Genomic DNA, 72089 nt, shown 5'->3' on the forward strand with positions numbered 1-72089 from the left:
GAAGGTTCCATATATTCCCCCAATTCAGGTTGTCAACAAAGTTAGACCAGTAAGGAACAACATTAGGTATGCTGGTGACATCTTTCTGGAATAAAAGAGTGAATATTATGATTATTATTCCTCATTGTGGTTTTGAAACATAATTTACCAACTGAGGTCAACTTAGGGTCCAGATCTGTAAGGCAATCTGGTTTTCCAGCCCCTTTTAAGATAATTAAAATACCAGATGGGTAAGCATCGATAACAATTGCAAACTCTCTTGGAGTGACTGGAATGCCAAAAGTGTGAAGGAATTCAGAATAATTCCTCAATGATCCACTATCATTTATTTGTTGGCACACTAGAATTATGTTGTTATTATTGAACCAAGTTTTAAAAAATAAGAAGAGTTTGACGATTCGCGCACCAGGGAGACACAGGAGAGAGTAAGAGATCCAATTGCTGGTATTTATTATCAATTCAGGGTAATCCAATTCATGGTCAAACAAGCAGAGGTCAAAGCCAAACAGACAGTCCAAAAATAAATAAACAAGTAGGGAACAGGAAGGGAACTCGGAAGACGAGAGGTTAGGGTCAATCTCGGGAAACGAGAATAAGGGGAATCTCGGAAGATGAGAAGCTGGCTACACGAAGGGTAAGGACTCCTTCCAAACAACAGGAAAAGACAGGAATAGATAGGGAGGCTAATGACAATAGATTGCCTGCACCTGGTTCAATTAACTGCAATTACTGTGAAGACAGGACCAGACTAGAGGAATTCTAGTGCCTACGGTGAAGTGTCTAAGGGGAAGTGAGCCCACTAGTGGAAACCCAGGGAAACAGAGACTAGACAGAGTGACAAAAAGTCCCTGAAAAATTTCATTTTAGAGTCGCAACACCAGCAGAGTGTTCAGACCCATGAGCCGGCCACAGATCATTCCCCCATTGGGATCTCCAAAATCTACCATGGTCTGAAACGGAGTGTGACTCTTGAATGAAACAGAAATCAGATTTTTGCCGAGGTTGTTCCCCACGTGCGTCTAAAGAGGTGAGAAATCTGTACGATACAAGCTTAACAATACAATGACATGGTGCACTGAACTCTGCATTAAGGCTTCTCTAAAATATCCTTTACGTAACTATGAATCACTAATATGCAAGTCTGAAGGTGAACAGCTCCGAAATGTACGTGCGCTTACATCGCCATCTTGGGGCTGGGTCAAGCATACTGTGCAGACTCAAACTGAGCTTGATGACATAGATGTCACATGAGCAACCTGTCTGACAATTGTAAATCTTCTAATTGCTGTGCCAAGAGAAATCTGAATCACATTTACATTTTATCATTTAGCAGAAACTTTTATCCAAAGCGACCTGAGAACAATAGAAGCAGTCAGGTCAACAAGAGAACAACAACAGTATACAAGTGCAATGACAAGTCTCAGTTAGCCTAGTACAGAACGCATAGCCAGGTTTTTTTTTTTTTTATGAAATATGAAAGACAAGAAAAGAAAAGAAAAAGTGCTAGTATTACTTGGTTAAGTGCTGTCGAAAAAGATTAGTCTTTAGATTTTTCTTGAAAATGAGTAAAGACTTGATTGTGATTGAGATTGGGAGGTCATTCCACCAGCTGGGTAGGGTCCAGGAAAAGGTCAGTGAGAGTGATTTAGAACTTTTTTGAGATGGCACCACAAGGCGTCGGTTCACTTGCAGAGAGCAAACTTCTGGAGGGCACATAAAATTTAACCATTGATTTTAGGTATATTGGTGCCGTGCCAGTGGTCGTCTTGTAGGCAAGCATTAGTACCTTGAATTTGATGCGAGCGGCTACTGGTAGCCAGTGTAACCTAATTCTGGAGAGGAGTAACGTGAGCTTTTTTTGGCTCATTGAAGACAACCCTCGCTGCTGCATTCTGGATCAGTTGCAGAGGCTTGATAGTGCAAGCAGTAATGCCCGCCAGGAGAGCATTACAATAGTCCAATCTGGAGAGAACAAGAGCTTAGACAAGAAGTTGGGTGGCCTGCTCTGACAGGAAGGGTCTAATCTTCCTAATGTTGTATAGGGCAAATCTGCAGGACCGGGTCGTTGTACCAATGTGGTGGGTGAAGCTTAACTGATGATCCATCACAACTCCTAGGCTTGTTAGTCCTGGAAGGAGTTATGGTTGATGAACCCAGCTGTATAGAGAAGTTGTGATGAAACAATGGGTTAGCTGGAATCACCAAGAGTTCTGTCTTTATAAGTTTGAGCTGAATGTGATGGTCATTCATCCAGCTAAAAATGTCACTCAGACAGGCTAAAATTTGAGCAGCCACCGTCGGGTCATCTGGTTGGAATGAGAAGTAGAGTTGGGTGTCATCAGCATAGCAGTAATAAGAAAAGCTATGCTTCTGAATGACATATCCTAATGACGTCATGTAGACGGAGAAGAGAAGTGGTCCAAGTACTGTGCCTTGAGGAACCCCAGTAACAAGTTGCTGGGACTTAGAAACATCACCCCTCCAAGACACGCTAAAGGATCTATCGGAGAGGTAGGACATCAACCACAGGAGTGCGGTTCCAGACATGCCCATCTTTCTGAGGGTGGACAGGAGAATTTGGTGTTTAACAGTGTCAAAAGCAGCGGACAGGTCCAGAAGATGAGTATTGAGGATTTTGAAGCTGCTCTTGCCAGTCACAGGGCTTCAGTAACCGAGAGAAGGGCAGTTGAGAAGCCACTTTTGAAGCCAGATTGGCTGCTGTCCAGGAGGGAATCCTGCAGAAGTTGTTGAACCAATTTGTTGAAGACCGAATCTTGCGGATGTTGAACAAATTTGTCCCGTTGCTTTTATGGACTCTCTATGGGCTTCTCCCTTGACTTCATGCCTCCACTTCTCCCCTATAGCCCCATAGACAGTAAAAGATTGCTTCCTGTCAATACTGTAATTTCGCTACTGTGCGACAGAGTCGCAGGTTATGACGCAATCGTTAGCCTATTTTTCCAAAAACTGCTTCTACGGGGCCTCAACGTAAGTTACAAGGTAATGGGGCCTTTTATACATTTTCGTGTTTCTTTAGAAATAATGAATGGATAAATGGAGTATTTAAATGCCTCAGATGTAAAGTTATTCGCTGTCAAAGTGAGGCCAAAATGAATGGGAGTCAATGGAATGCTAACAGCAGGTGGGGGTCCGCTAGCCAATGGTGGCACCCAGGGATGCTTCAATAAAATATGAAACCCTGCCACCCGTCTCAGACTTGCACTCTCCGACCATTTCCGAACACCTGCACTTCTGCAAGTGAAGTCACTTGCAGTCGACACCTGCAGTCTTCAGTACCTGGGCCATTTGCAATCGGCGTATAGTGGAACCTGTTAGATTAAAACTTCCGAATTCATTCAAGAATCATTGATTTAAGTGCATATATGTACCTCTGTGTGTTTATTATACGTTTTATTAAAGGTTTAATATCTGATATACAAAATTGTTTGTCAACGTTTTCGCTGCTCATTTGTTTAAAAAGTTGCATTTACTGTATAGCCTAACTAGTCAGCCATAGAACCGTCATGGTCTTAAATACAACTAAACTACTGAACAGAATGATATATGCTGTCGTAAGCTATTTATATGGCAAAATAAAAAATGCGTTATAAAAAAAAATTCTGACAGCGCACTTGCGTACCGACATGGTTGACAGCTGTTAATACACAATTACCATTTTAGATCACAAACTGTACTATATAAGTTTTATTTTCTACCTGAAGGCATAAATCTAGGCTATGCCATGCCATTTTCAAAGCACAATGCAAAATTGTGACATTCATCCACTTCTTTAATCAGCAGCGGTGCACAATCCGGAAGCGCATATACTTACTTGCCAGCAACCTGCCAAAATAAAAGCCTGCTGATTTTAATTGTGAATATGAAGAAAACGCTTTTATTCTCCTTTTTTTCCCCAAAACGACTTAAAATTGGGGAATACATAAAGTGATTCCTCTTTAAAAGAGGCAAACAAAAGAAAGTAGAAGTAAATATTAGCATATATTTTTTTAAGTTTACTATAAAATAAATATATTTGTATTTAATACTAGGACTGCCTTTTATTTTTAATAATATACTCACACACACTATTATTTAGTTAATTTACTTTTATAAAAAAAAAAAAAAACTAAATAAATAAAGTGCAATAATATTATAACAATTATTAATTCATTTTTTAGTTATATTTAATGGGTCAAGCTACTGTACATGTAGTGTGAGGACCAAACCAAATCATACTTTGTCAGAATAGCATTCCGGACGTTGAGTTTAATAAAAATACAGTTTATACAGGGGTATGCTTTTTTGATAGGCCCTGGTTTAATAAAAATACAGTTTATAAAGGGGTATGTTGTTTACCGCTTGTAATCGTAGGTATGCTGAAATTATTTTTAAATTTAACGCATTTTCCACCAATTTCACTGCTGTGCATATACATTAAAAGGTATCCCATTCTGATGGGTAAGGTGTTCCTTCAGAACACCGGCCTTACAACTACGATCTTCGAGACATTTAGCCTATGATTATTTCACATAGAAGTAGTACACACGTATTGGATCGCATCTGCACCAATTGGTTTGTCATCATTGATACTTTTAAACAATCCCAATGCGCAAATCCACTTCATTTTCAGCGTTTTTTGGTGCATCTTCTCTATTAACAACGGCTCTGTGTAGTAACAGCTGCTCTATGTGAAACCAGGCACCTGATGCAATTAACTGCTGATTAGAGAACCGGCTTTACTGACGAGATGCGCATTAACGATCGGCCGATCGTGATCGGAGCACCCCTAACAGTTATGCCTATGATATCGGACTATGTGACGAGTGGGGCGGGGCTGGTGGCGTGATTGGAAATCAGCAACACCTGCTCCACTCACCAGTCTCGAGTCCCACGGAGGAGATCGCGGGATTACGTTTTGCTCCATCAGAGGAAATAGAACAAGCAGAACCATGTTTTGTTCCTCAGCATTACATGGGCCAGAAATATTTCATATTTTTTAAAAGTAGCTTAATTGTTTCAATCATTTAATATTTCTACATGTTATATTTAAACTTAACATTTAACAACTTAACATTTATGCACAATCCATCTATGGGATTTTTTTATAGTGATTTCATTTGATTGTTAATAGCCATCAATTTTCTGATTTTATAACAACCTGACATAAGAGGACACATGACAATTTACTTATAAGAACTTATAATACTGATAAGCTAACATCTCCCGTTTTGTTTTTGTTTTTTTGTTGCACAGTTATTTCTACGGTGGCCGAGATATCTCAACATGCTGCAACTTAAGAAAACACATGCAAATTGAAAAAACATCAGCTAATGAAGAAAACATCTCCATCAGTTTGACAACACAAGTATTGCAAATCATCACAACACATGCATATAACGAAATGCACTGCAAATCACCACAACACATCAGAGTATGTGAGCGGAGTGGAGTGGCAAAAATTTCCCCTCCGCGCTCAGAGCATTTAATAATCACTCCGCTCCAGCTCCGCTCCGGGTTCACAATTTCCCGCTCCCGCTCCACTCCGCGCTCAGTGATACCAGAAACACCGCTCCGCCTTCGCTCCGTTGCTAAAGTATTTCAGTATGTTTGAAATGTTATGTTCATAACGTAGCCTATATTAAAATAAAAAATAAAATAACAGGAGAGTTTCAAAGTGGCTTAGGCTGTTGTGTGCAAACCTTTTTTTCCTACCACATGCCAAACTAATAACATGGATGTCAGCATTAAAAGGTATAATTACTGTATTCTGCTGTGCAAATTTTGTTTGTGATGAAAATAACAGTACATTTTTATTTTATCTACAGATCAATGCATTTCTTACAGATTTATGCTCATTCAAAATCAGATGAAGTAACACTGTAGGATTACATTTGTTTGAATGCATTATTGCGAAAGCGACTGCGTGTGAATGTGCTGTAACTGTTTAAATCATGCTTTGACCCGAAAATATTCAGTAAAAGGAACAGACAAACTCCTTGAGAACTAACCTATAACTTCCCACTTGGCTATTGTCGTCATTGTAACCTTCTGATTTGAGAGATCCATCTGTATCAAGCTATAGTTAAATATGTTTAACGTGAATACTTGCGATTTTACCGGCCGTTGGCATGAATTGTACTCGTGATGGAGCGGTGGTGGAGTGCTCTTGGAGCGAGTGAAAACCACAACGCTCCGACTTTTGATTCTCAGAAAACAAATGAGACCCAGCATTCATGATATGCACGCTCTTAAGGCTGTGCAATTTGGCAATTAGTTGAATTAGTTGAAAGGGGTGTGTTCAAAAAAATAGCAGTGTGGCATTCAATCACTGAGGTCATCAATTTTGTGAAGAAACAGGTGTGAATCAGGTGGCCCCTATTTAAGGATGAAGCCAACACTTGTTGAACATGCATTTGAAAGCTGAGGAAAATGGGTCGTTCAAGACATTGTTCAGAAGAACAGCGTACTTTGATTAAAAAGTTGATTAGAGAGGGGAAAACCTATAAAGAGGTGCAAAAAATGATAGGCTGTTCAGCTAAAATGATCTCCAATGCCTTAATATTTTCAAGAATCCCCCGCAAAGTCCCTCTGTTAAAAAAAAGGCATGTGCAGAAGAGGTTACAATTTGCCAAAGAACACATCAACTGGCCTAAAGAGAAATGGAGGAACATTTTGTGGACTGATGAGAGTAAAATTGTTCTTTTTGGGTCCAAGGGCCACAGGCAGTTTGTGAGACGACCCCCAAACTCTGAATTCAAGCCACAGTACACAGTGAAGACAGTGAAGCATGGAGGTGCAAGCATCATGATATGGGCATGTTTCTCCTACTATGGTGTTGGGCCTATTTATCGCATACCAGGGATCATGGATCAGTTTGCATATGTTAAAATACTTGAAGAGGTCATGTTGCCCTATGCTGAAGAGGACATGCCCTTGAAATGGTTGTTTCAACAAGACAATGACCCAAAACACACTAGTAAACGGGCAAAGTCTTGGTTCCAAACCAACAAAATTAATGTTATGGAGTGGCCAGCCCAATCTCCAGACCTTAATCCAATTGAGAACTTGTGGGGTGATATCAAAAATGCTGTTTCTGAAGCAAAACCAAGAAATGTGAATGAATTGTGGAATGTTGTTAAAGAATCATGGAGTGGTATAACAGCTGAGAGGTGCCCCAAGTTGGTTGACTCCATGCCACACAGATGTCAAGCAGTTTTAAAAAACTGTGGTCATACAACTAAATATTAGTTTAGTGATTCACAGGATTGCTAAATCCCAGAAAAAAAAAATGTTTGTACAAAATAGTTTTGAGTTTGTACAGTCAAAGGTAGACACTGCTATTTTTTTTAACACACCCCTTTCAACTAATTGCCCAATTGCACAGCCTTAAGAGCGTGCATATCATGAATGCTGGGTCTTGTTTGTTTTCTGACAATCTACTGAACCTACTGGTAACTTGTTTGCCACGTAGCAATAAAAAATATACTAAAAACCTTGATTATTCTGGTTAGTCACATTGTACTGCTATTATTTTGAACAATACTGTATAAGTTTTATTTTCAACCTGAAAGCATAAATATAGGCTATGCCTACCGTTTCAAAGCACAATACAAAACGGTGACATTCATCCACTGACGCTCTTTAATCAGCAGGGCTAAATCCAAAAGTGCGTATACTTACTTGTCGGCAACCTGCCAAAATAAAAGCCTGCTGATTTTAAGTTTGAATATGAAGAAAACGCTTTTATTTATTTATTTTTAGATGCTTTTTTTCCAAAGCAACTTAAAAAGGCAAACAAAGTAGAAGGAAAGTTTAGAATTTTATTTTTACGTTTATTTACTATAAAATAAATGCATTTGTATTTAATACTAGGACTGTTTTTTATTTTTAATAATATCACACACTTTCATTTAGTTTATTTACTATTATTTAATTTTTTTTAAACTAAATAAAGTGTAATAATATTATAACTATTATTAATTCTTTTTTATAGTTGCATTTAATGGGTCATGCTATGTGAAGTGTGAGGACCAAACCAAATCTCCAGGTTCTCTTATGAGAACTAGGCTGAAAAAATTATGTGCTCCCTTGCCTATACATTACAAATGCCCTCAAGTAGAACATCATTGTGGAGTAACACAAAATACACAAACATATGCTTTAAGTAAATAGAACAATTAATATGCAACATATCTAGGCTATAGTCAAAGTTCAATTGTCATATTAAATATTCATTATAATATAATAAACAGGTTGTGCTCTCTCAGTTGATAGATCAAACGCCTGAAGACTCATCACAACACATGCATATAACGAAACGCGCTGCAAACCATCAAACACATGCATATAACGAAACGCGATACAAACCGCTGAGAATCTACTGAACCTACTGGTAACTTGTTTGCCACGTAGCAATAAAAAAATATACGAAAAACCTTGATTATTCTGGTTAGTCACATTGTACTGCTATTATTTTGAACAATACTGTATAGAGCAGTTTGTGATCTAAAATGGTAATTGTGCATTAACAGCTATCAAACATGTCGGTATGCAAATGCGCTGTCAGTACATATTTATATTACACATTTTTTATTTTGGTCGGGCATGCGGACCTGCGGACCACTTATGTGCACCTCTGTGTATAGGGGCCACACTTAACATCAAGGCCAGAGGCCCCTTGCCCAACTAAGTCAGTTACTATTTATGGATAATATAGGAAGTGAAACTTTCAGCTCAGCATTAGTAGAGGAAAGAAAGAGATATCTGCTAAGCAAAACAACATGCCTTATGATCATGATGCAATAGCCACATCCTTTAGGAGGTACAGAGAAGAGCACAGAAATCTTACAGGCTATTTCTGGAACTTCACTACATCTTCCTGTTAATCTTGAGTACCTATAGAGTAGTACTGCATCCTTCATATCTCCAAAACGTCTTTAGTTTTATTATATGTATAAGAGAAAGATAGTCTGTGCAAATTTTTTTCGGAAAAACACGACCGGCTTTGCCTTTTTTGCAGCAGACATACTGATCCATGGACCCAAAAAGTTCCTGTTTGGTCACATCACTATATAAAACATTCTTGCAGAGCTCCACAGGTCTACACAAATGAATTTTATGAAGTTCAAGTAGGCCTTTTGTTCTTCTTGATCAAGACTGGTATTCATTGAGATGTCTCAACATGAAGGCCATACTTGTCTAGTGTTCTTCTTACACACTGCATTGAAATGGTTTTCCTCCTTTCATCAGGTCATCTTGCAAGTCTTTGGCTGTACATTGCAGGTTTTTCTCAGTTGCTCTGATTAAACATTTTATGATAGTGAGCTTTTTCTTCAATACCCTCAAAGGTTTTCTTGTAAAACACACTTTATGCTTAGGGCTAAGGCTGAGAGCTGTGTCTCTAGGAACTTTCAATGTTTGGAAATTTTCATATAGCCTTAGATTTTCTAATACAATATTTATTCTCTTTAGCTTTTGTGAGATCTCTGTTGACATGCATGGGCTAACTGTATGTATGTGTAACAGCTCAAGCTAATTCTGTTTTTAATAGAATTTCTAAAGGCTTAATTGTGTTTTGAGACACAATTATGTTCATGTTGTAGACCATGAAATAAGTGATTTAAAAACAGTAATGTTGAATAATTATGACAAAGCAGTATTATAAAAAAATATTAACTCAAAACTATTATACATTATATATTGACAATATGCCAGTGAACTGTTATAGACGAAATTTTTATTTTATCCTGGATCTTCAGAAAAGCTTGTATTTGTAAAGTACTGCAGTCTACGAGGGGTTTAGTAATTTTGATTGCAACTAGATATATATATATATATATATATATATATGTGTGTGTGTGTGTGTGTGTGTGTGTGTGTGTGTGTGTTATTCTTATTATTTTCTTTTTTTCAGGATTCTTTGATGAATAAAAAGTTAAAAAAGAATAGCATTTATTTAAAATATATATCTTTTCTAACAAAACCACTACAGTTCAAAAGTTTGGGGTCACTAAATTTGTATTCTTTCTTTTCTTTTAAGAAACCAAAGCTTTTATTCAGCAAGGATGTTAAATTGTTAAGAAGTGATAGAAAAAAAATTATATTCTGAATAAATGCTTTTCTTTTAAACGTTTTATTCATCAAAGAATCCTGAAAAAGTAGTCCAAAAAATAAATACATTTGGCAACACAACTAAATGGGGTCCTATACATTTGCACACATTTACTTTTTTGACGTGATGCTTGCTGCTGCACAATGGGGCCACATTGTTGTGTCTAATGTTCTACATTTTTTATGTACATGTTATAATGGGATTCTTTAATTTACATTTATTCATTTAGCAGATAATTTTATTATTTCATGTTGTAGACCATGAAATAGTAATTTATTTACCATTGAGATACACGTTTAACAAAAATATATATATAAATTATAAAATGATAAACCTCACAACTGAACCTTTAAAACCTTTTTTTTTTTAAGAAAAACGATGAATTGGAAGTACAAATTATATAATTTAAAACGGGTTTATGTGGGTAATTTTTGCATTGGTCTGAACAAAAGCTGTAGACTGGATTATTGAAAATGCACATTCATTCTCTGCCAGTAGGTGTTTGTAGACGGTCAGAAATATAGTGGTTCCCCTGGTAATGGCTGTAAACAAAGCAGCTCAACTCATAAATGACACTTAATCAGTTAAAATTACAATGTAATTGAAACTTTTTTGAAGACACCCAGTTCCCTTCAGAGATTCATTCATATAAAAACTTGAGTTAGTAAGAATGAGAAAAGTGTGAAAAAATATAGCCTACATTGACGAGGAATGTTACCAGCATGAGCTGGTAACTTCTTATGCTGGTAATTGGAGGGACAGGAGGCTCTCGGGATAGACAGAACGCTCTCTGACTTAATCTAAAATATCTTAATTTTACGGTATGACAGAGAAAAATCTAAATGTCCGGGGGAAAAAAGTGCCCACCAAGCACTTATGGTCAGTCCAAACGATTAAAGGTACCCCTGATCCTTCTAACCAATGACGCCATCCCTTCAATGCTAATATGATGGCCAACAATTATCTGTTACCAATGCCAGTTACCATCGGCGGGTGATAGACGATGGAAGAAAAAAAGGTGCAAAGATGCACCTTGTCGTCTGAGGAAGTGCTTTGGGAAAGAACTGCACCTACACCCACCTCTGATGCTTCGACCTCCACCACGGACTGACGTGTGAGATCAGGGGCGACTAAGATTGGAGCCAAATGAAGCAGCTCTTTAGATTGGCACAATACAACCTCGGCTGTATCGGACCACCTGAACAGAGTTCTGGGGAGGTCAAGACATTCAGAGGTGCAGCTAGTTGGCTGAAGTTACGAATGAAATGGTAACTTGGCAAATCCCAGAAAACGCTGTAGGGCCTTACGGGAATCTGGACTTGGCCAATCTATCACAGCCTTAACCTTTTCAGGATCCATGCACACTCCCTCAGAAGATACTATGTTATCTAGAAAAGAAACAGACTGTGCATGAAAAACGCATTTCTCTGCCTTGACAAAAAAAAAAAAACATTCTCTAGCCAACACTGAAGCACTCACCTGATGTGTGGAATATGTTCCTGGAGAGACAAAGAAAAAAATCTATATGTCATCCAGGTAAACATATGAATTGATCTACCATGTCTCTCAACACGTCATTCACGAGTGCCTGAAAAACCGCTGGAGAGTTGGAAAGCCAGAATGACATAAATATTCAAAATGCCCTCTCAGGGTCTTAAAAGTGGTTTTCCATCCATCCCCCTTCCTGATGCCAAGCAAATGATATGCACTACGTAAATCCAATTTTGTTCAAATGGATGCCCCTTGCAACCTCTCGAAGGCTGAACACATCAACAGCAAAGTATATGTATATTTAACCGTGATGTTGTTCAGCTCTCGGTAATCAATACAAGGTTGCAGAGAACCATCCTTCTTACCAACAAAAAAGAACCCTGCCACCCAGGAGAAGAGGAAGGTCGGATGAACCCTGTTGCTAGAGAATCAGAAATATATTTCTCCATGGCCACCCTCTCAGAGATAGAAAGAGAGTAAAGTTTGTCTTTAGACGGAGACTTACCTGGTAATAACTCTATAGCACAGTCATAGGGACGATGTGGAGGAAGAGAAGCAGCACGAGACTTACTGAACACTTTCTTCTGGTCCGGGTACTCAGCGGGCACATTTGACAGAACCACTGCCTTCTACTGAAACACAGAACCAGACACAGAGACGAACAAGCAGTGACAGTGTTTGATCCACATGGTTATGGAGTTCTAGCCCCAATCCACCTGAGGATTATGTTTCACAAGCCAAGGATGGCCTAAAACAGGGTTATTCAAATCTTGCCCTGTAGGGCCAATGCAGTGCAGAGTTTAGCTCCAACCCTAAACAAAGTAACCTGCCTTTGATTTTTTCTAATGATCCCAAAAACACTGATAAGCATGCTCAGGTGTGTTTGACTAGGGTTAGACCTAAACTCTGCACTGCATTTGCCCTCCAGGGCAAGATTTGAATAACCCTGTCCTAACACTTTGCACTGCATTTGCCCTCCAGGGCAAGATTTGAATAACCCTGGCCTAACACAATGGGTACAACAGGGAAGTCCAGGAAGAAGAATGGAATAGTCTCGGTGTGATTGCTTAAAGTTGTTTAAATTATCTTAATTAATGTTGGGGAGTTCTTGACCATTTAGAGCTTTGATGGTGATCTGGTGGGAGAGAGGCGTGATGGTAAGTTTTAACTGGTGTGTGAGATGGGAGTCCATAAAATTACCTTAAGCTCTGGAGTCCAGGAGTTCCTGACAGGGGTTGGTGTTGTTGGCCCATCTCAGTCTCACTGGAAGGAGAGTAGATGATGAGGACTTCCAGGCGGAGATCCCACCCGATAGTAGCCTCAACCTTACGACCAGACTTGCTCTTTTACCAGGCAAGAGTGTAAGAAATGTTCAGAGCCAACACAGTAAAAGCAGAGTCCATGGGACCTCCGCCTCTCTCTCTCCTCCCGGCACAGCCAAGCTCTTCCCAACTGCATAGGCTCATGATCGACGACGGGACCAACCGTGTTCTTTATACTGCTGCCTCGAACTCCAGTGCTTCCGGGAGTGAGTATGGATCAAGCAAGTTGCTCCAACTAATCAATGCTGGCATCAAACCATAGAGCCAAGTCAATTTATCCATTATGTCTAGGAGGTTAATCCACCATATAAATCTCTCTCTGAACATGGCCCATACAGAAACATATCCCACTGTGCCTCCTCGTTCCAATTGCACTCTGTTGCCAGCTTGCAGAATTTGATTGAGTAGTATCAAAGTTAGAGTATCAAAACTCTATTTTGCTCTGTCAGAAAGAAAATAGAACAAACAGATCAAAAAGAACAAAATCAGTTGATTGTTAATAGCCAGTATGTCTTTTTTATTTGATTGAATTTGTTGTTTAAATAAGAACCTGGCATAAGAGGGCACATATATGACAATAACTTTTATAATACTGATAAGCTAACATCTCCTGTTTTGTTTTTGTTTTGTTTTTTCAGGGTTTTGATCTATCAACAGTGAGAGCACAACCTGTTTATTATATTATAATGAATATTTAATATTGCATTTAAACTTTGACTATAGCCTAGACATGTTGCATTTTATTTTTACTATTTACCTAAAGCATATGTTTGTGTATTTTGTGTTACTCCACAATGATGGTTTACTTGAGGGCATTTGTAATGTATAGGTATAGGCCCCACACATAACATCAAGCCCCCCCTCCCTAGCCCCACTAAGTCCGTTATTATTTATAGATAGCCTAATATAGGAAGTGAAACTTTCAGCTCAGCATTAGTAGAGGAAAGAGGGAGATGTATGCTAACCAAAACAACTTGTATTATGATCATGATGCAATAGTCACACACATTGGGAGGTACAGAGAAGAGCAAAGAAATCTTACGGGCTCTTTCTGGAACTTCACTACATCTTCCTCTTGAGATTCTGAAGGCAACAATCTTAAAACCAATGTGAGTTCTGGCACAGAGACCTACTGAATAACCCTTTGACTTTGCTTTTAAAATACATTGACAGTCCATAATGTGAGGTATAATACATACTTTTAATTTTAAATGCTTAACTTTTATTTTTCAGTTTCGTCATGCCAATGCTGAGAAGTCTTCTGCTGCTTTTCATTGTATTCTCCATGGAGAATGAAGAAGGTAACAAATATATTTATTTGTAAAAACCACGTTAATTAATTTTAAAAGTTTTTCTGACAAACCTTGTTATGTGGATTTATGGAGAAGGACAGCAGGAAATATAATATTCAAACAACTAATAGTGACAATAAAGGGCTACTACTACTACTAATACTGATCATAATATATATATATATATTTTTTTTTTTATGTTTATTTACCTGATAGTTAATGCAGTTAAAAAATGCCCCTTTGGATGGAAAAATCTTGGAGTCCTATGCTACAAGTTCTTCTCTCGGGGTCAGCTGGGTCACAGCAGAGGTAAATTGTTAGTTACAAGGTGATTTCTAAAATAAATAATAAAACTTCCTTTTTGTAAATAAATTTGACAAAAAACTATCACTGAGCAAATAATATGTTAAAACTAAAATGTTGTTTTAAAATGCTTTTTGCTAAAAAAAACTATTTTGTATTAACAATTAAAAAATCTATGTCTTTAGAAGAACTGCCAAAGTCTGGATGCAAATCTTGCGTCTGTGCACAGTAAAATAGAACATGATTTTCTGCTGAGTCTGTTGCCTTCTTCTTCCACACATTGTTGGTTTGGAGCTCATGACGGTGAAGAAGTAAGTGAAGTGTTGCATTTTTTGCTTTGTCTAGTTTGTATGTTTGTCATGACTGAAATCTCCAAAATTTGTAATGAAGATGATATGACTTCTTCAAAGCCAATCTAAATGACCTTCTAAATGAGGTCTGAGAACAGTAGAGCACTCTTATAATAACTGAATTTGCTCTTTAGGAAGGACAGTGGTTGTGGACTGATGGAACTACGTTTGACTACACCCACTGGGCCCCTAATCAACCTGACCATGACAGTGAAGACTGTGGGGAGTTGAACTATGAAAGTAAGAATGCAGTGTGTGTTTTTATTTACAATAATTATTTGCAATCATATTTCACATCAACCAGTAACATGAAATGGTTTGATTTGTCAAACATGTCTTAAACATTCTATTTTAATTTTGATTCTAACATGACAATAATGATGAGAATGACATACTGTATTTAATTGTTTCACCTCATAGGTAGCGGTTGGAACGATGGAACCTGTTTAACCAAACAGGGTTATGTTTGTGCTAAATACCTGTGAGATCACATACAGTCATCCTGCTCCACAGTGACTTTGTAATACATTTATATGTTCTGATCTTATCTTTACAAGTGTTATTCTGATTTTTTTTCTTAAGTATTTCTTATGCTGGGTACACACCAAAAGATTTTGCAATGAATTGCAGTGATAGTGTTTGGAATGATTTTATACACGACACGTTGTATAAACATTCGTGCTGTTGCCACAAATCAACTAGCTCATCCTCCATCTCTGCTGTCCACATCAATTTCACTTTGTGCTGTGCCATGACTGCTTCTGTCTTCAATAATCTCCCTTTCTGATTGGATATTGTTTCGTTTCATGTGATAATCTCCAGAGCGTGCGCACGTTTGTCCTAGAGTCGGGGTTCCCCCCACACATAAGGATTTCTGAGCGGCTCTGACGTTCTTCCGATTAGGTTCGGACATTCTTAACACACCTCACACCACATTTGTAACACACCTCACACCAAGTGAAAATCTGATAAAATAATCTGTGGAACCATCAAGATAATAGGGACATAGCTAGGATTGTCGGAAGGGGGGAAATCGGTCCAAAATCAGCGCGATTATCTTTTGGTGTGTACAGCATTAAAGATTTGCACTTTAATCTCTTTTCAATACTGAAATACTTCTCAAATCAATAAAGGCATTTAAAAAAATGTCTTTCAAGGATTTTATATATAGTTATTAGAATGGCTTCATAGACTTTAATAGATGCCATTAAAGGGGGAGGGGCTTACAAAGATGCTGGTACCCAGTGACTAGAAGACAAAAATCTATCAGCCAACAGTATACTCTTTACAAATAAGTGCAGTGGATACTATACAGCCTAGGGTTCTTCACTCACTTTTAAAGAACCTTTTATGCCAAAAAAGGTTCTATGTAAGGAAAAATTATTAAATGATTGCATAATACTTATGTCAATATGTATAGATAGCTAGTAGGTTGTGTTGGGGAGTAACTAGTTACATGTAACGTCGTTGATGTAATTTACAAAATAAATTTAACTGTAATCAGTTACCTTTACTAGGAAAAAAATAGTAATTAAATTACAGTTACTAATGAAAATACGATTACAAAAGGGATTACATTTGAATATTTACACACATCCATATATAGTTCACGGGTTACCCAGAAAAAAAAAACTCTGCATAAAACTTAATTTAACCATAAAAGAACTTAAAGGGACATCAGAATATTTATAGCTATTTTATGTCATGATATAAATAATAAAATTTCAGGGGGGGGGTTATGACTTGAATATTGAATTAATGTTTGTGAATACATTGTTTTTTGTACATTAACATTTGTATTGTATATTTATTAATATACATATATACAGCAAAAAGTAAAGGGGCTCAGTGGGCAGCCCTGACGGGTACCACGATGAAGGGGGAAAGGGCATGATCTGTTGTTGTTTGTGAGATCAGAGGCAGAAGGGCAAAGGTACAGCATCTCCACCCACGAAGAAAAAATTTGTCCCAGTCCAAATTCCTCAATGGTGCTTATTAAGTAGGACCATTCCACACTGTCAAATGCTTTATAAGCATCCAGGGCTAGAATGGCTATTTTATCATGTTTTCCTTTACTCTTATACACAATGTTCATGAGTCTACGTACATTATGAAAAGAAAATATCCCGGGGATAAAGCCTGTTTGGTCTTCATGTATTATTGAACTTATACATTTACTTAACCGATTTGCCAGGATTTTAGTAAATATTTTAAGATCATTACAGAGAAGGGAAATGGGTCTATAAGAGGAAGGGTCTGTACTATCTTTATCCTTCTTTAAGATCAATGCAATGTTTGCTGAGTAAAGTGTTTCTGGTAATTTTTTGTTTTCAATGGAATTTTTAAACATTCTCAACATCAAGGGGCCAATTTGATTAGAAAAAGCTTTATAAAATTCTATACAGAAACCATCTGGGCCAGATGCTTTACGCAGAACCTGATTTTACCAAGTGAGACATGTTCCTGGGACAACATCGTTGTTGACCCTGGAACAACATTGTGATTAACCAATCAGATTTGAAGAACCAGTTTCTAGATTTTGTGAAGTTTACGCTTAAAATCAGTGTTTGGTGCTTGTACATCAGTGTCATTCATCTATTATTTACTCTGATTTTAGGGATTACTCATGGTTAAGGTTAGGTTTAGGTGTAGGGATATGGTTAAGAATATATTTTTGGAGTAAAATGTTGTTCCAGGGTCAACAAAATATGTTGACCTAGGAACACATCGAACTTGGCAAAATCAGGACGTGCGATGCTTTACCATTGGGAAAACTTCTAATAGCTGTAGAGACTTCTTCCAATGTAATGTCTGAATTTAAGTTTTCTTTAGCATCCTCACTTAATTTAGGTAGTCCAAGGGAGCGAAGGAAATTTGTAATATCCAGTGAGTGAACACTACTTTGAGAGGAATACAATTCCTGATAGAATTTCCGGAATACATTATTTATTTCTGTTGGTTTACTGGTCAAGGTCCTGGATTTTAACTTGATGGTTTTTATGGCTCTGCTGTAATTACTCTTGTCTTGAAAGAAGCATATTACATTTATTATATTTTAAATCCGTCGCGGGAATGTGCAGGGAGACTTCAGATTGTAAAAATGCAGAATTTTTAGGAAATGTTTACTCAATTAAATCGTGGCATGGTGGCTTCACTTGAAAGTAAGTCGTGACATTTGCCAAGTATGGTAACCCAAACTCGGAATTGGTGCTCTGCATTTAACCCATCCAAGTGCACACACACACAGCAGTGAGAAGTGAACACATCCCCGGAGCAGTGGGCAGTTATAGATCCAGCGCCCGGGGAGCAGAACCTGGGGGTTCAGTGCCTTGCTCAAGGGCACTTCAGCCGTGGATATTGAGGGTGGAGGAGAGCGCTGTTCATTCATTCCCTCCCATCTACACCTCCTGCCAGCACCGAGACTCGAACCAGCGACCTTCGGATAATTCAATTCAATTCAAGTTTATTTGTATAGCGATTTTTACAATACAAATTGTTACAAAGCAACTTTACAGAAAATTATGTTTCTACAATATTTAGTAGTAGCTTATAAGTGGTGATTGTCAGTTTGTGCACGTGTGACAGGATTTGTCAGAAAAATAAATACAAGACGTAGTCAGCCAGACGATGATCATTATTAACAGCAATTATTATATGATGCAGTCACACTTGTAGCAATATTTGTTAGTTCTGTTTGTTGATTCAGGGTTAGCATCATCTGGGGTCCTCTGAAGGGTTGGCATCATATCTTCTCAGGTGTACTGGATCCAGACTAGAGCTTGTGTAAATCCCGTGGCAATACATAGAAACAAAGAGAGACATCATTAGCAAAGCTGCTGTTCCAACAAAGTAAAATTAATTAGTTTAACCCAAGCTAATGAATAAGAATGCACATTTGAACAGCAGTCACAGTTTAAGAGATACATTATTCGAATTCTTGGTGAAAGAGATAAATCTAGATTTAAACAGAGAGTGTGTGTCCCGAACATTATCAGGAAGGCTATTCCAGAGTTTAGGAGCCAAATGTGAAAAAGCTCTACCTCCTTTAGTGGACTTTGCTATCCTAGGAACTACCAAAAGTCCAGCGTTTTGTGACCTTAGGGAGAGCGTGATGGATTGTAACATGGTATAAGGCTAGTTAGGTAAGCAGGAGCTAAACCATTTAGGGTCTTATAGGTAAGTATTGATAATTTGTAACTGATATGGAACTTAATAGGTAGCCAGTGCAGAGACTGTAAAATTGGGGTAATATGATCATATTTTCTTGACCTGTTAAGGACTCTAGCTGTTGCATTTTGGACTACCTGTAGCTTGTTTATTGAAGTTGCAGGAAGACCACCTAGAAGTGCATTGCAATAGTCCAGTCTAGAGGTCATGAATGCATGAACTAGCTTTTCTGCATCAGAAACAGGTAACATGTTTCTTAGCTTGGCAATGTTTCTAAGATGGAAGAAAGCCATTTTTGTAACATGGGAAATATGTTTTTCAAAAAACAAGTTGCTGTCTGATATAACACCCAGATTTTTTATTGAATAGGAAGTAACAGTACATCCGTCTAGTTGCAAATTGTAATCTACAAGATTCTGTGTACTGTTTTGGTCCAATAATTAATATTTCGGTCTTATCCGAATTTAATAAGAGAAAATTATTGGTCATTCAATCTTTTACATTTTTAACACACTCTGTTAGCTTAGATTATTTAGAAGTTTCATCTGGTCTCGTTGAGATATATAGCAGTATCATCAGCATAACAGTGGAAACTAATCCCGTATTTTCTAATAATATTACCAAGTGGCAACATGTATATTGAAAATAGAAGAGGACCTAGGACGGATCCTTGTGGCACTCCACAAGGATACTGGTGATAAATGAGATGACTCCCCATTTTAGGGCTGTGCAAAAAATCGATTGCGATTTTCATGTGCATCTCATCAGTAAAGATGCTCCTGTAATTAGAAGTATATCTCCAGCACCTGCGTTCAGATCAGGGTTGCTATGTTTTTAAAACATATCCTGCCCAGTTGCTTCTTAAAACTAGTCCAAAACTAGATAAAAATTGCTTCCCGGGGTTAAAATATATATTTTTTTTTAAAATCCGCATTAAAGGGGCTAAATATCACGTTATTGGTATTGGGGTTGCTTCAAACCACGAACATGAAAAACAATCACACACCGGTTGTCATTTACTTTTTATATTTAGCCCCTAAAATGCTTATTTTATCAAGGCAACACTGCTAAAAAATTTATATTTTAACCCCGGGAAGCAATTTTTAATCAGGTACCATTCTGGAAGTGCGATTGGGCTAGTTTTGGACTAGTTTTGAGAAGCAACTGGTCAGGTTTTGTTGTGAAAACTTGACAACCTTGATCTGAACGCACGTGCTGGAAATATACTTCTAATCACAGGAGTGTCTTTACTGATGAGATGTGCATGAAAATCGCATTTGATTTTTTGCACAGCCCTACCCCATTTAAATAAACAAAATGGTAGTGATCAGACATGTAGGATCTAAACCATCTTAGAGCCAGCCCTTGAATACCAATATAGGTTTGTAATCGATCTATGAGTATGTCATGATCTACGGTGTCGAACGCAGAACTTAGATCAAATAAAACTAGCAATGAGATGCAGCCTTGATCTGACGCAAGAAGCAGGTCATTTGTAATTTTAACAAGTGCAGTTTCTGTGCCATGATGGGGCCTGAAACCTGACTGAAATTCTTCATACAGGTAATTTTTTTTTGCAGGAAGGAGCTCAATTGAGCAGACACAACTTTTTCTAAAATTTTAGACATAAATGGATGATTTGAAAAAGGCCTATAATTTGCCAGTTCGCTAGGATCTAGTTTTGGTTTCTTATTAAGAGCTTAATAACCACCAGCTTAAATGGTTTTGGGACGTGACCTAAAGTTAACGACGAGTTAATAATATTGAGAAGCGGTTCTTCGGCTACAGGTAGCAACTCTTTCAGTAATTTAGTGGGTACAGGATCTAATAAACATGTTGTTGGTTTAGATACAGTGATAAGTTTATTTAGCTCTTCCCGTCCTATAGTTCTTTGGGTGCGATGGATGAAACTGAAATGTTAGACGCTGTAGAATCTACATTCACTATTGTATTTCTAATGTTATCTATTTTATCTGTGAAGAAATTCATAAAGTCATCATAACTATTAAATGTTGATGGAATATTTGAATCAGGTGGCGTCTGATTATTTGTTAATTTAGCCACTCTGCTAAATAAAAAGCTTGGATTGTTTTGGTTATTTTCTATGAGTTTGTGTATATGCTCTGCCCTGGCAGTTTTTAGAGCCTGTCAATAGCTGGACATACTGTTTTTCCACGCAATTCTAAAAAGTTAGTTTTTCTCCATTTTCGTTCAAGACTACGAGTTTCTTTCTTGAGAGAGTGAGTTTTACTGTTATACTATGGCACAGTACATTTTTCTCTAACCTTTTTCAATTTGATGGGGGCAACAGCTTCTAATGTATTAGAGAAAATAGTGCCCATGTTGCCAGTCATTTCGTCTAATTCGTGTATTTTTGGGTACAAATAGCAGTTGAAATAGATCAGGCAGGTTATTTGCGAATAACTTGAAATCAGTGTAAATGGTTCAAAATAATGACTTGTACCAAGTAAAATGGAATATTGCCTGGAATATTGCCTTCATGCCTTCCTGATGTCCATTTTTATCAATGGAAGTGAGAGATGAAGGAAACATGTAATACTAATGTTGTCCACCAGAGTCACAAGACAACAAGTGATTTTTTTAATTTGCTTTTTTTTTATCTGTGTTAATGGTTCATAAATGAACTATGCATAACATTCATTATAGTTTCATAAAGTTTAATAAAAGCTAAACAATCTAAGTCTAATTGGTTTCCAAAGAAATTTGTGATCTCCAAAATACCTTCATATTTATATTTGTCTGTTGGGATATGGTACATAAAATAATACTTCCATAGAAAGACACTTAAATAGGCATACTCGTATTAAAATTAAAAAGAGACATGGCCATTGTAACATAACTATCCTTTACACCTTGATTTCAATTTGACATCAAATATTAGTCATAGATGTTTGTGCTCATAGCCTTAAAATGGTCACCCAATGGGCCATGCTTGGACCCCGATGATCGCTTCTTGCTGTTATATTTTAAAATGTAATGTAGTCTAATTACAATTAAATTTTTATGATCTGATTAGGTAATCCAGATTACATATAATCAGTTACTACACTGGAAATAAAGTCACCTTATCAACCCAGTTTTTGATAATATTTATTGAGTTCATAGAGTGAATGTTTCGCTGTTTACAGTTATTCCCTTAATTTGCATAAAGCATCCTGGGGTGTAGGAAAAAGGTGGATTAGTTCAGTGACATGACCTGTGGTCTATATGTGTGTGTGTGTGTGTGTGCGAACTGCATTTATTTGTTTCGCTTGCAGTTAATTTTGTTATATTAAATCCCTGGTAGTCTCAGACTTAGATGTCATGTCCACGGACCATTGGCTGGCTAAAATTTTAATGGTTTATGGCAAGCCTCCAAACATAGCTAAAGAAAAATACAAATACAAATAACAAGTGTATATAATTAAGATTAATATATAATACATATACAGGGCTGTAGCTGGGGTTTGAGGGGCCCCGGTGAAGGTTGTACCAGTGGGCCCTGTTTGAAATGGTTTAATTTGTATGTTCGTTCATTTTTATTTATTTGTGCTATTTACACAGTGTTCAAGTTTTTTTCAAGTTTGTAGGTGTCCATTTACATAAATCAAATAATTAAATGTAAAATAGCACTGGATAGTCTTCAATGTAAAAATGAAATATACAATCAAACCAAAATTTATTCAGACACCTTCAACATTTCTCACATTACATTACAGTTTATTTGCTATCGCATGAAAAATGGTTATAAAATATGACAAGAACTTAGTTAAACTGTGTTAGAACAAAATCGTATTGATAATGTCATAACTTGTATGTAACTGTATGTATGTAATTGATTACAATCAACCATAACTACAGACAACTGTGATTATGACAATATTTACACTACTATCAATACTTTGTTGACCAAATACCAATAAATAATTAATTTTGGTCAGACTGTGGTGTGAAAAGGTTGCATTAGCAATTCAGAAGAAAAAGAAACACATAAGCAATACGTGGTGCTTTATAAGGAGCTGAATAATTTTTGATTACAATGACTTTGCATTGCAAATCAATTTGGATAAAAGCGTCTGCTAAATTAATAAATCTAAATGTAAATAATTACTGCCCAAGGCATGCGCAAAAAGGCCTGACTGAGTTGCATTAGTGGTTAGTAGTGTGACACAAGGAGTGCAGTTCAATCATTGCACACAGGTTTATTGTCTGACTCTAGAGGTACAATCTATATTACTGGTCAAAAGTTTGGAATTGGAACTTTTTTTTTCTTTTTTTTTTTTTTTTCTATTTTTAAATACATTAAAATCTTATATAGTTTTGTGATCAAAGCTGAATTTTCAACATCAGTACTCCAGGCTTCAGTGCCACACGATCCTTCAGATATCATACTACTATATATATATATATATATATATATATATATATATATATATATATATATATTTTTTTTTTTTTTTTTTTTTTTTTTTTTTTTTGGAATCTGATTTTTCAGGATCCTTTGATGGATAAAAAGTTAAAAAGCAGAGCATTTATTTAAAATATAAATATTTTCTAACATTAAACACTACAGTTCAAAAGTTTGGGGTCAGTACATTTTTATTCTTTCTTTTTTTGAAAACAAAAAATATAAACTTTTATTCAGGAAGGATGTATTAAATTGTTTAAAAGTGATAGCAAAGATTTATATTGTTAGAAAATATTTATATTTTTAATAAATGCTGTTCTTTTAAACTTTTTATTTAAAAGTAAACGCCCACACATAACATCAAGCCCAGGGGCCCCTAGCCCCCCCCTAAGTCCATTAGTGTTTATGGATAATATAGGATACATTAGCTCAGCATTAGTAGAGGAAAGAGGGAGATAGATGTTAAGCAAAACAATGTCTTATGATCATGATGCATTGGTCACATCCTTTAGGAAGTACAGAGAATGGCACATGATGTTCTAAAATCTTACAGGAACTTCACTACATCTTCCTCTGATTCTGAGGGCAACACTCCGAAAACCAATGTGAGTTCTGGCACAGAGATCTTCTGAATAACCCTGAATAACCCTGACTTAAAGTATCTTTGTCTTTAAAATTACATTGACAATCCACAATGCAAAGTATAATACATAGTTTTAATTTTAAATGCTTGACTTTTATTTTTCAGTTTCATCATGGCAATGCTGAGAAGTCTTCTGCTGCTTTTCATTGTATTCTCCATGGGGAGCGCAGAAGGTAACAAATATATTTATTTGTAAAAAAAAGCTTTTCTGCCAAACCTGTGATTTTGTCTAGCTTTATGGAGAAAGACAGCAGGAAATGTTTGATATTCAACCAACTAATATTTATCATAATAATGTTATAATATTTTTTATGTTTATTTACTGGATAGTTAAAAAAATGCACCTATGGATGGACAAATTTTGGAGTCCGATGCTACAAGTTCTTCTGTCAGGGGGTCAGCTGGGTCACAGCAGAGGTAAATTGTTAGTTACAAGATGATTTTTCTTATTTTTGTTTAAATAAATCTTCCTTTTTGTAAATAAATTTGACAGAAAACTAATACTGAACGAATAACAATTCAGACCTGACTTTGTTTGAAAATGACAAAAAAAATGTTGTTTAAAAATGCTTTGTGCTAAAAAAGACTATTTTGTATTGACAATAAAAAAAATATATGTCTTTAGAAGAACTGCCAAAGTCTGGATGCAAATCTTGCGTCTGTACATAGTAAAATAGAACATGATTTTCTGCTGAGTCTGTTGCCGCCTTCTTCCACACGTTGTTGGTTTGGAGCTCATGATGGTGAAGAAGTGAGTAAAGTTGTGCAGTCTTTTTTGTTTTGCTTTGTCTAGTTTGTATGTTTGTCATGACTGAAATCTCAAATGTTTGTAATGAAGTTGATTTGACTTCTTCAAAGCCTATCTAAATGACATTCTAAATAAGGTCTGAGAACAGTAGAGCACTCTTATAATAACTGAATTTGCTCTTTAGGAAGGACAGTGGTTGTGGACTGATGGAACTCCATTTGACTACACCCACGGGCCCCTGGACAACCTGACAATAAGGGAGAACCGATAACCGAGATTTGTGGGGAGTTGAACTATGAAAGTAAGAATGCTGTGTGTTTTTTTATTTACAATAATTATTTGCAATCTAATTTCACATCAACCAGTAACATGAAATTGTTGATTTGTCAAACATGTCTCAACATTCTATTTTATTTTGATTCTAACATGACAATAATGATGAGAATGACATACTGTTTTTAATTGTTTCACCTCATAGGTAGCGGTTGGAACGATGGAACCTGTTTAACCAAACAGGGTTATGTTTGTGCTAAATACCTGTGAGATCACATACAGTCATCCTGCTCCACAGTGACTTTGATTGTACTACATTTACATTTTCTGATCTTATCTTTACATGTGTTATTCTGAAATAAAAAAATGTTGTTTGCAGTTGGTTTCTGTTGTAAATATGTTCATCCTGTCATGTAAACTAGTTTCATATTTGTAATAAATAGCTGACAAACAGGCTAGTTAACAATTCTATAAAGCTTATGTTATATTATCAGTAAGTGAACAGCAATGCTATTATTTTAGCAAGCTGTCTGAAGGAACCAGCTACACTATTTCTTAGAGTGACTCAGGGGACTTTTAAGTTTGCTTTCATTAGTGTACTAAATTTAAATTCTGTAATTTCAAGTGTTATGGGTATATGTGGCAATCTTATAAAGACAGTAAAAGGTAAAAACATATTTATGTGCAGTAGATAGGTTTGTCGTTTGTTTCACACAGGATACCATGTCAGGGCTTAATCCAGTTAAGAGCAGGCCTTTTATGTTTCCTTAGGGAAACTGAACAACTAGATTACCTTTAGAACAAATAATAATATTGTGATGTTTCACAGAGACACTGTGGTGTTCCTGCAGTGCCAATCATCTAGAAGATTCTAAAGAACAGTGCAGTGAGTTGATGTTGAGTTCTAAAACCTAAATTTATCTTACATCCAAAACTATTTACAACTCAGACTGGTAAATAAATAAACAAAAGAGAATATTTATCAAATGACACTTCATATATAACAGTTCACAATGTGTCCTTCTTTTATTTTTATTTTGAGGCATTAACAGGCTTCCGTGTGACAGGCCAATGACAACGTCTGTAAGGGCAGGTGGGAAATATTCACCCAAAACAGAGATCTCTATATAAAATAAATAAATAAGAAACTGTAAATATGTTCAGCAAATATGTTTTTTTTCAAATATGAAATAAGCTATGTAAAAAAGTTATTATTATTATCATTATGTAATGACGCGGAAGCATTAGAATCCATGTGCAGTTTAATAACATCCACAGCAGACATATCCAAACAGTAGGCAGAGAATCGTAATCGTAGAAGGCAGAGAATCATACACAGATAGGCAGTCCAATCCAAACAACAAGACAGTGGGCAAATCCAAAAGCAGAAACGAGGAAACCAGGCAAAGATCATACACAAAGGCAAACTATGGTAATGGGAAAAACGCTCGGTAAGGCAGACAGGCTGGCAATACTTCGCAACGTGATAGTGGTTGCAGCCATGCTTATATATTGCACAAACAGGAAGTACAGGTGAAGCAGAGGGAGCGAAACACAGTCAGTACTCGGGAGAGGGCTCCCTCTGCTGGCGTGGCATTACAGAATCCCCCCCCCCCCACGAGCGCCTCCTGGTGCTCTACGAGGACGTCCCGGTGGTCGCGGTGCTGGACGATCGTGTCTGGCTCGATGAAATTCCTGAATTAACGAGGGATCCAGTATGTCGTGGGCGGCCACCCAAGATCTCTCCTCTGGACCGTCTCCCTCCCAGTCCACCAAGTATTGAAGCTGACCCCCTCTTCGTCTGGAGTCCAACAACTCCTTTACCGCATTAGCCGGAGTTCCATCAATGTCCAGCGGTGGAGGTGGCTCCCGGTTCTCGACGTTGGGGTCAGTATTCGGGTGGAACGGTTTCAGGAGGGAAACATGGAAGGAGGGAGAGATACGGTAGTTAACAGGCAGCTCCAGTTCATAAGTGACCGCATTAATCTGTCTCAAGATTTTAAATGGGCCTACATACCGTGGGCTGAGTTTCTTGCTGGGCAGCCGCAACTTGAGGTCCAGACCCTTTGTCCCGGTTGATAGGGGGGATGTGGACGACGTCTTCGATTGGCCTGAATTTCCTGACTCCTGATGGCCCTTTGCAGACGTACGTGAGCACTGTCCCATACCCTCTCGCTCCGACGAATCCAGTCGTCAACTGCAGGTACTAGTGACGGTTCTCCAGACCACGGGAACATGGGGGGTTGGTATCCTAGCACACACTGGAACAGAGTAAGGCCTGTGGATGAATGCCTTAACGAGTTTTGAGCGTACTCTGCCCATGGAAGGAACTCTGACCACCGATGCTGCTCACGTCCACAGTAAGATCTGAGGTATCTGCCGATCTCCTGATTCAGTCTCTCCAATTGTCCATTCGATTGAGGGTGGTAACCTGAAGTTAAACTGACATTGATATCCAGTTGTTTACAGAAAGCTCTCCATACCTGGGACGTGAATTGTGTTCCACGGTCTGAGACAATATCCTCAGGGATACCGTAAATCCTGAAGACATGGTGGAACATCGCTTGAGCTGTATCCATGGCTGTGGGAAGACCTTTCAGCGGTATGAGTCTACATGCTTTAGAGAAGCGGTCAATAATTACAAGGATAGTGGTGAAACCTTCAGATGGGGGGAGATCGGTGAAAAAGTCAATAGATAGGTGTGACCAAGGTCTTTGTGGTATGGGTAAGGGTTGCAGCAAACCTGATGGGAGTTCCTTGGGGGTTTTTGACTGTGCACAAACAGGACATGACTTGACGTAATTTGCTACATCCTTGACCATAGCAGGCCACCAGAAAGAATTCTGCGTGAGGTGTAGTGTGCAAGAGATACCTGGATGTCCGGAACACAGTGACGAATGGACCCACTGTAAGACTCGTGGTCGAATCCTGGATGGAACATAGTGTCGATTAACAGGACAGCCTTGAGGCGTAGGTTCGTTGTTTTGTGCCCTTTGTATCTCCTCCATTATGTCCCACGTGACTGGTGCTATGATGATGGACGGTGGCAGGATAGATTCGGGTTGATGATCGGTCAATGGGTGGTCATGTCTTCTGGACAGGGCATCAGCCTTACTGTTCTTACTGCCAGGGCGGTAAGTCACTGCAAATTGGAACCTGGCAAAAAACAAGGACCAGCGAGCCTGGCGAGGATTTAGTCTTTTAGCACTCTTTATGTATTCGAGGTTCTTATTATCAGTGATTACCTGGAAGGGGTCAGCGGAACCCTCCAACCAGTGCCTTCATTCTTCAATGGCTGCCTTCATAGCCAGTAGCTCCTTGTTTCCGACATCATAGTTTCGCTCAGCATCCGTGAGTTTTCTAGAGAAGTAAGCACAGGGGAAGAGCTTGCCTGGTTGTCCGTGGCGTTGAGAGAGTACTGCACCGTTCCCACAATCGGAGGCATCAACGTCCAGTATAAATGGTAAGTTGGGGTCGGGGTGTTTCAGGATAGGTGCAGTGGAAAAGCTGTTCTTGAGGTTAGCGAATGCCTGTGTAGCTTGATCAGTCCATTTCAACTTGGATGGCTTTCCCTTTAATAATGAGGTCAAAGGTGCGGCTGTGATACTGTAGTTCCTTATGAAACGTCGGTAGAAGTTTGCAAATCCTAGAAAGCGTTGAAGCTCTTTCACGGTGGTGGGTCGTGGCCATTCAGTGACTGCCTTGATCTTGGACTGATCCACTTCCACACCTTGATGGTTGACATTGTAGCCTAGAAAAGAGGTTCTTGATACATGGAATTCACATTTCTCCGCCTTGACATAGAGTTGATTTTCTAATAGCCTGGTAAGTACTGTTCTGACATGACCCTTGTGTTCCTCTTCAGACTTGGAGTAGATCAGGATATCATCAATGTAGACTATCACAAATGTGTTCAAGAGGTCCCTGAAAATCTCATTCATGAATGACTGGAATACCGCAGGTGCATTTGCTAGCCCATACGGCATAACCTGGTACTCATAGTGCCCCCTAGTGGTCAGAAATGCAGTCTTCCATTCATCACCCTCCCTGATCCTGATGAGGTTATAGGCACTTCTCAAATCTAATTTAGTGTAGATTTTGGCTGCTCTAAGTTGTTCAAGTGCTGCAGGAACTAGTGGCAATGGATAACAGAACTTGACAGTAACATTGTTCAAACCTCTATAATCGATGCAGGGGCGTAGTCCTCCATCCTTTTTCTCCACGAAGAAGAATCCTGCTGCCGCTGGGGAAGTGGATGGACGGATAAACCCAGAGTTGAGAGCTTCCTCAATATAAGCGTCCATAGCTTGACTTTCCGGAAGTGACAATCGATAGACCTTACTTTTTGGTGGCATGGCGTTGGGTAACAATTCTATGGCGCAGTCCCAATGACGATGAGGTGGTAGTTGAGTGGCTTTGGTTTTGCTGAAGACCTCTTGAAGATCCTGATAATGGGGTGGTATGGTGACATGCTTACACTCTGGACTTTCAACACTGGTCGTGAGACAAGGCTTAGAGAGGAAATTATTCAGACATGTAGAATAACAGAATTGTGACCAACATTGGATCTCACCACTCTGCCAGGAGATGGCTGGGTCATGAACAGATAGCCAGGGATAACCAAGTATGATTTTGTGGCATGGTGAGTCGATGACATAGAATGTGATAGTTTCTTGGTGAAATAGGCCTATCTGCATCTTTATGGGTTGTGTTTGTTGAGTTATTCCACTTCCAATGGGTTAGTTATTCACGGCTTTTACCTCGATAGGCGGGTCACATGGTAGTATGGGGATGTGGTATGTTTTAGCAAGGTCCCGATGAATGAGGTTTAATGCTGAACCAGAGTCAATCAGCGCTGAGAACTCAAATGAATTGTTTTCAGTAGTTAACTGGATCATGGTAGTGAAATTGTTAACATTGCGCTTGGGATCACTCACCCGACCGTTATCTGTGTAGTCCATCCGGGCTTTGAGTGGACACATTGCGTTGTGATGGGCTGCACTACCGCAGTAGAAACATAATTTCTGGGTGACTCTTCGTGACATCTCTTCTGATGACAGCCTGGTAACTCCTAGTTGCATGGGCTCAGAATTGGCATGATCATTGACATGACATGATTCATACTTCTGTGTAGTTAGAGAGATAGGCATGACGTTCGTAGACTTGAGTTGAGGGTGGTGAGTGCGGATGAGGTTATCGATCCTGATAGCCAACGTGACATAATTAGAAAAGGAATAGTCCTCACCTTTGCAAGCGAGCTCTGCCTGTAACTCCATCTTTAAACTGCGACGAAACATGGCCTTAAGTGCAACGTCGTTCCATCCACTCTAAGCGGCAATTGTTCTGAATTCAATAGCATGGTCGGCGGCCAATTTGCGGCCTTGAGTGAGTTGCATTAGCTGAGTGGAAACATCCTTGCCCCCTGCTGGGTATTCAAACACATCTCTGAGTTGTTTAATGAAATATTGAAAAGATGTTTGTAACATACGGTCGGTTTCCCAAACTGCTGCGGCCCACTCGATCGCTTTGCCCGTTAGCAATGACATGAGGAATGCACACTTCTTCTCATCAGAGTCAAAGCTCTCCTCTTGATACATGAAAAAGATCTCAACTTGCCGAATGAAACCTTTACATTGTTCTGCAGAACCGTTGAATTTATCAGGAAGAGCAAAATGTACCTTTATGGCCTTGGGTGGTGGTAGCGATCGCAGATACTGCGTGAGATAGTCGTTAGCCACTTGAGCTTTAGCCAGTTGGTCGCAGTACTCCATGAGGACGTTGTTCTGATAAGCCAATGCGGCCTGTAGATCTGTTACTTCTGCTGGATTCTTCGGAGGCGAAGTATTATGTAATGACGCGGAAGCGGCATTAGAATCCATGTGCAGTTTAATAACATCCACAGCAGACATATCCAAACAGTAGGCAGAGAATCGTAATCGTAGAAGGCAGAGAATCCTACACAGATAGGCAGTCCAATCCAAACAACAAGACAGTGGGCAAATCCAAAAGCAGAAACGAGGAAACCAGGCAAAGATCATACACAAAGGCAAACTATGGTAATGGGAAAAACGCTCGGTAAGGCGGACAGGCTGGCAATACTTCGCAACGTGATAGTGGTTGCGGCCATGCTTATATATTGCACAAACAGGAAGTACAGGTGAAGCAGAGGGAGCGGAACACAGTCAGTACTCGGGAGAGGGCTCCCTCTGCTGGCGTGGCGTTACACATTATTATTATTATTATTATTATTTACTTGAACTGCTTGATTAAGAGAGTCAATCTTTTTTACAAATGCATTCCTACACTGTAAAAAAAAAAAAAGTTCATTCAACTTAAAAAAAAAAATTGAGGCAACTTGAAATGTAAAGCTGTGCTATTTGACAACAAGGATATTTGAGCTGACTATAGATTCTGGAGTCTAAGGGTATTTTTGGGGCATGGAGAAGTTTTGTCATGCCCTGATATTTGTGCTTTTTTCAGTTTCTTATAAATATCTAAATGGGTAAAGTCTAATATCACTGTAATCAGCTAGCCTGACCACGTCAGACTTCCTACTTCCGCTCAATTTCATTTAGCTTCTGTACTCAGTCTGATACAGCGTCAGAGCTTTCTGTTTGCCACCGGTCTGGAAACAGCCGGGCCAATCAACGAACAGAGGGCGGGCTGAGAGCCGTGACGTAGATGCGTAGATTAACTTCGCATAATCTGCAAAAGTCGTTTACAGCCATGTTCACTCCGGTATTTCGCTCGCATCATCATGTGTTTACAACAGGTTTACAGTGGAAGTTCAATCATAGATTTGAGTTCGATGCATGATGTCTGTGCTTCGATGCAGCTGTACAGGCGCATAACATACGTCATAACTAAACGTATCTGATTGGCTTACGGTAACCAATGATTTTAAACTTCAGACAAGCGCCCCCTAGCGAGAGAGAAAACACTTCTCTATTGTGCCATTCCAGACTCTGTCTACGAAGCAAAGTGAAGTAGCAGAGTCTGGTATTACCAGGCTAATAATCAGCACAAACTGGGCTATAATAATATGTGAAATGCATGCATGTACATGATTGTATTTTTGAGAAAAAAATTTTTATGCATGGTTAGTGAAAAACAAAAAATGTTAAATCGCTTGAATAAGGCCATAAAACACATACATAACATTGGTTCCCGGGATTGTTGAGAACTGGAGCTTGTAGCCTAGAATTTTTCTTTCTAAATTATGTGAAAATGATCTTGTTTACTCATTCACAGAAACCAATATATTGATTTAAATTTTCTAAGACACTTTTTGTTGGTAAAAGTCATATGCGAGTAGGCGTCAACTATCATGAATATCATTGTGATTTACACCAGAGAAGACAAAGGCCTGCATAACGAGCTGCATAATGAGCCATTCAGTGAGCTGTGTCACTGAGTGAGGAGTTACAAGAAAGAATGTGAGAATAAAATAAATATATATAATTTTATGTTTGTAGTTTATTAAGAATATATTTCATTATCCCACAACATAATTTAATATCCACTTGGGGGAGCAGTTAAACAGTTTATTAGGAACAATCAAAGCTGACTTTCAAACAAATTTTTTGGCATCCTTACTCCAGTCACACAATCCTTCAGAAATCCTTTTAACAATCTTATTTTCTACCAAAAAAAAAACAAACAAACATTTATTATCATCATCATCATTATTATTATTATTATTAATGTTGAAAAGAGCTGAGAATATTTTTCAGGTTTTTTTAGGGGGAATAAATTGAAAGAACTGCATTGTTTTTACATTTGTTAGAGTTATCTCTATTTGTCACATTTATATTATTTACATCAAGCTTTTGAATGGTATAGGATTGTATATTGTTATTGAAACTTCATAATGTTTCACTTGATTATACATTTAGTCAGGAATTATAGTTTGGAAAAAGTATTTGGAAAAAGTCTAACTAGTAAAATGTTTACACGTTATGTGAAAACTAGTACAAGTATATAAATAAATAAAAAGAGACTTACTCATGTTTACGATCTCTGCTGAATAAAGTGCTTCATTCTTTTTTCTGAGGAAATCCATTTCTCAAATCCTCAACCACATCACATCTTTTTGGAGTGATTTATGTCTTATTCCTCTCATCGCGAAGCAAACAGTAAAATAAAATAAAAACTTGAAGAACAGTCTGGCTGCTTTTTCTTCTGTGTGGGTGTATTCCAGCCGCGCGCTTCAGTTTGAATCTGAATAGCGCGTTAAGCGCGGGGGCGTGGTCACATTAGATATAATGAACGGAGATATGAAAACTAGACATCGCGTTGTTTTCATATGGATTACTTTATCACAGAATATTCATATATAGAATATTCAGCACTTGTTTAGTTTAAAAGTAGACATTTCAGGCTTTCTATAGATATCTCTCTCATGTCTCTTCGTTGAGTATTCACGGAGTTACAGTTCATTTTAATGACGTGTTTGTGCATGAAGATCAGCGCACACAAAGGCTGCAGACAACGCACCTTGTTTGTTATCTTTATTTTATAAGTGCACAAAGGTGTTTTGTTATTATGTTTGTATCCAAAAAAAAGTAGACCCTTTACAGATTCGATTGATGTATTGCTCTTATCTGTACGATTAAAACTGAGAGTGTAATTTAAGTTCTTTTCGGGGTTATCAGGAGAAAATGACTCAAAACGCATAGTTAATCGACTTCAAAGGGTTAAGGTAGCACTAACAACTTTTTTAAGTTGAAACGTTTAGTTTTTTTAAGTAAAGTTGTCAACACACTTGTCTGGTAGAGTTTAGGTTCCTTGTCATGTTGGCTTGCTTATTTATTGCTTATTGCCTTGCTTATCAGGCATGAAAACTTTGGGGGGGATCCTGTCTCCACTGGTATATAATGCAACCAATTTTTTGTTATACTTAAATTGTTACCAAATTGTCATTTTGAACACCCTCACTCCAACATTGGAATTTAATATTTTAGCTTTCATGAATATTAATATTTGTCTTTCTTCAGAAAATAAATATCAACCGAATCAAACATTTCACCTGAGGTTGTTTCTGAAATTTGGTTGATTTGAAATTAAGTAAAACCTTTTGCTTTTGAACTTTTCAGATGGCCTAGACTAGACATACTTTCCATTTTGTTAAAAATACACTTATTGAAACCAACCAAGCCTCATTTGAATTTTTAAATGGGAGTACATTTAGTGTTGTACAATGTTGACTTGAACAAATAATATTATCTCTATTATCAATGATTGTCATGGATCGCTACTAGCAAAAATAAAGTTTTGTTGGTCTTGCTGGTTTTCATGTGAACACCTTTTCTCTTTTTCTTTCTATTTTACAAACAAACCACACCTCCAAAGAGAGAAATGCTTTTAGATAATATCTTTTACATTTACTTTGGCTAGCATACAGAGCGAGCACTCGCGTCCCATACACTGCATGACCATGAGTGTCTGTTTGAACAGAATCATTGACAAAACAAGTCAGTACGGTCTTCTTTCTCTTTTTTTTCTGAACCCAGCATTAGAACTAAGAAATTAGAAATAAGGTCTGAGGCCATATCGCCAGTCACAATCACTTTTATATAACAAGGCAGTAAATTAACCCAAATGAACTGAACATAAACAAACAAAACATTGCTAATGCAAAAACCCAACCATTTGGCTTAAATAACACATAAATGAACTCGAAACAAATACCCATAATGCACCTGTCTGGTAGCGCTGACTGCCAGGACATTACATAACCCCCCAATAGAGTTATTGTCCCCACAACCCTAGTCTCCCACAACAAAATATAACAAATGTCCTGGCCGGCATTGAACACGCTTTGGCCTCCCTGATGTTTTTCCCCCAGTGCCAGGCTAAGCCCTGAATCCATCTCGGCAGTGGGAGTGGATGGTGGGGAGCCGAACTGGCTTCCTCAATTCTCTTGTTCTGGGGCTAGTGGGTGTTACGGTGCCAACCGATCCTTGTGAAGCACCAACCGTCTACCCCGTCCAGGAATTCTGATCCAGAAGACCACCTCCGAAATTTGAACTAGAATTTCCTCAGGTCCCTGCAAATGATGAGTCAGTTTTGGTGACAACCCCCACTTTCTCTGGGAGCAGAACACCCACACTCTGTCCCCTGGCCAAAGAGTAGGCCCGTGGGCCCGGGTATCATACGTCCGCTTCTGGCGGGCTAGAGTCTCCCTGGCCAGTTGATTGACCATGCTCTGATGGTCCTTCAAATCGGAAGTAGTCCAGTTCTGGTCCACCGGCAATCTCTGGCTCGAGGGGCGACCCGGACACCAAGTCCACAAGCCTACGGAGCTCCCTCCCAAACATCAGCGCCGCCGGTGTGCACTGACTTGACTCCTGCACTGCTGTCCTATATGCCCACAGGACCAGGGGCAGATGCTGGTCCCAGTCTCTCTGGTGCTGACTGCTCAAGATGGCAAGTTGGGTGGCCAGGGTGCGGTTGAACCGCTCAACCAGTCCATCACTTTGAGGGTGGAGGGGAGTGGTTGTTTTCTTCACCCCAAGCTGCTGGCACACCTCACTGAATAACCGACATTCAAAGTTCATAGTACCTGGTCACTATGAAGTTTGTCCGACACCCCGAAACGGGCGAACATGGTGGTTGCCGACCTCTGTGATGGGGAGGGAATCTTTAAAGTCCAAGTGATTTATTTGCTGACAGCTGTCCGTGCACAACAAATTTCAAAGTAAACAAAAAACAGTCCAAAAAAATACTCAAATTAACTTCACATAACATAGAAAAAAACATGCTGAGAGCAGCAAAACAAGGCTTCAGAACTAGTAATGGCAATTAAGACTCACTTGAGACATTCCTTGCATTGGGCTTCAAATGCAACAGCCCTTGGCTATCCAAGGCCTCACTCCCCTCCCCAAACAGAGAGCTATCATTTATAGGTGATCTTCCCGCCAAACCCTAGCGAATCATACCAACTGTAGGGGTAAATCAACAGTCATTACAGAGAATACACATTAAGTTCTGAAGCAGTGCCAAAGTCACATACACATTTGAACACAGTCATAATCATGAATATCACCATTGATCAAATATAAACAATACACCTTCTAAATAATACCATTACCAATCCAAAGCATCCATATTCATCTCTGTCCTAGTAAATGAACTAACCACTAATTAGCCTAGCAGATCAGGATGTTCATGTCATCAAAACTCTCCCCTCCCAAACACAGGACCAGACAGGTAAGTTATACTATGAAATCTATTGAACGATTAACATATGCACCATAAAATAAATATGAAAACTTCAATTCCTGTACTCGCCTACAAAATACAATATGACCTTTAGACATGACATTGTCTCTATTCACAAATCATAACACTGCAAATCAATATACGCAATAACACTGTGAACTAATGTTCACGTGATGATAACGTACGTGTTCGTCATCACACCCCTCCCCCCCTCTAAACAGTCATGACCTCAGGACTGACGTGACAAGAAGTCAGCCATCACATTAAGCACTCATGCTGTGTACTGGATCTCGAATTTAAAAGGTTGAAGGGATAAGTACCAATGTGTACTTCTTGTATTTGTGTCTCTCATTCTCTTGAGCCATTGCAAAGCTCTATGATCTGTCTCAAGCACAAAGTCTTTACCAATCAGATGATACTTCCAAGTGTCTAAGGCCCATTTGATGGCTAGAGCCTCTTTCTCAATTGTGGAATACTTAGTCTTGAGGAAAAAGCTTTCTACTAATGTACTGTACAGGACGATGATCTTCTCCTTCACCCTGTAACAGTACCACATCCAGTCCTAGTTCAAATGCATCTGTTTGCATGACAAAAGGCAGATCAAAGTTCGGGCTGTGTAACACAGGGTCTTTGCACAAACAAGACCTAAGGTCATGAAAACCATTCAGGTGTCCGCTTGACTTTGGAAGAACTACTCTTCTTTGTAAGGTCAGTCAATGGTGCAGCTCTGCTGGCAAAGTTAAGTATAAACCTTCTATACCAGCCTATCAAACCTAGAAATGATCGAACACTTTTCTTCGTTGACGGCGGAGCACATGACAAAATTGCTTGTAGTTTGTCCACCTGAGGTTTCACTGAACCTCCACCAGCAACATATCCCAACAAAGAAACTTCCTGTTTAGCAATTTGACATTTCTTTGCATTCACAACCAGACCTGCTCTTTGAATCCTTCCAAACACCGGTCAAATGTTTCAGATGCTGTTCCCATGTTTCACTGAAAATGACAATATCATCAATATATGCTGCTGCACAGCACTTGATCAACCAGACTTTGAAAGGTTGCTGCGGCCCTGTGCAGACCAAATGGCATATACTTGAAATGATATAACCCTGAAGGGACACGAAAAGCAGTCAAGTTCTTAGCTGAATCAGCCAATGGAACTTGCCAATATCTTTTGCACAGATATAAAGTTGTCAAATACTTAGCTTTGCCCAGCCACTCAATCAACTCATCGACTCTTGGCATCGGATAAGGATCAAAAGCTGATACTGCATTCAGTTTTGAGAAATCAACACAAAATCGGAGTGATCCTTCTTTGGGACTAGTACCACTGGACTGCATCATTCACTTGTTGAAGGCTCTATAATGTCAGACTCCAGCATCATTTGAACTTCCTCCTTCAAGGCTGGAATCAGTTGTGCTGGCACTCTGCAGTGAGTCTGCCTGATCGGCTCGGTTACAAGAAGACGAATATCGTGATGCAAAAGTTTAGTTTTTCCTGGTTTGTCAGAAAAGAGACCCTCTGGAACTAGTTTCTGGAACTCATTTTTCTGTATAGATGACAGATTATCAATGTCAACTTCTGGAAAGTTGACATTGAATTAACAGGAAAATATTGTTCCTCTAATTTCTCTTCATCCTCCACTTTCCTTGCCCACAACTGCTCAGACCAAGAACATTTTTCATTCCAAGGCCTCAAAAGATTAATTTGGAAAATCCGAGACTTTTTCTTACGGTTAGGTAGAGAGATCTCATAGTTAGTGGGACTCAATTTTCTAAGCACTTCATATGGCTCTTGCCACTTAGCCAAAAGAGAAGTTTCAGAAGCACATGCAAAACTGCGTGTGAATCAGTCAAGTGTTTTAAGAGGAGATTAAAAAAGAAGGTGGCCGACGGACTACAACATGTTGTACTAATTTTGTCCACTAGAGGAAACCACAGGATATTCATTATTTCTATCAGGTTCCATTATTCTGAATATCAATTAAAATATTTTTTTGCAGAAGTAAAAGAAAAAAGAAAATTCCGTGCTTCATGTCCTTATGTATATTTGTGTCCTCCTGTACTTTACATTTAAATGTACCAGTTGTAGTTCACTTAGACAATGCTGAGATGGTATCAGATAATTGACGTAGTGTACACACATTTTGAAGGTTTCTGCAATTTGTCAGGGATCATCTGTGAATGTGAATGACACATCAGTGTACATAACTTGAAATCAGTTTAAATGGTTCAAAATAAAGACTTGTACTAAGTAAAATGGAATACACACACACACACACACAAACACAAACACACACACACACACACACACATATTCATATGAATGAATGAACTCCATTTCATGTGTGATCTCCAAAACACTTAAATATCATAATTGTTACCTTCATTTTAAAATATCCAAATAATAATAAAAAAAAAATTCAAGTTGCATGATTTTATTAATTGCTGTCCAGTTAAAATTTTAAATTGCCTGTTTTTACTGCAGTAGCCTACATATTGCTGCCTTCCAGTGTACTCATGCCAAGTTACATCCCCACCTTCATGATCTGATGTCCATTTTTACCAATGGAAGTGAGAGATGAAGGAAGCCTGTAATTCTAATGTTGTCCACCAGAGGGAGACACAAAACAACAAGTGGATGGACAAATCTTGGAGCCCGGTGCTACAAGTTCTTCTCTCACCTGGATCGTACCAGAGGTAAAGTGTTAGTTACAAGGTGATTTTTACTTTTTTAAAAATTAAAACTTCCTTGTTGTAAATAGATTTGACAGAAAACTATGAATGAGCAAATAATAAGTCAGACCTGATTTTGTTTGAAAATGTTTTATGCTAAAAAAACTTCTTTATTGACAATAAAAAATCTATGACTTTAGAAGAACTACCAAAGTCTGGATGCAAATCTTGGGTCTGTACATAGTAAAATAGAACATGATTTTCTGCTGAGTCTGTTGCCTTCTTCTTCCACACGTTGTTGATGATGTTGAATAAGTAAGTAAAGTTTGGCATTTTTGTTTTGCTTTGTCTAGTTTGTATGTTTGTCATGACTGAAATCTCAAACGTTTGTAATGAAGTTGATCTGACTTCTTCAAAGCCTATCTAAATGTCTAAATGACCTTCTAAATGGAGTCTGAGTACAGTATAGAACTATTATAATAACTGAATTTGCTCTTTAGGAAGGACAGTGGTTGTGGACTGATGGAGCTATGTTTGACTACACCCACTGGGCCCCAATCAACCTGACAATAGTGAAAACGAGGACTGTGGGGAGTTGAACTATGAAAGTAAGAATGCAGTGTGTAATCATATAATTCCACACTTCAACCAGTAACATGAAATGGTTGATTTGTCAAACATGTCTTAAACATTCAATTTTATTTTGATTCTAACATGACAATAATGATGAGAATGACATACTGTTTTAAAATTTTTCACCTCATAGATAAAGGTTGGAACAATGAATCCTGTTTAACCCAACTGGGTTATGTTTGTGCTAAATGCCTGTGAGATCACAGTCATCCTGCTCCACAGTTACTTTGATTGTACTACATTTACATTTTCTGATCTTATCTTTACAAGTGAAACATTTCTTAAATATTTCTTAAAAATGTTAACTATAATCTCTTCTCAATACTGAAACACTCCTCTAATCAATAAAGGCATTAAAAGAAATGTCTGGCAAGGATTTAATATAGTTATTAGAATGGCTTTATAGGTTTTAAGTGATGTCATCATCAGGGGAGGGGCTTACAAAGATGCTGGGACCCAGTGACTAGAACACAAAAATCTAAGGGTGTCTATAACTATACTCTTTACAAAAAAGTACTGTGGGTTCTATACATCCTGGGGTTCTTATCTCAGTTTTAAATAACCTTTCATGAAAACGTAAAAAAAAAAAAATGTTTTGCCTCCATTGGCATAAGATGCAAAAACATTTTATGAGACTTACCAAATTGTCATTTTGAACACCCTCTCTCCCACATTGGAATTTAATATTTTAGCTTTTATGACTATTAATGTTTGTCTTTCTTCAGATAACAAAACCAATTCAAACATTTTACCTGAGGGCGTTTCTGAAATTTGATTGATTTGAAATGAAACCATTTGCTTCTGAACTTTTCAATCAGATGGCCTTGACTAAGTGACATGACATTCAGCCAAGTATGGTGACCCATACTCAGAATTCATGCTCTGCATTTAACCCATCCAAAGTGCACACACACAGCAGTGAAAACACACACACTCACAGTGAACACACACCCAGAGCAGTGGGCAGCCATTTATTCTGTGGCGCCCGGGGAGCAGTTGGGGGTTCAAGGGCACTTGCTCAAGGGCACCTAAGTCATGTTATTGCCGGCCCAAGATTCAAACCCACAACCCCAAGGATTAGGAGTCAAACTCTCTAACCACTAGGCCACGATTTCCCCAAAGAACAGGTTAGACATACTTTTCATTTTGGTAAAAATACACTTACAGAAACCAACCAAGCCTCAATTGAATTTTATGCAAATACATTTAAAAAATATTTAGATAATTAAAATAGTCTTTAAATGTTGACTTGAACAAATAATATTATCTCTATTATCAGTGATTGTCATGATTCACTACTAGCATAAGTAAAGTTTTGTTGGTCTTGCTGGCTTCCCGTGACCACCTTTACTGTGTTTCTTTCTATTGTACAAACAGACCACACCTCCAAAGAGAGAAATGTTTTTAGATTATATCGTTTTGATATTTATTATAATGTGTACAGTATGTGTTTTTCTAAAGCTGTATGACCTTATTTCTTTTTAGGGGTGAATTATTTATTTCACACAACAGAAATGTAAAAAAGGCTGCCAGTTGAAAAAAACAACAGAAACAAACTTTAACTTGTTTCTTCTAACAAACATAATATATATATTTTTTTGTGTATATTTTAAGTTTTCACAACAATTAGTTTAAACATTTTTTTATCATTCATATAAAGATATCCTGATAAACACATAAAATAAAATAAAAAAACAACAACAACAGGGAAGAAATATAATTTTGTTTTTTAAATGCACCTTATACATATTGAGTTTATTATATACATGGCAATTCAAATGTTTGGGATCAGTTAGCTTTATAAAGAAGTTTCTTCTGCTCATCAGGGTTGCATTTATTTGATTAAAGACACAGTAAAAAATGTAATATTGTGAAATATAACTGCAGTTTAAAATAATAGTTTTCTATTTTACATATACTTCAAAATATTATTTGTTTCTGTGATGCAAAGCAAAATTTTCATCAACTATTACTCCGGTCTTCAGTTTCGCATGATCCTTCAGAAATCATTCTAATGTGCTGATTTATTATCAATGTTGGAAACAGTTGTGCTGCTTAATATTTTTTTGGAACCTGTGACACTTTTTGTAGAATTCTTCGATAAATAAAACATTAAAAAGAAAAGCAAACTTTAAAAATAAAATAAATAAAAATACACTGAGAATCCACGGTGTGCTGTATATGAGTGCAGAAAAATTAACTTTTGCTGCTTATTATTTTTAGTTTCATCATGCTGAGAGGTCTTCTTCTTCTTTTCATTGTGTTCTCCATGGGGAATGCATTCAAAATTTTAAGGTAGCACTTACACCTTTTTTTAGTTGAAACTAATGTTTGTTTTTTGTTTGTTGTCAACATACTTGTCTGGTAGAGTTTAGGTTCCTTGTTGGTTTGCTTATTTATTGCTTATTGCCTTGCTTATCAGGCATGAAAACTTTGGGGAAAATAAAAAATAAAATAAATAAATAAATTTTGCCACCTCCTTTGGAATATAATGCAACAATTTTTTTATTAGACTTCCCAAATTGTCCTTTTGAACACCGTCTCTCCCACATTGGATAGCTTTCGTGACTATTAATGTTTGTCTTTCTTCATAAAACAAATATTCACCAAATCAAACATTTCACCTGAGGTCAATTCTGAAATTTGGTTGATTTGACATGAAATAAAACCTTTTGCTTTTGAACTTTTCAATCAGATGGCCTTGACTAGACATACTTTCCATTTTGTTAAAAATACACTTATTGAAACCAACCAAGCCTCGTTTGAATTTTCACAAAACCTTCATTTGATTCTGGCAAAAACCTTTGGATCGAGGACAGAAACCTTGCATGTGAGTACATTTTGCAAATATTTTAATAATTAAAATAGTCTTTAAATATTGACTTGAACAAATAATATTATCTCTATTATCAGACTGTCATGGATCACTACTAGAATTAATAAAGTTTTGTTGGTCTTGCTGGTTTTCATGTGAACACCTTTTCTCTTTTTCTTTCTATTGTACAAACAAACTACACTTCCAAAGAGAGAGATGCTTTTAGATTATATCTTTTGATATTTACAGTATTATTTGTCATGATTATTTAGTTTAAACTTTTTTTATCATTCATATAAAGATATCCTGATAAACACATAAAATAAAATAAAATAAAAAAACAACAGGGAAGAAATATATATATTTTTTTTTAAATGCAACTTATAAATATTGAGTTTATTATATACACTGCTATTCAAATGTTTGGGATCAGTTAGCTTTTTAAAGAAGTTTCTTCTGCTCATCAGGGCTGCATTTATTTGATTAAAGACACAGAAAAAAAATAATATTGTGAAATATTACTGCAGTTTAAATAATGGTTTTCTATTTTACATATACTTTAAAATATTATTTATTTCTGTGAAGCAAAGCTAAATTTTCATCAACTATTACTCCGGTCTTCAGTTTCGCATGATCCTTCAGAAATCATTCTAATATGCTTCCTGTCAACTAACTGTCCTATAATCAAAGCAAAAATATAAATAAATAATAAAATACACTGAGAATCCAGGGTGTGCTGTATATGAGTGCAGAAAAATTAACTTTTGCTGCTTATTATTTTTAGGTTCATAATGCCAGTGCTGAGAAGTCTTCTTTCTTCTTTTCATTGTGTTCTCCATGGGGAATGCAGAAGGTAAACGAGACATTTATTTGTAAAAACTCTCACAATTCCATTAAAATATTCTATTGAGTAATATTTGAAAGATCTACAGTGTCAGCACACAATCACTTAAACATTAAATAAGCTATGTAAAATAGAAATAATAATAATTATTATTATTATTTATATTATTATTATTATTATTATTAACTTGAACCGCTTGATTAAGAATCAACATATTTAAATTTTTTTGTGCTATATGAAATCTTGAATATTTAAACTGACTACATTCAAAATTTGAAGGTAGCACTAACACCTTTTTTTAAGTTGAAACAAATAGTTTTTTTTTTAAGTCGAGTTATCAACACACTTGTCAAAAATCATGATGATGGTAATGAATTGATAAATAAATGACACAAGCTCTAAGACTTTTTAAGAGTTTTTAAAATCTTAAGGTGTGCAAGAAATGGATAATGCTGCTTCTGAATGACTGCTGAGATAGTTTTATGACCTGAAATTGAATGGAAACTTTTGGACCTGGAAATAGTATTCATTATGTCACAAATTAACATACAAGCAGATATAGATGAACAAAAGTACGGTGGCCGGGAGAGCTCAACGCGCTGCAACTTCAGAAAACACATGCACATAAAAAAAGCACCAGCAAATCAAGAAAACAACTTCATCAGTCGGACAGCACATGTGCTGCAAATACGCACAACACAAACAAATAAAGTATTTTATTTGCAGTGCGTTTCTTTATTTGGTTGCATTGAGACCATTTGAAAATTTATTAAGCTGCTTTCTTAATTTGTAAGTGTTTGTTTTTATTTCTATTTGCAGCGTTTTTCTTTATTTGTTGTGAGTATTTGCAGCTCTTTTTTTTTTGCTTTTTTTTATTCATTTGTATTTGCAGCGCGTTTCATTGGTTGTGTTGTGAGTATTTGCAGCACGTTTCTTTTTTTTGCAGTGTGTTTATTTATTTGGTTTTGTTGTGAGCATTTGCAGCATGTGTGTTGTCAAATTGATGAAGTTGTTTTTTTAATTTGCAAGTGCTCTTTCTATTTGCAATGCATTGATCTCTCTCAGCCACCATACAAAAGTCTGAAAGGGGCACATTTCACAAACAGCAAAAGAGCACTGGATGTTTCCGAAATGTTTACAGTATATAAGAAATGGACTATAATTTTGTATTTATGCTAATTCATTTTTATTTATTTTTTCACCTTGCTATTCAAATCCTCTTTGAACAAATATGGGGAGAGAATTTCCCTCATGGTTTATGTTTAATTTCACTATATATAAAATAAATATTTGATTAAGATAATACTGTATTTGTGACAGGCTCATCTTAATCCATTCTCTTATGTTTGGATTTGGATTGTGTACACATGTCCATAGTTCAAACAATCACATTCCGTGTCGTCCTTGTGACTTACGGTATACACACTTGACTTCAAGTAAAGTATAAAAGCAGGGCTCTTTCTGGAACTTCACAAAATCTTCCTCTGAGATTTCTAAAGGGAACGATCTGAAAACCAAGGTGAGTTTTTAACAAAGAGACCTAATAAATAACTTTGTCTTTAAAATATATTGCAGCACATGAGTGCAGATCAACTTTTGCTGCTTATTCATTTTCAGGTTCATAATGGCAATGCTGAGAAATCTTCTGCTTCTGTTCATTGTGTTCTCCATGGGGAATGCAGATGGTAACCAAGACATTTATTTAAATAAATCCTCATTATTCTATTTTAAAAGCTTGTTCTGCCAAATCATTTGCATTTTGTGTAGAGGGATATAAAGAAATATACATTGTTCTGATGAATATACATTATTCTGTCTATTTGCATAATAATAAGAGTAATGATTAACATGAAGATTAACATTTATTTACTGGATACAGTTGATGTAGATGAAAAATGCCCCTTTGGATGGACAAATTTTGGAGTCCAATGCTACAAGTTCTTCTCTCAGGGGGTTAACTGGATCACAGCAGAGGTAAATTGTTAGTTACAACAATAAGATTTTTTGTAATTTTAAAGGTAAAATTACTTTACAACATATTTTGTTAGATAAGGACTTCAAATGTTAATTAATTTATCAATTTTGCTAAAAAAAATTAATTATATATATTTAATTATATATATTGTATTGACAATTAAAAAAAAAATCTCTCTCTTTAGAAAAACTGCCAAAGTCTGGATGCAAATCTGGCGTCTGTGCACAGTAAAACCTGAAAACGATTTTCTGCTGAGTCTGATACCTTCTTCTTCCACACGTTGTTGGCTTGGTGCTCATGATGGTGTGCAAGTAAGTTAAATCGTGTGGTCTAATGAGGCTTTTTTGCTTGTTTATAATAACATTTTATAACTAAAATTTCTAATGAAGATGGTTTGACTTCTTCAAAGTCAGATTAAATGACCTTCTTTATGGAGTATGAGTAGTGCACTCTTATAATAACTGTTTTTGCTCTTTAGGAAGGACAGTGGTTGTGGAGTGATGGGACTCCATATGACTACACCAGCTGGTGCTCTAATGAACCTAACAATCTGAATACTGAGAACTGTGGAGAGATCAACTGGACCTGTAAGAATGCAGTGTGGTTTCTGCTTTCAGTGATTATTTACAATTCTATAATTTCATATTTACAAGTAAAAAAAAAAAATTCATAATTTTCTAACACCACTATAATGATCAGAATAACTTATTTCATTTTTCCACCCTACAGCTAACCGTTGCTGGAATGATATAAGCTGTTCAACCTCAATGGGTTATATTTGTGCTAAAGACCTGTGAGATCACATGGAGTCATCCTGCTCAACGGTTACTTTGACTGCACTATAATTACATTTTCTGCTCTTATCTTGGCAAAATGTTTAACTTTAATCTCTTCTCAATACTGATCCTCTAATCAATAAACACATTTAAGCAAAGCTTGTGAGTTGTGGTGTTAAATAAAAAAACATTTATAACATTATTGTGAGAATATGGTTATTAGAAGGCCAGAAAAGCAATTTGTATTATGTATTTTAGTAGGTTACAGATTACAGGTTACCCTATTTAAATATTATTGTAATAAGTAGTGTAACTATTTAAATTACTTTATTAATGTAATGTATCTGATTACTTTTGGTTACCTTTGATTACTTTTATAACTTTCTAGTGAATGTTTTGAACTGTTAATCATTTTCAGACGTTTAAAACAGGCAGAGTTAGGCCTAATCTTATAGGAGTGCTCAACACTAATTACTTTCAGACTTTCAAAATCCTTCTTCACTTGAATTAAGATTACAATAATAAAATTTTAAAATGTGGTCATGCACCACAAATTCAGACTTTACTGCATCCCATCCCATCTAGGTACTAAAACAGTTAGCAAGTAAGCATGTGTCCCATTCTGCCTTCAAGACTCCTGAAACATTGGTGTCTCATACTTTACAGCAGTCGATGAAGTTTGGGAAAGACATTGATCAGTTCTGTATGTGTGTGAAAATATTCAGATGTAGCCTCTTTGTAATAATTACAATTTTCATAAATAAATGTAATACAATTGCATGATTACAGTTACATTTATTTATTAATTAAATGATGTAATTCAGTTACATGTAACTAGTTATTTGCTAGTAACACTGTGAAGCAGGTAGGCCTGACATGACATGATGTTATCACTGTCTTTGAGGATGAGTTTGAGAGGGCTCTGAAGCAAGTAATCATGCCTAATCAATGGTAACCAAGCTCATCGTAGAACAAAATTAGCCTCCAAATACAATCTGTTATAGATTAGCTTGCAGTTAGTCAAGACGGGATAAGTGGAATCATGCTGAATAACACACACCAGAAGCGCTTTCACTCGCGTGATCCCAGTTTTCTCAGACAGTGCGTGATCAGTTGTCCATGTTTCTGTACTGTCTGTCTGACGGTAGCAATGAGAGGAGTCCATGACTAGGGTGGTGAGAATCTTTGATGATCATCTGAACTTTCCTCACACAGCACATGTTGTAGATGTCCTGGAAGGAAGGAAGCGCTTCTTCAACAATGTGCTGGGATGCTTGCGCTACTTTCTGCAGTGCTTTGTGGTTTGCAGCAGTACTGTAACCAAACCAAATAATAATAGAGCTAGAAAGGATGCTCTTTTCAGTCCATGTGTAGAATGATCTGAGGATCTAATTATGAATTTGCTCAAGAGAATAGACACTGATGAACCAAAATAATTAAAGTGTTTTACTCTCTCATTGATGGTGTTCTCTGGTCTGTTTCCTGAAGTCCACAACAATCTCTGGTCTTTGTGACCAAAGATCTGACTTGTTCCAGCACAAATTAAGCCATGTACTTGGGGTAGCCCATAACAATTTAGTGAAAACAAAATGGGTTTTTTTCTCCCTCCTTTCCTGTTAAAAATGACTGGTCTACAAAAAAAAATATTATAAATTCCTTGTTATGCTATTACCAAATTTTTGGTTCAACTGTTTTACCTCAGGGACTGCTCTCCCCTCTCTGCATGCAACAGGACTTTTTTAAGTTTTTTAAGACAAGTTAAGATGTTTACTCTCTGGTTCACCTAAATCTTTGTATAGGACTTGGGATCCCTTTTAGGACTATATTAAAGGACTGACCTTGTGCACCAGTAACTGGCAACATGTAATGTTTGTCATCTGTTAGAAGGGTTTTTTGTTGTTGTTGTTGTTATTACTTATATACTTATTAATATATATATATATATATATATATATATATATATATATATATATATATATATATATATATATATATAATTTAATTTGTTATTGTTTATTTATTTAATTTACTTTTTTTCTGTCCATGTTAATATGAATGGGGGGATTGTGGAAGGGATTAATAACAGACAATATCCTGTTCACCTTGTTATCATTATTTCAATCTGTATTGTCACACAAAATACCAATTAAAAACATTTGAAGTAAAATATACCTTTATGTCCAGGGCTGTCCTTAGGGTCATACAACTGGTGTGGTGACACCGGGCCCTGTGCTTTGAAGAGGATTTATATTTTATATTTATATTTATATTAATTGAACAAATTAGATAAGAACCAAATTCTTAAACAGACACTGTTCACAAAATCCACAGTATGTTTCTATAAAGTTTATATGGAAGAAGAAAAATATGAAACTAATTCAAATTCTGACGTACTATCAGCACATCAGAGTTTGTCAGGTTATGTCCTCATTAAATACAGCGCAGGATGTCTAGAAGGACGAGGATCGAAGGGCGCTGAAGCGAGTGAAGATCAGAAAAGCATCTGACCCTGATGCTAGGCCTATTTCTGGTCATTTTCTGAGATCCTGCGCTGATTGGCTTGCAGGTTTATTTACATTCATCTTCAACGAGTCCCTTGCTACATCTGTGGTTCCCACCTGTTATAATGCTCATGTTGCCTTCCTGTCATTTTGACATGGAGAGGATTTTCTTTTCCCTGAAAATGCTTGTTAATGTCATTGCACTGGATTACTGATTGACTCTGCTTACACAAGTCAGTCCATAACTACTTTAGTTTTTTTAGAAGAATCAGCTTTTAGTATCAAAAGCTCTGGGATTGGTGTGCTTAGCTGAGCAGTCTGTTCAGCAGATTTGTGTCAAATCATATTAATATGAAAACCCATGAAGCCTCACATATTTAATAGGAACACGCTTCCTAAACCTGTTGTAAAGTTTTATTGTCTTGTGTGAATGATTACAGTAGAAAATGTACAGGAGAATAATGATTGATGCAGTGACAAAATTGCTCTGCTGAATTTCATTTGACTCCCCCAGTTTAAAAGTGAATAAAATAAATTATTTTCACCTAAATAAATAAGAGACTTCTTTGATTTGTATAATTTCAATTTAACATTAGGATAACTCTGCAGTGTACATAATGTACATGACGATTTTGCTGTAAAAGAAAGTTCTTTTTAGCAGATTTCTTTGAGCTTCACAGTATATGAATCATTCATCATCATCATCATCATCATCATCTTCGTCATCATCATCATCGTCATCATCATTGTCATCATCATCGTCGTCATTGTCGTCATCATCATCATCCTCTGTATTCACTGTTCCAGAGAGCACATCTTCTATCCAGTTTTCCAGCTCTTCAGGTGAAGGCAGCTCATCATCATCAGGTATCTCCAACCAGACACTGTCCGCCTGTCATAGAGGCCATGGCAGTGGGACAAATCCAAGCATGAGAAAGAGGGCTTTCAAAATGAATTCAGCGGATCTGGTTAAAAAATGAAAGTAGTGCACTTACATCTGTAACATTAACTACACCAATCTGTGGTCTGAAGAGGTCAACCTTGAAGGTCTTCTCCCAGTAAGGAATGAGCTAAGACAGGAAATATAAAGAGGGGTTCAACCGAAGAAAGATTTTTTCTTCCGGTTTTTGTCATCACAGTATTAGTGATTCAAAATATTGTCATGCATCTATCCAGACTTATTTTAGTCACCAGTGGGAAGTTGTCTGGGTCAATCCACACAATACTCAGGTCTGGATTGTGTGTGTTGTCTCTTGCCACTTCCTTCAAAATCTCCAAGAATTCAAAACCATCTGAAAATCATATTCAAGGTCAAATCCTTTTGATGTTGCTCACACCAAATGAATAGTATTTGGCTTTATAAGGAATGAATATGTGCATTAATTGTACATACCAGGGTCCTCTTCTTCTGCAAAGGCTACAATGTGGATTCCATTCAAATCATCTTCCTGCAAAAGAGAACTTTTATTTCAGTGTGTCATTGCTTTATGATATCCACAGCTATTTATCTGCTCTGCAACAATGCTTTATTTAGCCATTTTACTGTTCGGCTTATTACATAGCCTCTCAATAAATTAGTGATCTGGCAATGTGGACATAAAATATTGATTTGGGTTTCAATAAATGCTTATTAGAAAAACAATAATTGACAATATAAACAGCCAATGTAATATAATATAATAATATTAATAGTGAAGTCATCTGAGTCATTTTTATGACAACCAATAACTGACATGCAACTGACCAGTCAAAAGAGTTTTCCAGAAAGCCATGCAATAAATAATGATAGTCATATAAAATATAACAATCATACAATTCCATAACATTTTCATTTAAAAATATTGCTCACCCAGGTCTCAAACATGTCTTCTGCCCTGAGCTTTCTTAGAGTTGGTCTGTGGAGGTCAATATATGTCATCAATATGACTTTGACATCAGTGTCAAATATCTGTCTATCCATCCTTCAGAATATCCTTAGATAAGCTTTTACTGATTACCTCCTGTGTTCGGATATGAAGGCCACCAGCTCTTCCTCTGAGTGTGGTTTGTCTGGAATAGTGACTGGTTCCTCCATGAAGGGCTCATAGAAGTCCACCTCATTCATCTTCAGAGTCAGCTCTTTTGCAACCTGAAACACAACACTTCTGCCATCAGTAGAGAACTCTCCGCTCCCCAAAAGAAAATAATGGTACAATGATAGCCTCAAGATATTCTAAACATAAACAGAGTATAAAATAAATCAATACTCACAGATTTCTCAAAAGTGGCAAAAAATTTGATAAAAGGCTGAAACTGTTCAGCTGCCTCTTGGAAAGCAAGATAATCTGAGGAAACCAGAGAAAAAAAAAAGAAAAAGATAGCTTTTGTTTGTTTATTAAAAGGAAACTGAATCAAAAGTTGTAAATTCCATTTTGATCACAACTGGAACTTTATTTTTGACAGTGTAGCCTACCAGAGCAGTGACTTGAAATAAATGACCTTTAAATGTCAACTATAGCTTGAAAGAGTAGTAGCCTACAATACTCAAGAGGTTTCTTCGTGCATTTAAAAAACATAACTGGAATGTAGGACATTTAAAAATGAATGTGTTAACATTTATTACATGGTATTAATTTTTTGCATACTGTGAGGTATGTAAAGTGGTTTGGAAAGTACAGAGATCTGATAACCACAGCTGAAGAATGTAACTGGTCCTCATAGTCTGCGTGCACATACTTACGTTCAGAGTCACCACTCTTGAAGAAACCAATGAGTTTGATGTCTTCTTCCATATTGTCAAAAGCCCTTAACTCCAAAGCATTGTCAATGATCTCAACCGGATCGTCCAACAGCTGGAGCATGAGGGAGAGAAATAAAATGGCATATAAAAGCACTACAACAAATTAGATGTCTAGATTTACAATTAATACAGATTCTTTACATCCAGAAGGAATTCCACAAGAGTGTCTGCAGTGAGCAGGCCATCAAATTCAATCACTCGGTCCTCCTTAAAGACATAGACGCTGCCTTCCTCGTGCAGACCTTCCAATGAAACATATAGACATTCATCATTGCAATGTAAAGTAGTACACTGTCCAAGCAAATATACATAATGTATAGTCTATCAGCATTTGTTTATGCAAATTTCTGTTTACACAATGATGTTGTTCTAAAATTATTTTACTGAGATGTTTGCAGAGCATTTTAGAAGATGTCTTAAGGTCATGCTTTGTATCATTGATAAATCATAGTCATGTTTGTATCTCTCTATAGTCAGTGCAATGCACTGTTGCTTCTGTCACTTTTTCATGAGACCAAAATTATACTTTTACCAGTATTTTTTACATACATATTTAATTTCATTTAAACATTTATTTAATTTTGGCAATTCAGTTTAAATGACTATTTTCTGTGTTTTTACTGTTAATTTAATATTAATTACACTGCATTTCTACACAGTCTACATTTCTGCATAAACATTTCAATGACGATTCTCGTTCAGATATCACACCCTGTATAAGTTTTGCATATGAGTTTTCACCTCACCTAATTTTTTGGCAACCTTAGCATCTTTTTGGGAGTCAACCATTCCAAAGCCAATATCCTTTTCTTCCAGGACTTGAGCAGCTAACTGTGGAAAAAACAAATCATGGTTAGCACTGTAACATCTGTATTTTTTGTTATTTTGTTTTTTGTCATATTTTTTATTAACTATTAGCTCAAGCTCAAAATGTCAACTAAAACAAAACAAAACAAAATCAAGTCTAATAAAATACATATAACCTTAGTTTATTCATACATGTATGCATGTTTTATAGAATATCAGTAGTACGTTGAGAACCGCTGAGTCACACTGGCATTGTTGTCTAGATAGTGAACCTGTGAGCCATGAATTTAGAGTTAAGGAGGCCACACACACAAAAATGGATTAATTTTAGAAGTGTTCTCATTCCATAAATACCCACAGTGTTCTGCTTTCATCATGATGCGAGTATTAAATGGCTGAATTTTAAAATTCAGTACTCTAGGAGCAGTTTCTCGAGCCCACATTCAGAAGCTATCAGGTGCCCTGAACATTAAGAGTCTGATTAACATGGTGACTGATGATGTCCACTTTTTAATCCAGATAAATACTTAAGTGAAAAAGAGATGTGAAGATAGACATGTCGGTCAGCTGCAGCCTGTGGGCCTCTAGAGTACTGATATTACTTACAAAAAATATATTTGAACCTATATTATATTACATTTATTTTTATTATTACATTTCATACTTTCAACCCATTTTCATTAAAATGTAATTTAAAAAACGAAATATTTTAAATGATATATTTAAAAACATTTAATCATGTTTACTGCACGTCTATAGGAAATTCCATGTTGCTTTTAATCCAAATAACACCCTCTGAAGTCCATTCAGTCTTATATTTTACATAATACATTCACTCATGTCTTCTCCTCTCTTACCTCTAGCACTAACTCAGTCATTTGTAACTGTTTCTGCAGCTCTTTTGCAGTTGGTGGAGGAGCGTGGTAGAACAGGCACAGCATGTCGTATTTCTTCAAGCCTTTGCGGTAGTTCTTCTCATTTATGTCCAGGACACGATCTTTGCCATCATAACGTGGGAATTCCAGGCCTTTCTCAGCACCAGCCAGGGTAGAGAGACCCAGAGAGGCAAGCAGCAGGATCCAGGTGGTCTGCATGGTCTATACTAATGACTTAAGACCTTTCTGAAAAGAAACAGTGGCTCTTCATGCAGCTCCACCAGGTTTAAGAGTACTTTCTGACGGTTTGCGTGCCCTTCTTCTGAAATTCAGCTTTCTTCAGGCAAACCCTTGACTCTCTGCCTTCTCTCCTAACCACAGACAAAGAGTGGTTGGTGGATTGAGCTGGTAATAGGATGAGAGAGAGCAGACAGGATACCTTACATAGCAGTGTTCCTCTAACCCTTTTTTAGGAGTCCAGTTGTTTCAGAGCTAAAAATACCCCAGTTGTACAGCAAAGGGACAAGAGCACTATGGGAGAGTGATTAGGCTTCAGCTAATGACATCTGATGCTAAGAAGGGAAAGGAGTGATATGAAGACTTCACTGCAACATAAGACAAATGAAAACAGAAGCAAATGGACTCTTTCCTGTATGTTCATGTGTGCGAGTTGGAAAACAGCTTGTTGTTGATGACAAAAAGTCATTGTGCACTGTACTGTACTGTAACTGGACACCTGTGTACATATATGTTTGTCCCCCTACATGTGTGCACAAGTTAAGCTGACAATGTTCATGTGCTGTTAAATTTAGTGATTGGAGTTTTGCGCTCTGCAAAGCCATTTACACAAAAACTGGAACCCTCAAAGAGTGAAATTGTATGTTCAAATGACAAAAAAACACCATTAAACTTTTTTTTTCCATTCAGTTGCAATTGATTACTCCAAATATGAAAGAATAAATGAGTGAGTGACTGAGTGAGTGAGTGTGTGAGTGAGTGAGTGAATGTACACTGACTTCCCAGACAGCAACATAGTGTTGGCCCAGATCCGGCCCACATCTGGCCCGCATGAAATCCATGTGGGCCAGATGTGGGCCAGACCTGGGCCGAAATTGCTTGCTGTCTGGGTTGACTGAAACTATATGTACTGTAATTAATCAAATTATACCCACAGGCTTCTTTTTTTGGGGTTTATTTGTTTGATTTTAGTACTCACGCTTGTTAAATCACATTTTATAACTGAACCTTATAAGTCTGTTTGACTTTAAATAGAGTTTGTTGACATAGAAATAACACCAGCAATGCTTGCCCAAATTAGGATCAGCTGTCTCAAGGATTCCTGTCTAATTGCTTTAGACACAGCATTCCTCAAAGATCTTTTTCTCATACAGTCACAATGTCTTAAAAGTAGTCTTACAACATCAACACATAAATCTTAAATAAAATTAACTGCTAATGTGCTTTACAAGCCTCTCGTGTTATGCAGACCATTGCAAATCCTATTGGAACTTTTTTCAGAGCTGTTTTGTCCAAGGGTAAAGGTTCATTTTATGTCGGGCAGGTAACAGAACAGCGGACGTATGCCTTAGTCTGAGAAGACCAGACTCACTCTTTGTAGCCTACTTGTGGTAGGTTATGCTCCCTTCTCTTGGTCTTCACTGTGCTTGATTTGACAACAACATAACAAGCATCACAGATGAGTTGTAAATGTTTTTCTCAGTAGGCTGTTGGATAAAGCTATGGTGCTTAATTCTCAATGATTTTAGTCATGGTGTTTGCGACTGACTTCACAGGTGGAGGCTACATTTTACAATGTAAAACCGAAAGAAAAGAAGCACTGGAGAGTACATTTGTTTGTTCCAAGTTGTCACTCAGTTCATTATTTGTCTCAATTGAAGTTTCTAACTGAAACCACAAGATGGCATGTGTGTCCCATGTCAGACATATTTTCAACAAATCATATCTAAGCTCCATTGAATGCAGTTCCATTTATATGTGGTTTGGGGTGAGAGGGAAGGAAGGTCCTTTTATGTGTATGAATGTGAATGAAAATTACAGCGCAGATATTCACTTTTTTTTATGTTTACTACTTTCATGAAAACTTATTTCCAGCCACACCTGTACGGTCCCTTTCAGTTTATCACACAAGATTTGAAGCCTGCATATGGTGTAGCAAAACAATACAGCCATTCAGAAACTGCAGTACAAAGGTTTCTGCATTTCTCAAAGAAATGTAAACATTAAGCTGAACATCCTAAATGAAACCCAGCTTTAGACGTTCTAAATGCACCGACTGTTTTCTGTGTTGTTGTTAGCACTGACGTTTAAAGCAATTTAGCATACCTCACTAACACAGAGGCATATTGTTTGATTCAAGTATAGCCTACTGCTGTGGATTTTGCTGTGGAAATTTTCATTACTAGCAACACTGAATTTACAACCTCTCAATCTCCTCAATCTCTTTATGTAATGGCCATCATTTCTCTCTTAGTTATTTTTAGTTCCAGATTTGAACCAAGTGATAGCCTACTCTGTGAATACATTATGATTTAATGATTTTGAATCCTATTTGACTGATAAAAAAATAAATAATGTGTTGTAGACTATTTAAATTAATTAATGAGCTTGGACAGACAGGTGATCTCTCTGGATATAGAATAAAGTTTGTCTCTGCAGATACACACTATATGTTCTCTCTTTCCAGAACAGAAAAGCTGTGATGTTCCTTTAAGACATACTGAAGGCCAAAGTGAAAAAAGTATGGGAAATTGAGTAAGAGAGAGAGAAAAGAGGGGGAAAGGTGATGGAAATATTTGACTTTCCAATGGAACATGAAATGTTTACAAATTTCTGAAGACTACAAGTAAGAAAGGTCATCACTGCATCAGTTCCACATTTCCTCCCTTTTCTCTCATTTAAAAGGGACACATATTCAAGAGATTGTTTATTTGGTTTACACACAAAGGGTTCTGAAGTGAACCAAAGTGCATGCAAATAAAATGACACAATGCATTATCGTAAGAACGCTATGATGTTTATAGCACTGCTACTGATTAGAATCAAAAGGACATTTTAATACGTAACACAGTAAAGTGGCCTGGGGGTTGAGGGGTATAAAATAACAGTTACTGGAGCAGAGAAACGGCATCATGAGCTGAAGGGGAACTTTTGCCAGAGGTCTTCAACCTTGCTCCAACCCCACACACCTGAATAATAACCAGCTAATTAAAGTCTTCATGGTTACTTGGAAAATAACTGACAAGTGTGTTGAAGCAAGACGAACTAAATCTGCAGAAAGTTTTTTTGGGATATCTGACTTTCTTTGGTTATGTATTTTGATGTGGGGGTCGATCATATGCAGGGGAGGGTACACACTATACCTCAAACCATCAGATTCATAGACTCAGTTAAATGGCCTAAGTAAAACTCACATAATTACAAAAACAATATTTCTCTGCAAGTAACTAGCAGTTTTATGCTTTAACTACTAGAGAGCCAAAACATTATGAGGGCCAAATTACATTGTGTTGTTTAAAAAAATCTCAGTATATTGTAACAGAATAGCTGCATTGAGATAAATTACTTCATTACTATTCCAGAAAAGTTAAAGTTTTATAAACTAGTTCATTTTTAAGCTAAGTCATTTGCATTTATGTTTGTCTGAGTACCTGATGATCTAATGATACACTGGTTTTAATGGAGCTGTTATATCCTGCTTGTGTTAACTCAGGTAGTCTCCTCAGAATGTCAAATATATTCAAAATATATAGCTTTATTGTTTTATGCATTCTGGCACTGTACTGTTCTGAACCACATATCTTACGCACTAAAATGATCACTTATAATACTTCCCCAATTACTTCACAATTACTTTTGTACTTTACCATTATATATATATGTGTGTGTGTGTGTGTGTGTGTGTGTGTAACTTTAGATTTCTCAGAATATTCTTAGACGGTTGAGAGAGATGAGAGATGAAAAAATATAAAGACATCATGGTAATTTTCCATGAAGTCTGTCCCTTCTAGCGTTAACGTGCCCCGCCCAGTTTCTGTAGTTTGATCTGTGACACCCTCCACCCTATAGCTTTTATCATGTACCTTTTTTTTTGCAAGATGAAGCTGAAATCTACACTTTATATTTACTTATTTTAGAAGTATCTTTCCAGTACAATACATCAGGTTTCACTAAAGATAACAAGTGTAGAAGGTGCATGCAGCTGCATACATTATACATTGGAGAACACAGACCTTAAAAGGGACAGTTAATGGTTAGAATCAAAAGGGTGATTTAATACATAACACAATAAGTTGACCTGAAGGTTGTGGAGCAATGTAACTTTCCAAGGTACTGGAGCAGAAAAACAGAAGCATGAGAAGAAGGAGAACTCATGGTAATGACTGGTCAAGGGCTGAACATCATCAGTTAAGCAGGCAGCGAGAGCAGATGTTAAATGATACATCTTTACTTCTGTCAATTTAAATAGTAATTTCAGTAGCGTTTAGTAGTTAAATATGTGTTCTGCACCTTGTGCTAAACTGGTTTGGCAGTGTGGATCCTTTGAGGTCTGTTACCACAGTCCTGAACTCACTCCTAAAGCCTCTTGATTAATGCAGCATCCATAAATATTTCTCTTTTCCATTCAGATGCCATTTTTAGGAATTATTGCATTAGATGAGGAATCTCCTGCACAGCGGAAGTGCTTAATCGGCCATCTATATTGAATTTTGGGAATGCGTGTCATCTGTGTTTGTTTTGCTGTGGGTTGTGGTGGAGAACAGTATGATTCATCATATGAGATACTGAACAATGCTGTTTTCCATGTGCCTCTGCCCTGGTGTGTGATGACTTGTGACAGGTTTACATTACACCTAAGGCTTGACAGAGATGTTGTCTTAGAGGGATTGTTCACATTGTATGATTCAGTTAACTACTTTCTATTATGACCACAAGCATGATTAATACCTTTTAATATTGAGGATAATTGTCATTTTTATACAGTGGGAGAAATATTTATTTATTATTTATTTAACATGTATAGACAGAATACCAATCAAAAAAATCCAGAAAAAAAACACATTATATAAAGGTTAGAAATTGATATGCATTTCAGTGAGTGAAATAAGTATTTGATCCCCAAGCAATACATGACTTAGTACTTGGTGCAGAAACTCTTGTTGGCAAGCACAGAGCTAAGACGTTTCTTGTATTTGGTCACCAGGTTTGCACACACCTCAGGAGGGATTTTGGTCCACTTTCCAGATTCTCTCTAAATCCTTAAGGTTTCTTAAGGTTGTTGGCAACTCTAAGTTTCAGCTCCCTCCACAGGTTTTCTATAGAATTGAGGTCTGGAGACTGGCTAGGCCACTCCATGACATTAATGTGCTTCTTCTTGAGCCACTCCTTTGTTGCCTTGGCAGTATTTTTCAAGTCATCGTCATGCTGAAAGACCCATCCATGACCCATCTTCAGTGTTCTGGCTGAGGGAAGGAGGTTCTTAGTCATGATTTTTCAGTACATGGCCCTGTACATTTGCCCCTCAGTGTGGTTAAGTGTTCCTATACCCTTAGCAGAAAAACAGCTGTAAAGCATAATGTTTCCACCTCTGTGCTTGACTGTAGGGACGGTGTTCTTGGGGTCATAGCCAGCATTTCTCTCCCTCCAAACACGGCGGGTTGAGTTAATACCAAAGAGCTACATTTTGGTCTTATCTGACCACAGTGCTTTCCTGATTATGGTGCGAGAGGATGGAAGATACAGTTTGTGCTGACAGGTAACAAGCTGACATTAGGAGTAACTTCTTAAAGGGACAGGACTAATCTGTACAACCCTCCCTACTCTCCAAGAACTGACCAGAGTGAACAACAGGGCTGGCAAAATCACTCTGGACCCCTCACATCCAGCACACTCCCTCTTTGAATTGTTGCCATCTGGTCGGCACCACAGAGCACTAGTACGTACCAGAACGGCCAGGCACAGAAACAGTTTCTTCCTTCAGGCCATTCATCTAATGAACACTTGACAATAATTGTGGAACACACAACATTTATACACTTATATACTTATTTATCTAACACACATACTTAGTTTACATTTCGAATTTGCACATAATATACCTGTACATACACAACTGTCTATTCTAATATACCTGTGTAAACAATTGTCAATCTGTATATTGTAATTCCCTATTCACTTATGTTTTTGTCCTGTCACCCTTGTGTAAAAATTTTTTATACTTTATTGTTTTTGTAAAATATTCCCTGGTTTAAAAGTACATTCCAAATATGCTAACAAAAAATGTAAATCTTTAAACATATAAAAAGTATATTAGCATCATGCTTTTGCCTATTTTCACATTACAACTTTTAGCATACTTTAAAACAATTGTAATTTAGTATATTTTCAAAAGAATATATAAAAAAAATAGATACTTGAATTGATAGTTCTGTTTATTTTTATAAATATATATTTTTTTCACTTTAATTCAATATACTTTATGAATATTTTTTAACTGTGTGCAGAAAATGATCATTGTAACAATGCGTTGAAAGTTTACTTTCAAAGTACATTATTAAATAACCTGAATATAATTACAAAAGTCACATTTTTTAGTAAATTTAAGTTTACTTCTTCATTCACTTCATTACTTGTACATACACTCTTTTCAGAAAGTAATAAAACTTTAATAAAAATAAAAAAAGCAAATGCATTATAAAGTGTACAGTCAAGTAAATACTGTCTATGCATGGCCAAAAACTAAAGTACGCTCACTCTGAATTAATATTATATCATTGCATTACATATCATTATACATTTTACCGAGAAATAAAATTGAAAAACATCTGGATACCCTTGTGAAAAATAAATATACTTAATTGCATTTAAAATATATTTGTTTTATGATAAGTATACTAAAAACAGATAGACATGTCTATTCTAAATGTAGGTCAGTGATTGGTAGGTAATGTACATGACAATGTTAATGTATTTGGTCTTGGCCGAATAGATCTGCTACACCGCTGTTGCTGGAGACTTGTACAGAGACCTGTTACTGCCAGTACATGTAAGAATATTGCTTCTGCAAATATAACATCTACATGAAATAACTCAATAGCATACATGAATCACCTCACATTCTGTTTATTGATATTTGTTGGTTCCTTCGCTCCTTAAAAGTGTCTCAAGCATTGTAATAATGTGATTTTAACGTCGGCCTAAATATAAGCTACAGTATGTTCAGTAAAGGGGGCTTGATAAGTGCTACCTGGGATAAGTCAGTTTCTCCTCACCTAACTTTCACAAACTGTGAAATTCACTAACAATCCATTTTTGTTGTACTTTTGCGAAACATCTGAACCCACTAGAGTGCAGATTATTGGGAGTCTGTGTTGCAGAAGAAACCTTTAGTCTAGAAACTCATTCCAGCTAAATACACAAGTCTCACCATGTATTTCAAATCTGAGAATAATGAAATTATTTTAAGATGAAGCTGTGTAATTCTTTTATGAGACTTTCTTTTTGGGCAAATAAAAGAAAATGAAAGAAACATCTACTATGTTTCTGCTAGGTGCTGTAAGGGCCAGAATTACCAGAATTTCCAAACGTAACTTTTGCCTGCAGCACAAATGTAAAACCAATTTGCAAATAAGACATTTGAATTTGTTAAATACTGAAGTAATACTTTAGTAATTATTTTTTATTGAATCCTCTCTTGACCTGTTATGATAAATATTATGATATAATGCACTGTATTTCAATTCTACTTGTTGAGTATAAAAATAGTATAGATACAAACAGGGGCATTGCACAAGATCCGGGCCCTATGCATAGGCAGTCCTAATGGTCCGCCATGGCCCCGCCCATGAAAATATCCAGGTAAATAAAATATATTCCAGACTTTCAAGGGCCCTTTCTTCCTTTGGGGCCCTGGTAATCAGTACTGGTTTTACCCCCAGTCCGACGCCCCGCATAATTTTTTATAATTATGACCTTTACCTTATATACCTATATATAAACACACACACACACACACACACACACATTTTTACCACACTTCACATTAGTGCTTTTCACAATTTTGCATGGTTGCAAAGCAGCTTTACATACATATACGGAAAGTTATTACAAAAAGTAAAGTTGTAAACATATAGCAAGTTAGTTTGAAATGATGAAAGACATTCACGTACTTGATCAGAGAGTTTATTTTAGTAATAATCTATAAATTATGTTATATAATCATAATCGTTAAAGAGTCATTGTTTTTGCATTAAAAGATGATTTTGACAATGATTTTATTAGCACACAAGTTTACTTTGAATGCCATTGCAGTGCATTTTAAAGTTACTAAAAGTAAAAGATATGACCTCAGTTTGTTAATGCACATTTAACTCTCTTAAAGTGTAATTGTAATGTCAGCAAAATACATTTGTTTATGCTGAGTGAATTCTGCATTTCAAAACTTAAATAGAAGAAGGGATATTTAAAGTGTACTGAAATATACTTAAACTATTTCCACTATTTCCACTTTTGCACAAACAAGTATATTTATTACAACTTTAGTTGTACTTAAGCAATGCTTTGGCACAACTAAAATTAATTTAGTACAAAATTTGTTCCAATTTAACAGACTTTAAGTATACTAATTTATAGTGTGCCACAAATACATTTAGTTATACTAAAGTACATACGAATAAATTGTGCTTAAGTATACATTTTTATGTACATTATGGAAGGTTTTTTTCACCTGGGGTAGTTTATTTCCAACAAGTAAAACTTTAAAATATTATTTCTGAATTACAGTTACAATCAGCCTTGCTTGCAACTTATTTGCATGCAAAGTGCATTGTTTTGTTTGAATTGGGCATTAACTGGAGTGGCATATTCTGCTACCAGTGCAATTTCCACAGCTTTATGGCCTTTAGTAGTAAAAATGAAGCAGTCAGTCCAAAACTATTCTAGACTAATAACTAATAGACTATTCACTATTGGAGTCCGGCTGCAACAAAGAACAAAGAGCAGCCCCCGGCATTGTTTTGCCAGTACTTTTCCACTGCCTGTAGTATCAGCACCAGCCTCAGGAGGAAATGCAGAGAAAGAAAAAGAGGTCATAGTAACATTAACCAAATATAGGAGCAAATAAACGGGTATACGTTTTCACAGAACTGCTCTATGTCTGATAAGATGCTGTTAGGTTGAGTGGTACGGAAGAGGTAAAATATCATAAAATACTTCTCAGTACTGCATTGGTTCTCTTCATTCCCAAGTCCAACAGTCTTGTCATAATACTTTTTTTTGCTCATGGATAAGTAGTTCAAACCAGATATGGATAGCGATAAGGTTAGACAAGATTATGCCTATGATTAGACGAGGAATGTTGAATCTCCCATGCAGGTGAACACAGGATGTATCGCATCAGCTTGGTTTCAAGAGCTTGCAGCATGTAGATTGTGATTGTCATATATTTGGAACGTTGTCAGAACAGATTCTTGGAACATGTTTCTGTTTTTAATCTTTCTCGGAAACATCAAACAGAGGATTGACACACCCTAAAAACCTGCAGGGCTTTGCCAAACAAAGGTGCGAGGTGGAGGTTGGCTCAAAACATTTATTCGCCCACGCATTTTCATCTTCAGGAAAGTTTTCCACTCGGTCACCTCCATTCCTACCATGCATCTGAATGCAAATCAAATGGAAGCTGACAATGGAAAAGTACTGCACAGAAAAACTGTCATACTGCAGAGAGAGTGAGAAAGAGAGGGAGCACTGTGAAACTGTATCCTTTACAAGTCATTTCAAAGCAATGCAAAATCTCAAATCTTTATTTTATATTCTTTCAAAGGCATATTTATATTAATTTATATCTATGTTCTACTAATATAACTACTGTGTGACTTCATATAGCTACTGTGCACTGTATATGTTATTGAAATGGTTGATTCTCTGCGTGTGTATAGTAATTGTCATCCTATTGCAGAGGGATTAAAATATTTATGCAGAATATTCATTTATGGGGGAAAAACAACAGGACTAAATAACTTTATGCACAATTTTGATGCCATTGTTCATGCAATATCATGTTAGCGCAAGAAAGAATTATCAGCCATGAATGATTGATAAACAAGAACTTTGAAATGCAGTGGTGTTTGAAAATATGTTTGGAATATGACATTAATTAAAGCTGCAAATAATTTCTGTGGCTCAGTGGTAGACTATTGTGTTAGCAGGGCAAAATGTCGTGGGTTCAGTTCCCAGGGAACACACATACTGGTAAAATAAAATTGTATAGCTTGCACACGTAAATCGCTTTGGATTAAAGTATCTGCTAAATGCATAAATGTGAATGTAATTAAACAACATTCAAATAAAAAGCACAATATATAAGATTAAATGTCAAATAACCAAGCTCATACAGTTTGTAGTTCTCAAATTAATGTATTTTTATTCATCCGCAACTTTTGATAATAAAAGCAGCAAATGTACAATGTACAAAACATATGTGTATTTCTGATAAGATCAGAGATTGAAAGCAATAAACTCCATATGCATCTTTTTAGCTCATGGAACTCATCACAATGAATCGATAAAGCCAGATTTCTGGCAACACAAAACATCATAAGAAATGTACAGTACACATTCTAAACTAAATCAGACAACAGAAATATTTGAAATCCATTCAAGTGCAAATGATTCAATACAAAACATGAACTACTGAAAACAAAATCAAATCTAATCACAAAACCATTTTATTGTTATGAAAGGCCATGTTAAAATAAGAATCTCAGACAATGATGTTGAATTAAATAATGTAACGGTCATTTACAATTCACATTATTAAACACAAAACAAACAACATATACGTGCCTTCAAAAAAAGACAGAACCCCATCATCATTTCACTACTAAATAAGTGGAAAAGTATTCAAAACGTTTGGGTGTTGGTTTGAAAATTTGTGGTGTTTCCAAAACCAGCAATCAAAGATTCCACACCCCTAAGCAAGTAGTAGTATGGCATTGCTAGAAAAAAGGTAATATGCATTATATAAGTGTCCAATGTGTGCTACTGTGTGTCTGCTACAAACAATAGAAGAAAACTGATCATGTATATTGTTATTTCAAAGAAATCATGTCAGGGTTGGATGATGAGAACAATGAATCTGAATCAATTAGGCCTCAGATAATCGCAACAGTTGCTAAACTTTGTAAATTTGATTACAGCTTATGCATTAATATGACCAGGCATGCAACGATACAATTTTTTTCAGATGCGTTCCGATCCAAGTATCGGGTGATTCCGATCCGATACCAGCGTTTTTGTTTTTTTTAATCAATGTAGAATTTCTATACTTCTTATCGTCACTCTTTTGTGTTAAATATATAATATATAATCATAATCTATAAAAAAAAAACTATTATAAACTAGGTTAGCAGATAATTTAGTAAAGGTTATTCTTGAAAAATCATGAGTGCACAATTTTATAAAATCTAATCATTTAGTGAGGAATGAATAAAAGAGAATAAGTGTATGACTAAATCTGGTAAAATGTTACATTGCTCTTTCTATTGTAAAATACATGAAAACATGTAAATGCATTTATATATAAATATAAACCAATTGTATAGCACAGTAATGAAGGAAGCAATATATGAGAGTCCTATCTATCATATGTTGCTGCCACCATTACTGTGCTATACATCTCATCTGACCGATACCCGATCCAGCTAAAAAAAACATATTGTGTATCAGATCGATGCATCCCTAGATATGACTGAATCTACAAATAAGAAAAAAATGAGCTGATAGCTGCAAAGAAATAGGAATCACTTCAGTAACATTCACAAGGACCACAAGAGTCCAAAACCAAATCGTCAAATTGGGGAAAATACATATAAAAGAATGAATGTCTATTGAACATTTTCTTTTTATTCAATGTACCACTTTTACAAATAGATATCTGTACAAAAATGGATTTAAACATATGGAGTGATTTTACATAGATATAATTTATAATGTAAAACAATAGCTCTCCATTGACTTTATCCCTACTTTATTTGGAATGATAAAAAGTTACCTTTTGCAGTCCCATTAAAAAAACCTTTTTACAACTCTTTTGACAATTTCTGAATTTAAATGACATTACATTTAAGGTCTCTTCTCAAGGTATTAATACAACATTGTGAACTTGTACTTAAATAAATAAGTTACATCTGTCTAGAAAATCCCTCACGCACATCTTATTTTCACTAAGGCCATCCAGCAGTTCCCCTTTCTCTGAACAAATAGTGCATTCAACAGCAGATCAACAACAGGCAACGCCTGTTACTGCAGCCACAATCAAATTCTTCTTCTAGAAGAACAAGATACTATTTTGTGCAGCAATCAAAACTGGACATCCAAGTCTTCATGTTTTGGGATCATAATATCAGTAATGATATCAGTTATTAACATTTGAATGACATTGTTCCCCAGCTAGAGTCTTTTTTCTATGGCAGCCCTTATGGTCATTTAGTAACATCCATATAACCACTTTCTACATTTTAGAATTAAGTTGTTTTGTAGTGATAACATCTTGAAAGTCTATTTTTTTATTATTATTTATTTTTTCACATTAAGTGTTATATTTACAAAAAACAATGTCTTCACGGCTCTGCACAAATCCTTATGCTCTATTTAAATAAAAAAATTGACATCATGATACCCACGTATTGTCACTGCAAATTCTTAATTTTCACCATTTCTATCACACATTTAAAACTTTGGAAACACTATTCCAGTTACGCAGGTGACAGATTTACATGTGAGGTCTGGTTTTAGAAATTCGTTAGTCCTAACAGTCTGCATATGCAGAAGACAACTTCCTTACACATTTACATACTACTATATGATTGGAAAAAATAGCTTGAGGCCAAAAACTGCCTTCATTTGTGACCCTGGACCACAAAACCAAGCCTTAAATCGCTAGGGTATATTTTTTTGCAATAGCCAAAATAACATTGTATGGGTCAAAATTATAGATTTTCCTTTTATGCAAAAAATCATTAGGATATTAAGTAAAGATCATGTTCCATGAAGATATTTTGTACATTTCCTACCATAAATATATAAAAACATACATTTTTGATTGGTAATATGCATTGCTAAGAAATTCATTTGGACAACTTCAAAGGTGATCCTAACAAACCATACATTAATGGTAAGCTTATTTATTCAGCTTTCAGATGATCATAAATCACTTATAACTGGTTTTGTGCTTCAGGGTCACATTTTGGTTTGGAGGAGTGCACACATTAAGGCAGAATTCACAAAAGAATAAAAATTGTACATCCTACATTACCTTAGCTCAACCAAGTATACTATCAACTATAAAAAAAAGCTATGGTCTCAGTAATCTTTTTGGTTGTCAACACAACACAAAGAACAGCTGAATATTTTCAAGGAGGTATGACAGAACAAAGGTTAATGAATAAATAACCTCTATCAGTATGGAGAAGCAAGTTTTAAAAATAAAAATAAACCACACTGTAAATATTACAGACCCTAAATGGCTTATAATAACAAATAGTTTATATAAATGTGCTGTCTTTCAGGCAGGCCTTATGGTACTGCGAGATCAGCATATTACAAGGAGAAGTACACAAACATGAAAACACCCAGTGAACAGACAAATACCAGGCCTAAGTTAAGTAAGAGCTTGATCTTAGGAGGCTCATGAAGCAATTCACGGACAGCTCCTTCATCTTCTTCAACCACTTTGGGTTCAACACCAGATGTTTTCTCTTTGTGACAACAAATCCAGTCAAACACTTGCAGGCAGCTCTCTTCATCACACTTGTCTTGATTCTTCTGTTTTACAAGGTTTGCATGACCATTGGCATACAGCTCCATCGGTGTGGATGCCTCCGTGCTGGGGGTCATGGGATCTTGTTCAAAAGGGGAGGGCATAAGGAGGGTCATGTCAGCCTCATCAAGACATTTTTCCTTTTGGACATCTTCTGGAACATCTTTCTTGAGAAAACCATCAGCACTGCCATTAGTGAGTTTGTACATCTCCTCTCGTTTTGTCACAGGAAAGCGTTTAAGTTTTTTCAAGCCCCATATTGTGGTACGCTTGACCTTCTCCTCTTCTGGTGGAGATGTGCACAGACTGACACACACAGCCACCAGCCCTGAGATCCAAAACAGCCCGGCAGCAATGTACATGTAGTGGACATCTGTGATGAAAGCCGGCCGTTCATCCGGCTGGTCACATTTTGGCTCACGATATATGAACCCAAGGAAGAGGCGGGCAGTGCCTAGTACGAACCCAGTCATGCCACCCCAAAATGCGCCAGTCTCATTGCAACGCTTCCAGAAGACTCCAAGTAGAAAAAGGGCAGCAATGGGTGGAGTCAGGTATCCTGCAATTTCCTGGATGTACAGGTACATCTGGCCACCTTGCATCTCAATAATGACAGGCACCCAAGCAATGCTGATAGTTACCATGAATAGCACAAAAAACCTGCCGACGACCACCAGCTCACGGGAGGAGGCACATACACGCAGCATTTTATAAATGTCCAGTGTGAAGATGGTGCTAGCGCTGTTAAAAATCGAGTCTAGGTCACTCATGAGGGCAGCGATCATCACAGCCATCATCAACCCCCTGAGACCCACCGGCATCACGCTCATAACCAGCCGAGGGTAGGCGATGTTGGAACAGCCAGCCTGACTGCCGCACACAGCCATGCAGTGCTCTGGTCCGATGCATGCCAGCTCATCAGGGAACAATATTCGTGAGATCATCCCTGGAATAACAATGATGAACATGGGAAGGATCTTCAGCATTCCTGCCATAAGTGTGGAGCCTTTGGCATGGGCAATGTTCTTGGCAGCTAACACTCTCTGGACGATGACCTGGTCAGCACACCAGTACCAAATGGATGAGGGTGTTTGACCCAAAATGAAGCCTGGCCAAGGGATGTCCTCATCCAGTGGCCCTCGTAGGAGCTTGAGGGAATCTGGCTTGGGATGGATTCGGCAGGAGTTTGTGTACTGGAAGCTGAAGTTGCTGTTAGCCAGGATGGCTGTGACATTGGGGACTGCCTCCATATATTTTTCCCGCACCCCTTCCAAACCACCGACCTTGACCAGGCTGATGATGGTAAGGGTTAACGCACCGCCAACCATAAGCACAGCCTGTAGAGTGTCCGTGTAGATCACAGCTGCCAGTCCACCGGTAACTGTCAGCAAGGCGGTCATAGAGATAAGCAAGATGATCGACAGGTAGAGGTTCCAGCCAAGAGACTCCTGAATGAAAAGAGCTCCTGCATACAAGTCCACTGAGAGTTTAGTAAAGATGTAGACCAGAAGTGAGAGGGCTGCAAAGTAAATCTTTAGCCGCTTGCCCCCATAGCGCTTGGAGAGGTACTCTGGCATGGTGTAAACCCCAGAGTAGATGTAGACTGGAATGAACACCCAACCAAGTAGCTGCAAAAGCAAGAGGGCATTGAACTCCCAGGCACCCACTGCAAAACCACTGGCTGCACCAGAACCAGCAAGTCCAATGAAATGCTCGCTGCCGATGTTGCTGACAAACAGTGAGGCGCCAATCACAAACCAATTCATAGTTCGACCTGCCAGGAAGTAGCCACTGACAGTGCTATGGTTGGCCTTCCACATGGCAAGCAGGCCAATTACAAGCACAAGCACAAAATAAAGTGCAACAACTGCAATATCTGCCGCCTCCATCACTGGTCCCGTTTTTAACATGTTTGAGCTACTGTTCAAAATGCAATTGTCTGCAAAAAACTGGCTTATCTGGTTAAAGTTGCAAGTAAAAGCACATGAAAACTCTTATTCCTTTGGTTTGCTGTTTTTCTAGAAGGAAACGGAAGCATCCGTCGTCTGTCAGATGAATTTCTATTTGGTTTGTGTTTGGTTTTGATTTGATTCGTTATCCAACGGTGCTCTCATGAAGCACAAGAGTTATTTTGGGGAGGATGTCTCTGGCTTCTGGTCTAGAAATGGCAAGAGTTTACATTCCTGCAAGACAGCAAACACAGAAAGAAAGAGAGAAACAGGGCATGCATTAGATCATGTGTGGATCAAAAGACTAAGCTAATGACAGATTTTCTCCACCCCATTCATTATTACTAGCCATTTACTATAATCACCACAAAATAGAAATTTTGATAACGATTTTATTAGTAACATTGTTACAGATGTTATTCTGAACAATACACAATGATTTACAAAGGAAGAAACAATATTTAACATTTTATACATTAATTGGTATCGAAGAATATTGGATATTTAATTGTGCATTCTCATTTCCCTTATTTTACATTTAGATTAACAGTGTTATTAGTATTTTAAAATATTAAGTGAGGCAAAGTTAAACACTGTTAAATACAACCTTCAGCAAATCTCAAAATTAATTTAACTGCACATAATGTGATGCTGCCTAAATTAATATAGACTTTTAATATCAGTGTACACTTAGAAGAAATTAATAACAGCAATGAAAAACACTGTTTAATTCACTCTGTCCATTTTCAAATAAGCTATATGATGATAAAATAATAACAAACATTCATCATAATCATTATACTCCTTTCAATTTTTTTCTCCTTTCAGTCATTTTTTGATAGTGTTGTCAAATCTTTGTCTCCAATCACTGCCGGAGTTTAATGTTTACATAACACTGGACATAGACAAATGTGCCGCATCACTTTTCAAGCTCTGCCATCTGAACACTATACCAGCTCGGACTTCAGGCTCTTAATTCCTTGTGAATCATAGGGCAGATTATTGCATAACACTACACTGGTTGGCTCTAACCGCTATCTTAACATCCCATCTAATAGCAAGCTAAAGGTCAGACTGCAACAGCCCTGACAACTAGTTTGGTCATTTAATGTTGAGCTTTAAAGCAGAAGTGAGAAACAAAGATTTAAAAGTAATCAATGGTAACACACTACCAGATCCTTATGCCATTAAGCAAAGAAAAAAAAACACTTCATGGAATTTCAAAAAACAATGACTACTGCTACCTATTGGTTGTAATGTGAAACTGCTACTGTAACTCATTTAAGATGCATATCACATATGTATCTGATGTATGCTGTCAGAACAATGGCAACTCTGTACTTCTTACAGTACAGCCCAACACTGGAAGCCATGTGCCCAACTATTACAAAACAAAATCCATTATCACCAGTCTAGGATAAATCCACACAATGAGGAAAAAAATAATTATCATTCCTCTTTACTTTCTTTTTTTTTTTAGCCCAAGCCTAGGTCAGAATTACTGTATATGGTGGTGATTACAAGCGTACCTTTTGTCATGGCTTTATGTATGTATCAAAGCACACCACCATAACAACATGCTACTGTAACTGTATATCACAACCTGTGCTGATATTATCAGGTTGCATTTGCTCAACAGCGTCGCTATAAATTGAGCCTAACTGACAACACATCACAAATGACAAAATATTAAGTCAATACTATAAACAACTAGGTGTTAAAGAGACAGTTAACCTAAATGATGTCATCCTTTACTGACCTCATATCATTCCCAACTCCATATGACCTTCTTTCTTAACTTGAACACAAAAAAAGAGATGTTAGGCAAAATGACAGTCTTGATCACCATTAAGTCAGTCACAAATATTCTACCTAACATCTCCAAGAAAAATGTCAAAATGGGGGACTGGGGGATGACAATTTTCATTTTTTAATAAACCATCAGATCCCTTTAATTCTAACAACATCCATGAGATAATCTCCTAATGGATTCTCTGGCTAGCCATGAAAAAAAAGGAAAGGGACTTGGGGTGGGCAAGGAGGAAAATATCCACTTGTAGCCAATTCACCTCACTACAAGCACTAACGTGCTTTAGTAATCAATGGCAAAGACTTTCTTTTCTTTCTTTTTTACGACGACTTTCAACAGATAGCTTAAACAAAAATACAAGACAGTAAGTAGTACAGAGATATTTTAAAACTTTTAAGGATGGGTGACTAAATCTAACCTGCTTGAAAAATATAAAAAAAAAGGCCTATTACATTGGTTATTGACACTCGTGTCGTCTAAGGAAAAGTGTCGATTAATTCAGCGTGAAAGTTTAGGACAGTCAGTGACAGGAGAACAAGCAAATGCGGCTCCTGCGAAATTTCTAGAAGCACCGCTCGCTGTCAAAAACGATGCTTTATGCTGTAATGTTTTATAGTGACCGAGACAGTCGTTACGTATTCACCCTCAAAACCTGTACTGACCTTCTTCTTCTTCTTTTGTCACCCTATAATTTTCAAAAAAGCTAAATGATAAAGGTGAATGTTTTCCAAGCAGTCACGCCTCCTTAAATAAATAAATAAATAATTTTAAATGATCTATCCATTTAATTTACGACGTATTTTTCGTCATGCCATTTGAAAAAAGCATCTTAACAAAACTTGTTTATATATCTTGCAGATATTTACTACTAAATCACTAAATTCTTCAAATATGGCGCATTTGTACGGCTACAGTCTCTTTACAATGTTTGCCAATAGTATCCAGCGGCAGATGTTTGCGCGGCTCATTGGTTTAGATACCTTCAAAATTCCTGTCTGATCAATACAACAGTTACACTTGAGATACAACTTACCATTTTCATGATACAGTCTTGAAATAAAGAACTGAGCAGCGCGTGTTACTAAAATGAAGGAAGGGCTCCAAGCGATGTTGATCATCTACATCAATTTCTGACAGCTTCAATGCGGAAGGAGGCAAGATATGTTCGTTGTCGGACAGCGTCTTTAAAAGTTCAGAAATGGAAAATTCCATTCCTTCGGAATGAATGGTGCCCCAAACGCGCCTTTTATAAACGTACATCCACTCTTGATCTTTCCTCTGTAAACGTCCTTCCTTGCTGTACATTCGGTCTGTAACGTGGCCAGGGTGGGTAATCGACGGGTAAACCACGCCCCATACAAGAGATTATCATAAGAGCCTTACATGATTTAACTTTTTTGCAGTCCTTTAGTTAATACTGGAAACTACTAGAAATCGCCCTCTTTAGCCACGATCAAACCTCCTGGATTAATCATTAGGCAG

General features: G+C 36.9%; 2 protein-coding genes and 3 pseudogenes across 3 annotated transcripts; 3 read left to right on the forward strand and 2 right to left on the reverse strand.

Annotated features, from left to right (window-relative positions):
* Window positions 1–12614: 12614 nt before the first annotated feature.
* Window positions 12615–15450, forward strand: LOC113108047 (galactose-specific lectin nattectin-like; annotated as a pseudogene).
* An 8749-nt stretch (window positions 15451–24199) lies between these two features.
* Window positions 24200–39840, forward strand: LOC113109336 (galactose-specific lectin nattectin-like; annotated as a pseudogene).
* Window positions 39841–44778: 4938 nt separating this feature from the next.
* LOC113109335 (ladderlectin-like) lies at window positions 44779–46130 on the forward strand (annotated as a pseudogene).
* A 2815-nt stretch (window positions 46131–48945) lies between these two features.
* On the reverse strand, window positions 48946–53340 carry LOC113109337 (calsequestrin-2-like). The gene is made up of 11 exons (XM_026272953.1): window positions 52997–53340; window positions 52079–52163; window positions 51474–51574; window positions 51273–51384; window positions 50804–50877; window positions 50551–50681; window positions 50403–50448; window positions 49947–50001; window positions 49745–49845; window positions 49549–49623; window positions 48946–49445 (listed from the first exon to the last, which is right to left on the reverse strand). Exons 1-11 carry the CDS (start codon window positions 53231–53233, stop codon window positions 49242–49244), a joined length of 1221 nt encoding a protein of 406 aa, XP_026128738.1. The 5' UTR covers window positions 53234–53340; the 3' UTR covers window positions 48946–49241.
* Window positions 53341–66514: 13174 nt separating this feature from the next.
* Window positions 66515–71926, reverse strand: LOC113108524 (sodium/myo-inositol cotransporter-like). 2 transcript variants are annotated; one of them, XM_026271703.1, is made up of 3 exons: window positions 71641–71926; window positions 70557–70595; window positions 66515–69031 (listed from the first exon to the last, which is right to left on the reverse strand). In XM_026271703.1, exon 3 carries the CDS (start codon window positions 68756–68758, stop codon window positions 66629–66631), a length of 2130 nt encoding a protein of 709 aa, XP_026127488.1. In that variant the 5' UTR covers window positions 68759–69031; window positions 70557–70595; window positions 71641–71926; the 3' UTR covers window positions 66515–66628. The 2 variants fall into 2 exon arrangements, with proteins under 2 accessions (XP_026127488.1, XP_026127487.1); XM_026271702.1 differs by lacking the exon at window positions 70557–70595.
* Between the last annotated feature and the right edge of the window lie 163 nt (window positions 71927–72089).

Source organism: Carassius auratus, chromosome 9, assembly GCF_003368295.1.
Source record: "Carassius auratus strain Wakin chromosome 9, ASM336829v1, whole genome shotgun sequence".
NCBI lineage: Eukaryota > Metazoa > Chordata > Actinopteri > Cypriniformes > Cyprinidae > Carassius > Carassius auratus.

Excerpts from the sequence above, each read along its gene's own strand:
- LOC113109337 (XM_026272953.1), bottom strand. The coding sequence starts at position 53,233 with ATGCAGACCACCTGGATCCTGCTGCTTGCCTCTCTGGGTCTCTCTACC. Across the intron at positions 50,449-50,550 it reads TTCATATCCGAACACAGGAG|ACCAACTCTAAGAAAGCTCA; the intron begins GTAATCAGTAAA and ends TGACCTCCACAG. Across the intron at positions 50,002-50,402 it reads AAGACATGTTTGAGACCTGG|GAAGATGATTTGAATGGAAT; the intron begins GTGAGCAATATT and ends TCTCTTTTGCAG.
- LOC113108524 (XM_026271702.1), bottom strand. The coding sequence starts at position 68,758 with ATGTTAAAAACGGGACCAGTGATGGAGGCGGCAGATATTGCAGTTGTT.